The sequence below is a fragment of the Bos grunniens genome, chromosome 2 (genome assembly GCF_055505025.1).
Source record: "Bos grunniens cultivar Pamir isolate PY7600 chromosome 2, Bosgru_T2T1.0, whole genome shotgun sequence".
In the NCBI taxonomy this organism is placed as follows: Eukaryota; Metazoa; Chordata; class Mammalia; order Artiodactyla; family Bovidae; genus Bos; species Bos grunniens.
Window position 1 is genome coordinate 8181291 of NC_141166.1, and position 67126 is coordinate 8248416.

At 53.0% G+C, this 67126-nt stretch overlaps 1 protein-coding gene across 4 annotated transcripts; it reads right to left on the minus strand.

Annotated features, from left to right (window-relative positions):
• Window positions 1-6981: 6981 nt before the first annotated feature.
• MYOM3 (myomesin 3) lies at window positions 6982-59636 on the minus strand. Of its 4 annotated transcripts, none has more exons than XM_086365142.1 (37): window positions 59499-59636; window positions 57009-57187; window positions 56306-56386; window positions 55323-55482; window positions 54488-54645; window positions 49537-49632; window positions 47983-48071; window positions 45686-45730; window positions 45092-45232; window positions 43509-43670; window positions 42725-42866; window positions 41543-41742; window positions 40338-40391; window positions 39818-39945; window positions 38138-38321; window positions 34819-34993; window positions 32445-32566; window positions 31897-32084; window positions 31537-31663; window positions 30285-30463; window positions 25295-25409; window positions 23982-24138; window positions 22504-22613; window positions 20988-21032; window positions 19901-20037; window positions 18103-18247; window positions 17904-17963; window positions 17469-17536; window positions 16160-16270; window positions 13942-14029; window positions 13402-13440; window positions 12864-12972; window positions 11580-11743; window positions 11293-11329; window positions 11101-11123; window positions 9505-9560; window positions 6982-8532 (listed from the first exon to the last, which is right to left on the minus strand). In XM_086365142.1, exons 2-37 carry the CDS (start codon window positions 57167-57169, stop codon window positions 8272-8274), a joined length of 4317 nt encoding a protein of 1438 aa, XP_086221268.1. In that variant the 5' UTR covers window positions 57170-57187; window positions 59499-59636; the 3' UTR covers window positions 6982-8271. The 4 variants fall into 4 exon arrangements, 3 of the variants coding, with proteins under 3 accessions (XP_086221268.1, XP_086221278.1, XP_086221290.1); XM_086365152.1 differs by having other exon boundaries at window positions 59452-59606; XM_086365164.1 differs by lacking the exons at window positions 45092-45232; window positions 45686-45730; window positions 47983-48071; ... (4 more) ...; window positions 57009-57187; window positions 59499-59636 and adding an exon at window positions 44244-44694.
• Between the last annotated feature and the right edge of the window lie 7490 nt (window positions 59637-67126).

Sequence of the window (67126 nt, forward strand, 5' to 3'; positions counted from 1 at the left end):
TGAGTTATGGTGCATTTTCACTTATAAGTTTTCTGAGGATCTGAGGATCTGGCATCAGCAGCTTGGTGATGTTGGGCTGGCAACTCTGCAATCCTCCATTCTTTATGGTCACCAAATGGCCGTCCCAGCTCCAGGCATCGTGTCCGCATCTGAGGCAGGAAGGAGGAAGGGGAATAGTCTGGTGTCTGCAGTGTCTGTCTCCTTTATCAGGAACATGAAGACCCTACCAAAGGGCCCCAGCAGATTTCTCTTGAGGTCTCTTGGACCAGAACTGGGTCCCATGGCTGCTCTCAGCTACAAAGGAGCCTGGGAAAGTGAGTATTTCACTTCCCAGTCTCTAGAGTGGAGGTGGCAATGGAGAAGAGGTGAGAATATCTGTTGGGATAGCTATTAAACAGCTATTCCATTGTACTTATTTCTGGTTGGTGGATTTATGGATTTATTTTAAAAAATTTTTTTGCAGTATAGTTGACTTGCAGTGTTGTGTTAATTTCTGCTCTATAGCAAAGCGATTCAGTTATGCAAATGTATTTTATTTTTCATATTCTTTTCCATATGTTTCATCACAGGATATTTAACATAGTTCCCTGTGCTATACAGGAGGACCTTGGTGTTAATCCACCCTGTATTTAATAGTTTGCATCTGCTAGTCTCAAACTCCCAATCCTTCCCTCTCCCTCTCCGCCTCCACCGGCAACCACAAGTCTATTGCGCTTACGGATATTTTTGCTTTTCTTCTTGGTTCCTTTCTGTCTTGTCCAATTTTTCTACAACAACCATTTATCATTCCTATCATTGGAAGGATACAACAGATGCTACTTTAAAAATTCCCTGTGAGGTTGTGGGCTCTTGTCTCTGGAAGTGTCCATACTGTCATCAGTCAAAATAGTGCAGAAGGAACCGTTGAATTCTGTGGGAGCTGGATCAGCCCCTCTATCTTCCCCAGCGACTGTGACTGCAGGGAGTGGGTGGGTGGGGAAATATGCCATTTATTTCAATCCTCTCAGGCTCCACACTAGTTACTCGGCACGCATCCCCTCATTTAATTCTCACAGCAGCCCTCCTTTACAGACGAGATACAGAAACTTTAAATGACTTAATTAAGCCACACACATCAAGTAAAGCAAAACTGGATCTCAGATTATAAGCACCAAGTTTTAGTTCTGTATATTCTTGCCACATGGTAAGCTCAGCCAAGCTTGTGCTGAATGAATGCAGAGTCAATGGGATCACTGGGATGTGCAATTTTTTAAAAAAAACACTATAGTCATGACTTGATCATTATTTCTTGCAGGACACCTCAGTTCATTTCAGTTCAGTCCAGTCGCTCAGTCGTGTCCGACTCTTTGCGACCCCATGAACTGCAGCACGCCAGGCCTCCCTGTCCATCGCCAACTCCCGGAGTTCACTGAGACTCATGTCCATCGAGTCAGTGATGCCATCCAGCCATCTCATCCTCTGTTGTCCCCTTCTCCTCCTGCCCCCAATCCCTCCCAGCATCAGGGTCTTTTCCAATGAGTCAGCTCTTCGCATCAGGGAGCCAAAGTATTGGAGCTTCAGCTTCAACATCTGTCCTTCCAATGAACACCCAGGACTGATCTCCTTTAGGATGGACTGGTTGGATCTCTTTGCAGTCCAAGGGACTCTCAAGAGTCTCTTCCAACACCTCAGTTCAAAAGCATCAGTTCTTCGTGGCTCAGCTTTCTTCACAGTCCAGGACACCTACATTGCCATTAATTTTGATTTGTGTGATTGAAAAAGAGCAGGCTGTATAAATTGCTTGCCAGAGACCAATGGCTGTGCTCACTCACCTGTGCTTCATGTCCTTGACAATTAGACACCTTGTGTTTAATTGCTGGATAAATGACTCATATGACTCCAGATGAAAAGACGGCCAAGGGTTTGTTTCTTGAGGAATCTTTAACATTTTTTTTATTATGAAAAAAATTCTAAATAAGTGCAAAAGTAGAGAGCATTGTATCCATGTACCCACTGCCCATTTCAAGAATTACCAGTGTTTTTATTTCCCTTTGTTCCTCTTCCTCTGAAGTTGTTTTTTTTTTTTTTAATTGGAGTATTTTAAAGCAAACCCAAAGGCTCCTTTCACCGCTAACATTTCTATAATTGGAATGAAAAGACTCTTGTGTGGCCCCGTGTTCCTCTTTCTTCAGATCTGCTAGGACAGGAAGCAATGCTAGAAAAAGAGCCTGGAGGTGCAAGGGCTTCTGGGAGGCCCAGGAGAGGAGGGGCACATTCCTTGCAGGCTGTGCAATTTGTTTTGCTCTCAAGCCAGGGCCTTTCTTGGCTGAAACGCCTCCCGCCTCAGAATCGAAACTTTTCTCAAATGCTCAAAATAAACTATCTGGCTTCCTCTAGCTAGAGACATCTGGGGAGTGTGGCTTCTGAAACTATTTTTGGCGTGCAAATGTCACCCAAGTTGCTTGAAGTGCTTTGGAAGTTTTAAGGTATTGAAAGCATCTGATGAGCTGTGGCTGAGGCCCAGTGGGGAGAGGTTAATTATTACACAGGCCAGGCATTTTTCCCAGCAGGGTTCTTGTTTCTCATGCGCTTCCTGTTTACAGCTCTCAATGCTTCAGGCCAAGGATCAGTGCCCGGGGTTGGTGTGTGAAAGGTGGCATCATGGGTGTGGGGGCGGGGGCTGCTGGGGTGATAAAGGGGAACCCACTGGCTGGTGGGCCTTCCTTCAGCCTATGTCAGGCCTGGCTCCCTGGAAGCCCAACATGCCTGGAGATCAATGGAGGGTTCCTGGAGAATGCTGGGACCATGTGTTGGCTGGTGGGCTTTGCCAGATGGGCTTCTCTGGTGGCTCGGTTGCTAAAGAATCTGCCTGCAATGCCGGAGACTGGGGTTCGACCCGTGGGTTTGGAAGATCCCTGGAGAAGGGAATGGCAATCCACTCCGGTATTCTTGCCTGGAGAATTCCACGGACAGAGGAGCCAGGCGAGCTGCAGTCCATCAGGTAGCAAAGAGTCGGACGTGACTAAGTGACTTAACACACACAGATAAGAGACAAAAGTTCCTAAATTTGTGAGGCCCAAAGGTATTACCAAACCAAACTTGAGTCCCCTCGCCAGGGAGCAGTAGAGCCAATCTATCGACAGAGGAATATGATGAAGGAAAACGCGGCATTTATTGTAAAGGAAGACGGGTGGCTCGTGCTCTAAAACCCTGAACCCCCCGAAGGGTTTCAGCAAACCTTTTTTAAAGGCAAAGTGAGGGAGGGGCATCCCAGGGTGTGGGGTGCACTCATGCACAATTCTCTGATTGGTTGAAGGTGCTCAGTCTTTACGCACTAGAGGGTCTGTGAGCTATGTACTCATGATCATCAAGTAGTCAAATTTTGCCCATTTGGTTGTGGTTTTAGTATCTGGAAAACTCAGGAAATAGGCATCAGATACTATTATCTAGGTACTTCAGAGAGGAGCTAATGCAGAGGATATGGGCTAGGGATCTGTCTTGGGAAGGCTCCATAGGGTTTTGCTCGGTTACAAGGGTACCAGGGATCAGGCTGAACCCCACTGAGATGCTTCCCAGGATGAGCCAGGAAAAGAATAACACAAGGAGCAAGTGGAAATTGTAGCTATGGAAGAATCAGAGGGGTCCAGGAAGTGGGATGCTGGAAGTAACCCAGGCTGGGGGCAGGAGTGGAGACTATCGGGGACAGGTTGAAAAGAGGAGAATAAAGTCAAGGCCAGTGGTTCAGGCTGCAGAGTATGAAAGAGGTGAAGCTGGGGTGCCTGGCTTTGTTGAATGATGGAGTGCCACCAAGCACCTACCCTGGGCTCAAATATAGAATAGATGGAGATGGAAAGGAACCCATGGGAAGGTGGTTGATTCATAACTCTGAGTTGCTTTGGCTCACAACACTTTGGACACAAAATGTGTGAGTTTTTTCAACGCCAACAACCAGTTCTCCAAGTCTCCAGACGCCAACTGGGTGCCCTACAGTTCAGTTCAGCTCTGACATGGACCACACAGAGGCAGAGGCAGACTCCACAGGTTTAAAGGCTCAGTCCCACAAGGGTGCCCGCGTGTCAGACGCCAGCCCCAGGTCGTCACCTGTACTTCTGACCAACTGGCTATAAATCAGGGGTTCCCATGACTCCTTCCTCAGTGGATAATTTGCAGGAATGGCTCACAAAACTCAGGGAAACATTTTACTTACAGTTTCTGGTTTATTATAAAGGATACAAATGAACAACCTATATGAAGAGGTCCACAGGGTGGGGGGTAGGGGGTTGGGGAGCTCTCATGCCCTCTCAAGTGAACCACCCTCCCAGCACCTCCATTTGTCCACAAACCCAGAAGCCCCCCAAAATCTGGTCATTCAGCCATTTTTAATGGAGGTTTCAGCACTTAAGCGTGATTCATTAAATCATTGGCCATTGATGAGTAACTCAGTCTCTAGTCTCTCTTCCCGATCCAGAGGGCAATGGTGGTGGCTGGGGGGTTGAAAGTTCCAGCCCTCTTGTCCTACCTCGATCTTTCTGGTGACCAACTCCCACTCTGAAGCTATCTAAGGGCCCCCAGTCGCCAACCACCTCATCAGCATACAAAAGACGCTCTTTTGTTTGAAGACCCGTCTGGCGACCCCACCCTGGAGATCCCAAAGGTTTAGGCGCTATATATTCCAAACCAAGAACAAAGACCAGACAGAAAGCTTTTTTTTTTTTTTAAATTTTATCACAATATTCTTTAGCAAGGCCCTTTCTCACACCTTGTAGTTCAGTGGTTAGAGTCTGCAACGCAGGAGACTTGGGTTCGATCCCTGGGTTGGGTGGATCCCTTGGAGAAGGAAATGGCAACCCACTCTGGTATTCTTGACTGGAGAATCCCATGGACAGAGGAGCCTGGCTGGCTACAAGTCTAGGGGGTCGCAAGAGTCGGATACGACCGAGTGACGAAGCGTGCACACATATGCGCAGTGCTGTAGTGCTCCTTCTCCCACCTGAGCGGTACTTGAGGTTTACTCGGGATTAAGTGGGAGGAGCTGAGACAGAGAACAGTGAAGGGTTCTAGGGACCTCCATCCCCACTGCCCCACCTTGACCTTCCCTGTCCACAGTCCTCCTAGGTGGGGGCCCAGTGGAAAAACTGGCCGAGCCTGGCTTCTGTAGAAGGTAGAGCAGAGAGAAGAGAGCAGAGCAATCAAGGACAGTGAGGATCCCGGTCTTCAACAAGATTGCTCCAGGAGGCGGGGGACCCTAACCAAGGAGACTTGACAAAGAAAAAATTGTCCATATGCCGCACAGCAGGGACCAACTCCTGCTCCCAAATTGGCTCGTCACCAAATCAAGGAGCTCCCAACATTTCCTGTCTAACGATGCACTGCTTCTGAGCTGCTTCTTAGACTGCAAAGCCCACACCCCACCAACAGGGGGCGATCATACCATGTTTCAATCAGGGCCAACCGGAAGGTGCTCCTGTGGCAAGAACACGACAAATTGCTGTGGACACTTATAATGCCTCCTGCTTCCCCGTGGAGAAAATTTTTACCGTTCTGGACAGTGGGGCCAAGAAGCCACCTCCATTTATACACCTGTTCACTGATCTGCTCACTCAGCACTTCGGCGGTTCTCAGGGGTTTAGTGAGAACCACAGCAAGAGTTCACCTCTGGGCTCCCGACTCTGTGTTAAGGTGAAAGTGAAAGTTACCCAGTCATGTGCGAGTCTTTGCGATCCCATGGACTATACAGTCCATGGAATTCTCCAGGCCAGAATACTGGAGTGGGTAGCCTTTCCCTTCTCCAGGGGATCTTCCCAACTCAGGGATCGAACCCAGGTCTCCTGCATTACAGGCGATTCTTTAGCAGCTAAGCCACTCTTTGCGACCCCATGGACAGTAGCCTGTACCACGCTCCTCCGTCCATGGGATTTTCTAGGCAAGAGGATTTTCTAGGCAAGAGTACTGGAGTGGGTTTGCCCTTTCCTTCTCCAGGGAATCTTCCCTACCCAGGGATCGAACCCAGCTCTCCCGCATTGTAGACAAAGGCTTTACCGTCTGAGCTACCAGGGAAGTCCATAAGCCACAAGGGAAGCCCCTGGACTCTGTGTAGCCCTCTGCACGTGTAGCAGAGCAGAATGTCCTCCAAACCAGGACCCAGGGACTCTGGTTCTTGTCCTAACTCTGCCATGCACCACTTTGGTTCTCAACTGTCATGTCCGTAAAAATGGGGCCAATGATGATGTTCCATTGGATCTGATAAACACTGAGACACGAGAATGCTTCATAACCTTCCACGTGCTGTGCCTGTGAGATTTATTGTCGCCATTGCAGCGTCTGCCTGCCTGCCTCCCTGTGTTGGGGCGATGATCATATGAAGGAGAAGAGGAGGTGCTCTGTGTGAAGACGAAGAACCTATGTAAGCATATGTCAGGCCCCTCTGGTTTCAGGAATAAAGTGCATGGATTCTGTGCTTCCCAATTTCTTTGAAATTTGAAACATTTTTCATGGACAAATGAAAGAAGCCGAGTCTCTCCTCTGAGATTCCAAGTATGAGACTGGGAGAGTGAATGAGGGCAGGACCTTTTTCTTCATCCCATCGTTGTAAGAAGAGAAAAGCAAAGGAGAACCAGGTTCTGGGAAATAATCAAAATCTTAGCGTCGGCTGAAAGGGCTTTCAAAAATGATCTTTCAGATTTGTTTTATGGATGAAAAATCAAGGCCCAGAGAAAGGGGGGGAAAATGGTCAAGATCACACAGAAAGATCTTGGCTTCAAGCCTGGCTGTGTTTGCCTCCAAGACCCTCTCAATTCTCCATATTGATTTCCAGCCAGGCATGGCAGGACCCCGGCCCCTTGCCCCCCACCACCATCACTGAACACCTGGCCTGAACTGCACCTGTAGCTGCTGGGGGTATAAGCTTCCCATCATGCCTTGATGCGCGTGTGGGTGGTAAATGCAGGAGTGATTCATTTTATCTTTAAATTCAGAAATCATTTCAGCAATCAGAGGTGGGTGTTATGTTCTGGTATTGAGAGTGTAGATGAGTTTTATTTTTCTCCTTCATCATTTTCAAGGTTATCCAAAATTTTACAACAAACATCTCTAACTTTATAAATGCCCTCCCCTCCCCTCCCCATCTGATTTTAAACAAGGAGACCGGAGTGTGGTGAAATGCCCAGCTCTGTTCTGAGGTCGGGAAGCAAGGCCAACCAGTATGTGTCCTGCCAGGCAGAGGCCCTGAGCTGGGAGTCCTGAAGGTCTGAACTCTGCAACATGGTGTCCCAGGCCGCCTGGGTGGTATCACCTCCACGCCTCACCTTTGCTCTCACCAGCCCCTGCTCCCGAAATCTCCTCCCATGACCATCACCAAATCCCACTCATTTTTTAGGACCTAACAACCCATTCCGCTAGTTCCAGGAAGGTGTTTTAAAGCTCACCTTCCCTAGTTGGGACGAACACCTGCCTCCCTCCTCTGACCACCAGTGGGACTTTATCCGGACCTTTTAGAATTCCGATCATCTGACTTGTCCTGGAGTCATCTGCACCCAGGTCTGTCTCTTCTCCTGGGCTGAGGTGCCCTTGAGGGTGGGGCCTACATATTATGCATCTTTGTGCTCCCAGTGCCATCCACAAGCCTGGCATATGCTAGACTTCAAATGAATGTTTGCTGAACTTCATCGAAAATACAGTATCCTCGAAGAGGAGTATTGTGATACATCCATTTGTGGCTGGGCTCACCAGCCTCAGCACGGTTGTCATTTAAGGTTGAATTCTATGTGGCAGGGAGCTATTATATTTAGCAGCATTCCTGACTTCTATCTACCAGATGCCAGTGGACACCCCCAGTTGTGACAACCCCAAATTTGGACACTGCTGACTGTTTCCTAGGGGACAAAATTGCCTCCCATTGAGAACCAATGATACACGATTTCATAGAGTTTTCATAAAGAATCCCTAGGAGTAGGAATTCCCATTTGATAGATGAAAAAGGCAAGGCTCACGGAGAGTTTAGGGTTGAAACAGTTCAGCACGTAAATCCTCCAGTCCAAGTCCAGTCCTGATTCTGCAGTCCTGGAGGCCTCCCAGCACCCCATCTTTGCTCCTCCACTTGGGTGTGTCCACTCCACCCACTCCCATGCCCTGGGTTCTGCCCTGTTCCCTCCCCTCCAGTCTCATCCCTGTGGTGGGTTCTGCCTGTTCCCTCCCCTCCAGTCTCATCCCCGTGGCCTGTGCCAGGCTGTGACCCCCTGGTTGACCCTCCTAGTCCACACAGACTAGACCTCAGGCTGCGGTTGAATCCGACCGTCACATCTTCAGCACCTTTTCCTCCTCCCCATGCTTGAACACGCTGATGGTGACCTGGCCTGTCTCAGACCCGTACTTGTTCTTGACGAAGACACCGTAGCGCCCGCTGTCCTCACTGTTGACCCTCTCAATGGTGATGGTGACCTCTGTCCCCTTCACATCCATGTGGTAGCGGTCCAGGAAGGTGACAGGCTGGTCATTCTTCAGCCAATAGATTTCAGGGGCAGGATCTCCTGAGACGACGCAGGTCAGGCACAGGGTCTGTTTGAAAGGACAGGAAAGGAACAGTCAGTCTCACCCTCTGGGACTAACCCTTGGCATCACCTTCAGGCTCCCAGGGAGCTCCCAGTACAAGTTGCTCCTTGTGATAAGTTAATTATGTGTGCTTTATTGTAACCCATAAAGTAATAACACGAAAGGGAGACATTTTACTGCAGCCCCACATCCTCCATTCTCAACTTTATTCTAGAGCAATGCTTGCTAGAATTTCAGATCTTTATTACTTGAGCAGTGACCTGCCCTAGAGTGGCCTAGACTTTGCTTTATTGCTTTCTGTTGTACACTTCATTATCATTTTACCAGGCAAATAAGCCCGGATTGCTTTAACATAAAGATTTTAAGAACTGAGTTTGAAAATTCTCAGGAGAGCAGTTCTCAGTGCAGAGAACTGTAGGGTAAGGGGCAGATGCCCAGAGTGTGGAGCTGGGCTGTCTGGGTGTGACTCCCAGCTCTGTTCCTTTAAACCGTGTGACCTTAGGTACGTCTCTTAACCTCTCTGGGCCTCCGTTCCCTCAGCTGTAAACGGTGAAGTAATAACACACTGTTCCATGTGGTTGCCTCCATGGTTAGAAAAACGGAACAGTGCCTGATACAAGGTGAGCACCATGAAGACGTTAGCTGTTCTTTTCTAGAATAGTAGACTTGCATAATTTCAGTCCGGAAAAGGCTTTTTTGGGCTCATCGAGTCGAACTCCTGCGGAAACTGAAGTTCAGAGAGAGAAGCCCGTGACATCCAGGGCCCCCTGGAGAGATGGGGTGAAGCTGGGGACGGCACTCCCCCCAGGCCACACAGCATACGTGTGACCAACGAGGGGCGGCCGCTAAGCCGGACTCTGGCGGAACGAGCCCCTCCAGCTCTGGGATCCACAGCGCTCTGTGGTTTTGTGCTCTTTGATGGATGCGGGAGGGAGCCCAGGGTGGGACTGCTGGCTGTGGGCCGGGGGCCGTCGGTACCTTATCTTCCATGATTGTGGCCACGTCTGGGAGCCCCCTCACCACCTTGGCACGATCTGGAAGGGAAAAAAACGAGAGCCCCGCCCAGTGATGAACATTTACCTGGAGTTGTGGTTTATTTTTTAGCAATGCTTCTTTTCCTATTGGCATTGTTTGGGGTGGACATCTTTAAACTTGTATTACGTATTTCCTTGCCTTTACAAACAGAAGATAGAGGGCATAATGTTTCTGTCATTGCCTTGAGGTTAGTATCATGGTCGGTGGTACCTGGAGGCAACAGTGAGGTGCCCTTCCCCTTGAGAACTGGGAGAAGGTGAATAAGATTGCTCTGAGCCCTAAACTGGCAAAGTGCACACAGCAGGTGTGCCGATCCAGCTAAGGGAGGGAACAGGAAGGAAGCTTTTGGGACACTGATTCTGGTCAAGGGAGGGGACCTGGTGGCCCCGGGGGTTGGGCAGGAAGACAGAGTGGCTGTAAATCACTAAGCAGAAAGCCAACATATCCCTTATGCTGAAATCGAGGCTGTGGGAATGGCCCCTGGATCACGATCAGGGGTATGCAAAGAGCCTTGAAGCAGTTGGTGTCCGCAATGGATGTAGGTGAGAAGGACTCTGGATCAGGGTTGGGGGGAGGGGAGAGATGGACCTTCATGTGGGCTTAATGTTCACCAGGCGACAATCCACCACCCTAGACTCGACTTCACAAGTCCCGGCGACCACAAATGGTGAGTGCAGGCTCCTGCTGTTAGGGTCCTGGGGTGGGTGTTCTGTCCTGCGACTCGGAGTCCCAGGATGGGATGTGGGACGGAAGTAATTAGACAGAGATGTGATGGACTTAGTCGGGTCTTCAGCCTCTGGTCCTCTCACCAAGGTGGGCCGCCCCCTGTGAAGGCTCCTCACTGCCCTTAGACCTCAGATGACCGACCCCCTTCCAGATTTCAGTTACAAACAGCCTGCACTTCCTGCCAAGTGAGGACATTTGGGAACAAGAAGCCATATAGGGTTAATCCGTCCTCCTACACATGACCGCAAATGGTCGGTTTCCTTTCTCAGATTGTTCCGAGCTGCTTTGCTCTGCTGCCTGAAGTCTTTCCCTCTTGAAAAGTCCCATAGTGACTGCTGGGTCAGTGGGACCAGTAAGCCAGCCTCCTGGAACGGGGTGATTTAGCACTGGCTGTGGGGACCTGGTGAAGCTCCAGCGCATGGACTTGGTGGTGCCCCTGGGCAGCTCAGAGGCTGTGTCCTGGATTAGCTGAGACCCTAGTGCCCTGAGAGCTTTAAAGTCGTCCCCTCCCAGACCTTGATCAGAAAGACCAGCGCAGCCTCGGTCCTATCCACCCCTGCCTTCGGAGTCCCTCTGACATCAGCCGAGTGGATGCTGGGTGCATCCACGGTCTCAGGTATCCTCGGACTCCTTATCCACCTGTCTTCATGCTGCGGCTGCCACCCAGGTCTCCTGGCAGCTCTGTGACAGCCCAGAGCCACGCAGCCACACAGCCGGGCAACTGGGGCTCCAGCTGCCTTGCCAGGAGCTGTGAGCGGCTGGGAAGTCACCCCCAACTCAGAAAAGGAAACTGGGGAATATGGCTGGACTTACTCTTCTCGATGATGGCCAAGGCTCTGGAAAACAGAAAAGGGAAAAGGGCTTGGGGTTCCATCTATTAAAGGACAGTCCTGCCCGTGGCTGGGGGAGGGGTGGTAGGGGAAGGGCGGATCCAGCCAGCTGCACCTCCCAGGAAGGGTCCTGTGTGCCTGCACCCCAGGGACTTTGATCACGCTGGGAACTTACTTCAGTCTCTGGTGCTCAGCCATGGCATCCTCAAAAGCTATGAGAAGGAAAAGGGGAACAGCTGCGTCAGAGCGTCCCCCTCCCACCCCTCCACTCCATCCCCCTGACCTTTGCAACCCACAGGTGCAGAGCGCAGCTGTGACTGTTCCTCCTCTCTGTTCCAGCATTCTCTTGGGGGCAGTGCTAGGATTGGGTGGGAGATGGGAGTACCCCTCCCACCCCGCCACCAAAGACTATGGGGTTTTCTAAACAGGTTTCCCCCAAGGACAGACGGCTGGAGAGATCACCTTGCCCGGAGAGATCAGCCGAGAGCTGCCGGACTTCCTTCCCAGCCGTGATCTCCAGGATGTATTTGCCCTTGTCTGAGTCCTTGGGGTCCAGGATATGGAGCCAGATCTCATCCAGGGTGGTACCAGCCCTCACCCGATCGCCACTCTCCAGGCGTTTCTCTCTGAACGTGAGGGCAAGGCAATGGTTAACAGGGCTGTGCCCAGGACAGGATGGCTGCCTGCCCAGCTGTAGGCACCCCTGCCCCAGACTCCTCTCCTGGAATTTTGTTTCCCGACGTGTGGGCTGACCATCCATGAGACATTTGATAAGTATCTACCCACTCATCCATTCATCATTCATCAAAGCTTGTGCCCGAGCTGAGTCTCTATTTGCAACACGTCCTGCAGGCTGGGACCTTGAGAAAATGGTGCTCCAGGATCAGTGGCCACCTCCCCCTACCACACCCATGGGAGCCACTTCCTCACTTCATCCTTCTCATCTTAAAAAACCTCCCAGGAGCTCTTCCCACAATAACTGGCCCCAAGCTCTTACAAACTGTATACACTCCCTTCCTTCTTTACTTAAATTTCATACCTAAAGACACCTGGCCCATGCCCCCAGTGTCGTGCTGCAAAATGACACTTGTGGGCTTAGTCACGGGGCTCAGAGACTCTGGAGAAGGAGCTTTGCTGTTCTGAAATTCAACTTGGCCTCACATGACAAGTGTGAGTCAGTCAGTCTAGCCTCCTCCCTAGAATGGGTGCAATAATGTGTGCTCCACGAGGCTGAGGTGTGCCCGTAAGAAGCGCTGGGAAAACTCTGCTCCCAGACTCTGTGGGCTCACTTAGCTCCGGCTGAGTCCCTGATGCCTGATCCTGCCTTCAAGGCCTGGCCCTAAGTTAGCTGTCAGCCCCCAGGTCCCTCTGCCTGCCTGTCTCCCCTCAGCCTGGCTGCCTGAGTGTGCTAAGGCTGCGGAGACCCACAAAGGCACCATGACCCACGTGACCACCTGGTTTTCCTTCCTTCCTGAGTCCTTCCCTCCCTCAGTTCCCAGGTGCTGCTCTAAGACAATGGTCCTCCCGTGGCCATGGAGACACTGGGAAAATGTTCCCAGCACCAGGATGCCCACCTTCCCTGGGGAGCCTCCCTTCTGTGCCTCTGACAGCTGTTCCCTTCTCGGGCTCCCTCTGTGGACCGGGGGTGGGGGTGTGGGGGTGTGGTCTCTGCCAAACCCTTGGGACTGGGCTCGGGGCGGGTTCTGGCCCCCTCCCTCCTGGGACTCCAGGGCAAGGTCAACCTACTTGTGGAACCAGGTGGTCTTCATGTACTTCACGTTGTAGTACTTAACCTTGCTGAAGAGCCGGATCCCTTCCTCCGTCCCCTGGATTTTCAGTGGGGTTGCAGAGAGAGCTGGGGGTGGGGGGGTGGGGCAGAAGAGAAGGCTGAGTCTTCCCCAAGGCCCTTTGGGCCTCACATCTCGGGGGCAGCCAGCTCGCCCCTGCTCTGGGGTGCGGTGGGGGAAGGCAAGTGTGGTCATGAAGCAGGAACGCCCCCTCCCTCACACCCCGCGCCCAACAGTCTCTGAGGTTGGAGTCTAAACCCACCCCACCCTCACAGCCAAGGATGGCTGGAGGCCCCCCGGAGGCTCTGTGGCATCAGGACTGCTGCTGCTGCTAAGTCGCTTCAGTCGTGTCCTACTCTGTGTGACCCCATGGACTGCAGCCTACCAGGCTTCTCCATCCATGGGATTCTCCAGGCAAGAACCCTGGAGTGGGTTGCCATTTCCTTCTCCAGTGGCGTCAGGACAGGGCTGGGCAAAAGTGGGTGGGACTTGCTTACCACCGATCCTGCCCAGCTCAGTGAAGATGGCATCCAGGGCTGGAGGGAGAAGAGGGAACAGTCAGCTGATATGGGGGACTCCCCGAGGGACGTACCAGTGTGGGCTCTGCCTTGGAAAAGGCTGGTGGAGCTTATGAGCAGCTCTGAGGATGCAGGCGTAGGCGCAAGGAAGGGACCCAGGGCACTCCGTGATGGATGGGGTGGGGCCACGCAGATGGAGGACAGATGGGCTGACCTGATGATTTTCCTGCAGGCTGAGCCCGCCGGCCTGGTGAGGACCCTGGGGCCCATGTGGGGCAGAGCAGAGAACCCAGACTCCACATCACGAAGCCTGGGCTCACTGTGGGGCAGGGCAGTGAGCGTGGGCTCCAGCATCACACAGGCCGGGCCCGCCCTGGCCCTGACCTGCTGTGCAGCCATGGGTAGGTCACTTAACCCCCCTGGGCCTCAGTTGCCCCCAGTGACACGGGGATCACAGACTGTATCTCTTGGTTCAGCAAGAGACCCTCCTGGCTCGTCTCTGACATCGCCAGCTCCTACCTTCATCTCTGAGGTCCAGGATGGTATCGTCCTCCCCTCGATCGTCAGAAACCTGTGCTCTGTAAACGCCCTGGTCCTCTTTGGACAGCTGGAAGGAAGGAGGAGAGAAGGCGGTATTGGCATGGGTTCCAGAAAGAGCGATGGATAGCAAATCAGGAGGCCTGGGCTCCAGGCCTGCCCCTAACTCTCCTCCCTGGGCTCAGTTTAGCCCCCTGTGATGGGCCATCTCTGGCTCCTTCCAGCTCCAGAGCCCTTTGATTCCAAGCTCTCGGTTTGTCTGGGCCTGGAGGTGGGGCAGGGAGGCGGACCTGAGGGCAGAAACAGGTGCCCACTTCCCTTCTCCCCTCCCCCAGGGGGATTCTGAGTCAGCTGCTTTGAGCAAAGCAGAGCGTCCTCCTTGCAGAGCTGGGCTGAGCTGGGGGCACCCTCCACCAGAGCTGCCCTGCTTCTGGGGGGCCTGGGATGGAGGGGTCTCTCTGCATCTCTCAGAAGAGGTGTGCTTTCTTTTGCTCAGGACAAGTGGGTCCTTATTGGCACATGCTTGTCAATCTGGAGAAGCCTGGGTCAACACTCAGCAAAGCAAGAACTTGGGCTGTTCTTTGAAAGCAAGGTCAGAGGTCAACTGTGCCCTCTCATTACACATCATCTCCTCCAAGGGCTGGGTTAGGGGCAGGGGGCGGGACGATATCTGCCTCCCTGACCCGTCAAAGGGCCCCTTGCACCCATCTCCACATAGTGTGCTTTGAAGCAGGATCTGAGGCAGACACATTTCTCTAAAAAAAAATTATTTCTTTTTAGGTGGAGGACAGTTGCTTTACAATATTGTATTGGTTTCTGCCATACATCAACATGAATCAGCCACCGGTATACATACGCCCTCTTTCTCGTGAACCTCCCACCCATCCCAGCCCACTCCTCAAGAAGCATCTCTTAACCCGGAGATCAAAGGACTGAAAACCCAACAGTCCTCCCCTATGTTCCCTCCCTGCTCCTTCAGTGAAGGCTCCAAAGCCCCAGCCACATTCTGTGGAGGGTGTTTGGAGAGACTTTTGGGTCTACTCTTCAGCCTTGCATCTTGGTACTTAAACTCCCTGAGTCTCAGTTTACTCATCTGTAAAATGGTGGCATAAACATTGCCCTGACCACATGCTACGGTTTCCGATCAAGGGAGATAACTTTTCAGAAGCCAGAGAGTTCTCGCACCAACAGGCCAGACGATTATGACAAGACTCAGTAGCAATTAAGCCCCTCCTTGACGCCAAGCCCAGTGGAAGGGCCTGCACTGTGATGACAAAGGCCAACTGGTCATTATTTTGGCTGAGATTTGGGCGAGGACCCTGAAATCATTAGTTCTTTCCTTGTCAGCAAACCTGCGTTTGCGCTGTGCTCCTTGGCACACGGGCCACAGAAATCAGTGGCAGGGCAGAAAAACATTGAATATTTAAGAACGAGCTTTCTATTTCTATCTTAACCAGGTCACACTCCTTTGAGGGCCCTGGGGAGGAAGTGGGTGGGAGAGGTGAGCTCCAGGCCTGCTTTGCTCTGCCCAGAACTGCCTCCCATGGAGACAGTCTTCCTGCCCCAATCTCAGGCCGCAGCAGCAGGAAGGAATCTCTGAGACAGCATCCTGCCTGACCCTCTCAGGTTACAGGTGAAAATTGAGGTCAGAGAGGGACAGTGACAAGCCCAAGGCCACACGGTTGGGGGCAGGGCCAGGACTGGAATTCAACAAAAAGGAAAAATCAGTATGACTGTGCCTGTCTTTATTTACAATTTTGGTATTGCTTTCCCCCATGGTCTTTTATTTTGGCATTAATTTGATTCTTACTATTGCCTAAAAAGGGCTTCCCTGGTGGCTCAGGCAGTAAAGCGTCTGCCTGCAATGCCGGAGACCTGAGTTGGATTCCCTGGGTCAGGAAGATCCCCTGGAGAAGGAAATGGCAACCCACTCCAGTACTCTTGCCTGGAAAATCCCATGGACAGAGGAGCCTAGTAGGCTACCGTCACGGGGTTGCAAAGAGTCGAACACGATTGAGCAACTTTATTTACTTACTTATTGCCTAAAATATTATTTATCTTGATTACTAAGCTTTTTTAGTGCCCCCTTAAAGTGCGTGCATGAAGTTAGTGCCTCACTCGCCTCGTCTTGGTCCTGACTCCCTGCCCAGTGCTCCTGGCACCGCAACTCCATGAGCTCTCAGGTCAGGGCTGCACTTACCTCTTCGATGCAGAGAAGCCCTGCTCCAGTCTGTGGGTCGTACTGACCAGCTGGGAACTCTCTCTTCTGGAAGAACCACTGGAAGCGGGTTTCTTTCTTGGTGTTGGTCACCTGAGGAAGGTCAGGAATGAGGAGACTCCTTCAGGCTTCCTCTTTTAAGTGAAGACCCAGTTCATCTGAACTTTCTTTTACAAAAATGACTTCCCCCTCCCCCGCTCCCACCTTGCTCTCCCCCTAAATCTCAGCCAACTCCTTCCTCACACAGTATGTCTTCTCTGATGGCTTCTGGACTTTGGACTTTTGCTAATGACGTTCCCTCTGCTTCTTGATCCCTTTCCTACCTTATTTTTCTTTGTAAATAGCTGTGTTACCTCCTCCAGGAAGCCTTCCTTTCTGCGCCCCAGAGTGTCCCCTATCATGAATAGTAAATTTCATGCATGTCTCCATCACAACACCAGGCATGCTGTTTGCACAGGCTCTTGCTTTGGACTGTGGGATGCTGGAGGCCTCAGGAGACCACCTCTTCGTTCTTGTAGGCCCAGGGCTTGCAGAGTGCTTAAGTTTGCTGAATGGATGCCCTTCTGGGATGCGCTGTCCCCTAGTTATCTAAAAGGCTGCAGGGTGCTGAGAAACAGCAGCACCAGCTCTGGAGTCAGACTTGGTTAAACCCCGGCTCCAGGCTCTGCCTCTTTCTCTGTGGTCTTGAGCTACTTCTCCACTTGTTTTTTCATCCTAAAGTGGGGATGCTAACGCCTCTCTCACAGATGGTTGTGAAGTAGATGAGATCAAATGATGCTATAAAACGCTGGGCACAGTGTCTGGCGGGACACAGGGACTCCCCCTTAATCTACAGCGAGCTCTCTTTCTTCCAGACTCCTGGCCTCCGGACTCTCCCCCAGGGCAGCTAGGAGACCTAGCTCAAGGCTGACCCAGCGCACTATAATTCACTCCAACTCTGTCTGCGTCTTGGGCTTTTGTTTTCTCGGTTAAAGGCAAAATGCCTGGGGCTACTTCCCCTGCTTGGGATCAGACTTAGCGCAGAGTATGGAGTTTCCGGGGAGTGGGGCAAGACCGACTCTTTGCGACCCCATGGACTGCAGCACGCCAGGCTTCCCTGTCCATCACCAACTCCCGAGTTTACTCAAACTCAGTGTCCATCGAGTCGGTGATGCCATCCAACCATCTCATCCTCTGTCGTCCCCTTCTCCTCCCGCCTTCAATCTTAAGACAGCCACTGGGCTTGGGGGAAACCACTGGTCTGGGCCCACGTGGCCCGGGGGCAGGGCTGGAGGCGGGGGCGAGGCTTTGCCTTGCAGGTCAGCAGCACTTGGCAGTCGTCCGTGACCTTCCACTGCAAAGGCTCCACGAAATACGGACCTGCAAGGGCACAACGACACGCCCGGCGGTCAGAGCGCCAGGATCGGCTCGCGCGCCACCTGGTGGCGAGACGGGGGAAGGCACCTGGGGCGGGGCGCCTGATGCCCAAAGGCCCCTCGGATTCCGGAATCCCGCCCCTACGCAGGAGGGGCCTGGGGTGAGGCGAGGGAGGCCCCTGGGGTGCAGAATTTAAGGAGGCGCTCACTCTAGGGGTTGGGCACGTTTTGGCACGAGGACGCCACTGGCTCAAACGGCAGTGGCCCTCCCTCGGGGCCCCAGCAGGACGGAGGCATCTATTAACCCACTTGTCTGGCGGTTCCCCAACGCTAGTGGCGAGGGCTTTGGACTTCGTCCCAGCAGCTCTTACCCTGTTTTCTCTTCCAGTCTCTTCTCTTAGCATCTGCCGCCCTTAGAAGTTTGTCGAACTCTGTGAACACAGGGGGTGGGGAGGAACTGGCGTGAGCCAGGAGGAGCGCAGGTCCGGGAGTGGACTAGGGGGGCGTCTGGATGGACCAGGAAGGACCCCAGGGCTGAGAGCTGAGGTCGGGGACCGGGGCACGGCTGACCGTCGTCCACCAGCGCCAGGGTGATCTGGTTCTTGGCTTTTCCGTCTTGGAGCTGGGCAGTGTACGACCCTTTGTCGTCCTCGGTCAAGTGCTGGATGATAACTTCCACCAGGCCCTTCTCTCGGACAAAATTGATTTTGCGGTTCTGGGGAGAACAAAACACGAGAGTCTGTTCTGGTTTCTTCCAATTATAGGGAATTTGTGTTGTGGTGGTGCAAATCGGGGTGTAGTTGGACTTGGGGTGGTAAAGTTAGAAGACTTCAGGTTTGGGGAAGGGGTCCTGGGTACCTCTCTTCATGTGTATAGACACACCCAGCTCCTGAGAACACCCTGGAGCCCAGCGGGCCCAGGAGAGTCTTGTGTCCCTTTCAGTTCATAATAATCCCCCAATCTCCTACTGCGCCATACTTTTTTGGTTATTTTCTGCCACTTTTTTTTTTTTTTTTTTTGCAGTTTAATAGGCAAAAGTTCCCCATAAAATTATAAAGGGTACTATAAAAATCCTGTGTGTCTGCTACCCAGAGTTAATACTTCTTTATATTTTGTCACATTCTAACAATTTTCAAAACGTTTTGTTTTCCACATTTAGGATCCTTTCCCCTCTGGCTTCACTTGTACTATGATTTGAGGGAACTCCTAGTTTTGTTTTGTATTTCTATAGTCTCAGTGCTGTGTGCTGAGTCCAGACTTTGTTACACTTCCTCTATCATGAGCCAAAGTCATGCAGGCTTCATCTTTATGCAAAACTTTCTCTATTTTCTCAGTTGTTCCTCCTGATCCTGGGGCAACCAACCCCATTGTACGGATGCAGAAACTGAGGCACAGAGAGGTGAAGAGACCCGTCCAGGGGCACGCGGCCCACAGGAAATGAACATGAACCTTCTGACATTTAGCCTCGAGTTCTTTTCTCCTCTGTCAGAACCAGCTCCTCTCTTGATAACACATATGTAATGACGGCCACTTGGCCATCTGGAGATGGAATTCACAAATAAGATCATTTTATGATTAAATCTCTTATGAGATTGAAATTGGCATCTTTGTAAGTAAAAACAGTTGAGTATGGGCAACTTACATGGTTCAATTAATACAACTTGCTGCACACAAAGATTTTAAAAAAGCAATGTAACACCACAACTATAATAGGAAGAGGAAATAAAAGTAATGCTTTTCAATACACAGATGCTCATATCACTCACTGGTGCTTCATGACTTACAGTGAATTCGTTTTAACTAAACAGAAGTTAGGAAAGAAAACTATTCTGTATGGGGGAATTCCCTGGTGGTCTAGTGGCCCAGATTCAATCCCTGGTCAGGGAACTGAGATCTTGCAAGTCAAAGCAAACAAAAACTATTCTGTACAAGAACAGGAAAATGAATAAAAGAGCACAGGTAATGTGGCTAATAGAATAAGACTATCAGTGTATGTTAACATTGCAAAAAAGTTAAAAAAATTGTGTTTGTGTCTCAGAGTTAGGGTCTACGCTTGGATACTTACAAGCATGAATGTAGGTTTTTCATCTTACGGATGTTTGTCAGGATACTCAAAAATTGTGGGGGGCATGGGAAATTCTTTGTGGGAGTGTCCCTTGCATTGGCAAATGTCTAGCATCCCTGCCCCCCATCCCCCAGGTACTAAAATCCAGGTGTCCCCACCCCGACTCCTTCACTGTGACAGCTGAAGCAGGTGGCTATTTCTGAAATGTCTGCTAGGGGGAGGTTCTGGCTGGTAAAGACCACTGCCAGCGAGGCCACCTCCTGGGCCAGGGACCTCATTTAGGGATTCTGAGCCCCCAGTTACCGGTGAGCTGAAGATTTCCTTCTCATTGAAGATTAGATGCAGCTCAGCCGCCGGAGACAACTTTTCCACTTCCAGCCAAAGCCGCACCTCTCCTTGCTCGAGGATTTCAACGTTCCAGCCAGAGATCAGCTTGATCACTGGGAGGCAGAGGACAGGAAGGGGTGGGCAGGGCACCCTTCTCCCCTCCCCACTCCCGACAGCCCCACCTTGAGCACTGCATGGACATGCCATGTGCAAAGTGCTTCAGAGTCTGGTGGAGACATAACTAGGGTGAGGGTCTGGGGAGGGTTTCCCACATTCAGTCACCCTAGATAGAATTCATCTCAGGTCATTCACCCTCCTCCTATGGCTTTGAGGCTGTGCTTCTCACCCTGGCTGAACACCAGAAACATAAAGACTTTTAAAAAACATGTAATTTCATTTATTTCTCTTCATTTAGAAATCATTTGACTTGCAAAATGTTGCAAAAACAGACAGAAAATTCCAGTATCCTGAACTTTCCCAAATCACTGTATGTATTTTTTAAACCAGGAAATGAATATTGATACTATTCTACAGATGTTGTTCAAATTTTGGCACTATTTACTAAGACGATTTTTTTTTTTTTTTCCTGGTGTGGGATTCAATACAGGATCCCACATTGCATCCATGAACTTTCAAAACACCAATATCTGGCTCCAGTTCCAGAGATTCTGACTTATCTGGGGCATGGCCTGGACGTTTGGATTTTGAAAAGCTCCCGGGGTGATTCCAGTATACACCCAAGTTTGTGACCCCTGCCACAGGGACTACAAATGCTACCCCTGGCCAGTGGAGGAAAGGAGGGGTTTAGATGACCCACAATCCAAGAGGAAGAAGAAATCATCCACTCTGCCCTCCCTTGCACCCCACGTGCTCCCTGCTGGCCACTCTTTTCCCTTTATGGACTGAGCACTCTCTGGGTGTCTGACCGTCCAGCCCCAAGATGACCCCATCCTCCCCTACCCCCTATCAGCCTAGTGTCTGGCTCTTGGCTGACTCAGCTCTGCTCAGGACACCCCAGTGGGCCTGGCATGACTGCTCAAGTCTGGCAGCTTGGACCGCTTACCTGGGTTTCTGATCTCATGGCTCAACTTCTTCAGCTTGTTCAGCTCTGGGACAGGGAGGAGCAAGGAAGAAACCAAAGAGAATGAGATACCTGGGCTAGTGGGGGTCATGGGAACCATTCTAGCATCCGCACTGGGTGAAAGTCCTGAGAGACTCAGCTCGGGGTCACTTGGTTACCAAGGAGGTTAATGATGACGATTGCGAGCCTTGGCTCTGGGGCACCGAGGGGCCTTCAGGGGTTGCTGTAGGCCCCCCTGAAATTGCTTATTCTCCTCGTCCTTCAAGGCCTGATCAAGTGCCACTTCCCCAGAGGAGCACCTACTGTCTGCCAATCTCTGCATGATCTCAGTGATCCTCACACCATGCTGTGGGGGGTGAGCATTACTGTCTGCCTCCTGAGCCCCCTTGTTAATCCACTGTGACATGCTGTCCTAGAATCTGAGGGCCTGGCCCCTTCAATGAGTACTTCAGGCAACACGTGTCGGGGGCAGGTTGGCACAGTGCTGTCTCACCGCTAACTGCTTCCTCGTGTTAGGTTTGTCTCTCCTGCTTAGCTGAACTCTGGACCTACATGGGTGTCTGGCACACAGCAGGTGCTTGGTAAATATATGTTGCATGAATGAATTGGCAGAGGCAGAGCCCATATCTCATTGTCCCTTGTAAGGTTAGAGTCCAGAGTATGATGAGTCTGCACACACGGCAAGCATCATATTCCAAACCAAAAAACGACACCCACTGCTTTTGTGGATGGTTTTATGCTTTTGTGGTTGGCTTTAGCTTGCATGGAGTCACGTAAGGGTGTCTGCATAACAACATTGTTTCACTTGGGGTATCAGGGGTTATTACCCTCCTTTTACAGGTGAGAAAACTGAGGCCCAGAGAGGGATCATGACTTGCCCAAGGTCAAGCAGCCAGGAAATTGTGGAACTGGAATAGAAATCTGGACCCGCCTGGCCACTGTGTCTTAACAAAATCAAAGGGCCCCCTGTGCATTCAGCAGGGAGGACCATGGCTGTCCCAGTTGCTATGGAGACAGCAGAGGGTGAGTCTCCTGGACAACGGCTTTAGGCCCAGCCTCCCCTCTCTGGTGGCCACGGCCCCCACTGCTCCCTGTGGCCATCCTCACCCCTTAGACTAACTGCCTTTGGCAGTTTATCACTCTACTTACACTGTTGTTTTTTTCGGCTATGGAAGGAAGTGAAATAATTCACTGGTACCTTTGCTTTTACCAATAGTAGAAAATGGAAAGAGAGAGAATAGTATGAGCTCCATCAGGCAGGGGTTTTTGCCAGCGGGCTTCACTGATGTAATTCAGTGCCTGGGACGCCTCTGGCATGTGGTCAGTGCTCAACTGATACTTATTCATGGACCGGCTGACTGAGTGGGTGGCAGAGGACCTACTTCTCTTGAAATCTCTGCTTTACTCATTTTTGTGGCTTCCTGCTGGCCCCTGGGGTATTTGTGTTTGGCACTCTGGGCCTGTGTCTCTGGGTGGTGGCAGCGGAGAGGGACCTCACCATCCTCCGTCAGCGTGTGGCTTGCTGAGATGTCTTCGTCAGCATCTGTGACCACCACCGAGTAGGTGCCCAAATCCTCGAGGCCGGGATCTTTCAGGATGATCTTGGATCTGCAGAGACAGCAGAGCAGAGGCTCTGAGAGGGGACTCGTGCCCTGGAAGCCTGGGAGCTGGGGAGTCTAGGTCGGCCTTGGAAGCCCTGCATCCCAGACCCAGACCCTGGCCCAGCAGGGGCGTCTGCCTCCTTCCACGTTCCCAGAGTCCCCTCCCCAGAGCCAGTCTGGCCTGCCGCCCTCAATGGCTCTTGCTAGCCAGGCTCTCTGAAACTGTCTTCATACTGGCCACATCCCCCAGGCCTGACTCTCCTTGGGCTCAAGTCATTAGCTTTGTCTCCTGCCGGACGGGGCCAAAGCCAGAGCTGCTACAGATGGAGGAGCAAGATCTGGAGGCCCTTGACATCCTAACCCCTCTTTTACTGATGAGGAAGCTGAGCCCAGAGAACTTCCAAGAGCAAGTTGCTGGTACCCAGGTTAGAAACCAAATCCTGAGCGTCTCCTTGGAAGCAGCCACATAGAGACACACTTCTTGCAGAAAAAGGATCTCTAGATGAGTATCACCATTTCAGCCCATCTGTTGCCCTCTCCCTCACTTCTCCCTGAGGTGGCAGTCAGCATCCTTCATGGGAGACCACGCAGCCCCCTCAAACTCATCATCGGGGGTCCTGCCAGGTGGTCTCACCTGCAAGCTTTTGCCCACTCATCTGATAACAGCCGGGACCCGTGCTCTAGGTGTGTTGCCCTCCCCTCACTTACTTGTTAGCCTCCTCCTCGACCTTCCTGCGAGCCTTTGCCCACTCATCTGATAACAGCCGGGACCCGTGCTCTAGGTGTGTTGCCCCCTCACTTACTTGTTAGCCTCCTCCTCGACCTTCCTGCGAGCCTTTGCCCACTCACCTGATAACAGCCGGGACCCGTGCTCTAGGTGTGTTGCCCCCTCACTTACTTGTTAGCCTCCTCCTCGACCTTCCTGCGAGCCTTTGCCCACTCATCTGATAACAGCCGGGACCTGTGCTCTAGGAGTGTTGCCCCCCCTCACTTACTTGTTAGCCTCCTCCTCGACCTTCCTGCGAGCCTTTGCCCACTCATCTGATAACAGCCGGGACCCGTGCTCTAGGAGTGTTGCCCCCTCACTTACTTGTTAGCCTCCTTCTCGACCTTCCTGCGAGCCTTTGCCCACTCATCTGATAACAGCCGGGACCCGTGCTCTAGGAGTGTTGCCCCCTCACTTACTTGTTAGCCTCCTCCTCGACCTTCCTGCGAGCCTTTGCCCACTCATCTGATAACAGCCGGGACCCGTGCTCTAGGTGTGTTGCCCCCTCACTTACTTGTTAGCCTCCTCCTCGACCTTCCTGCGAGCCTTTGCCCACTCATCTGGTAACAGCCGGGACCCGTGCTCTAGGAGTGTTGCCCCCTCACTTACTTGTTAGCCTCCTCCTCGACCTTGACCCTCTCTGGGTCCGGTGGGCCCTTGTAGTCCTTGGACCACTGAAACTCGGCCGAGTCGGGGGCCTCTGGGGCTTCAAAAGCCATGTAGATAAAGCCCTCGTCATCCACACCAACCTCGATCTCCCGGGCATCTGAGGGCAGGATTCAATGGAGGGTACCAGACATTTAGAAATAATAAACCAGGTAAGGCCCGTTCCCTGCTTAAAGCCTCCAATAGCTGCCCATTGCACTTGAAGAAAATAATAAACTCTAGACTCTTGTGGCCTCCAAGGGGTTGCATGACCAGGCTCTTTCTCAGCTCAAATGTCACCTCCTCCGAGAGGCCCTTCTTGACTACTCTGGCTAAAGTAATGCCTACCCCACCCTATCACCCTGTTTCATTTCCTTTATTGCCCTCATCACTGACTTTTTCAGCATTTACTTGTTTACTGTCCATCCGTCCCCACCCCTGTTACTAGAGCGGGAACCTTGCTGTCTCATCACTGCCTCGTCCCCAGGGCAACGTGGGTGTCATCAGATACTTGCTGAATGAATAATTAAAAGAATGGGAAAAGAACACACTTTATAATGAGAAGAACTGAGCGAGTCCGGCATACATGAGCTGTGTGGCTTGGTCATTTAACTTCTCCGAGCTACAACAAAATCAGTTCTTAAGTGGGGACAGCGAGGGCGTCCCTGGTGGTCCAGGGGTTAAGAATCCGCCTGCCAATACGGGGGGCACGGGTTTGATCCCTGGCCCAGGGAGATCCCACACGCTGTGAGGCAACTAAGCCCATGTGGCACAACTAAGCAGCTGGAGAGCAGTCCCTGCTCGCTGCAACTAGAGAAAGCCCTCAAGCAGCAACGAAGACCCAGTGCAGCCAAAAATAGTAAATAAATAAAAATTAAAAGTGGGGACAAGGACAGCTCTCTCAAGGGCTTGTTGGGAGGGTCAGACAGTGTAAGGGCCCGACATAGCGTCTGGCCTGTGTGGTAGGAGGGGACCCCGGGAGGGAGCTGTGACTGCAAGGCAGGCAAAGCCACACGGCGTATCTGAAATGCAGCTGGCTATTATTTTAAGTATCCACGAAGAGTTGTAAGAGTTTAGGAACGTGGCATATCAAGGATGGAGGACCCATCTTGTAGAAAGAGACCGTGTGTTCAGATTTCAGGATCCATCTCAGGATCCCACAGAAATAAAGGAGAGTGGGGGCTGGGAGAGAAATGGGCAGGAAGGGGTATAGAGGGGAGGGGAGGCCCAGCCGGTCCATCTTCCTGCTGCGGATCCTCCCCTCCCCCTCCCCCTACCTGGCTTGTCCTCCAGGAGTACCGGGTCGGTGGGCATGGATGGCTGCCCTGGGCCCGCTGAATTTACAGCCTGTACTTGGAACATGTAGGTCTTCCCCGGCTGCAAATCAGAAATCTGGAAGAAAGGAGGGGGTAAGAGTGAGCCCTGAGGAGGGCAGAGGCCCGCCCTTCCTGCAGCTCTGGCCACGGCTGCAGGGGATTGACTGATCACCATCCACCCCAGGGGGGCAGGGGGAGCAGGCTGCCCGGAGGAAGGGACAGGTTGGGGGCATGTTGCCTTCCTGAGCTCCAGCTTCAGACAGGCATCTCCACTGAGATTACCTCCCATGCCTGTGACACCTGGAACTCCATCTGCTTGGGGCTTAGCTTGCCATCAGCTTCCTCACAAGAAAACTCTTTCTCCTCCTGGGTCCCCCGCCTCTCCTCCATCCATCACCCCGGAAACAAGCTTGGGGATCATCTTTGACGTCTTTTTCTTGAGCCCTAAACCTCTCATCACCAAAGTTCCCATTTTATTTCCCTAACGTTTCTTTTTTTTTTTTAATTTATTGATTGATTTTTGGATGTGCTGGGTCTTTGTTGCTGCACATGGGCTTTCTCTACTGGCAGCGAGCACAGCTTGCTCTCCAGGTGCAGTGCACAGGCTTCTCACTGAGGTGGGGTCTCTTGTTGTGGAGCAAGGCTCTGGACCGTGCAGACTCAGTAGCTGTGGTACATGGGCTTAGTTGCTCCATGGCATGTGGAATCTTTCCGGACCTGGGGTTGAACCCATGTCCCCTGCATTTGCAAGTGGATTCTTATCCACTGTACCGCCAGGGAAGTCCGTCTAACGTTTCCTGAATGTGACCTCTCTGTGTCCCAGCCATGCCTTGATTAAAGTGTTTTTTCTCTCACCGGGATTAGTGCAACAGTTTCCTAGATGGCACCTCTGTCTCTAGACCCATCTTCTCGGTCTATAGTTCCCTCTACCAATCTTTCCAAGATGCCAGTCTGATTACACTTAACTCTTTCAGTGGCCTTCAGGGTGAACTTCAGATTTTGGGCTTCGTACCAAAGTCTTCCTCATCCAACCATCTTCAGCCTTCTGTCTTCTTCCTCCGCTCTGTGCCCCTTCACTCCCTGACTCCTCAGGGTCCCCCATGCGTCACATTGCTTCATGCCTCCCTGCCTTAGCCCTCGCAGAGCCCTCTGTCTGGAATGCCCTCCCCTCCTCTTGGTCTAGCAACTCCAACTCATCCTCAGCCACTCAGCGTGGCAGATGGGACGAGTCCAGGAAGGATCTCTTACCTTCCTGCTTGGAGCGCCCAGAATTCCCTGAACCTGCCTCGATTGTATGACACACAGTATTGTAATTGCCGGTTCCCCAAGGCCTGTGACTTGAGCCTTGAGCTTTTTACATCCAGGATCTAGTTCCCGGTCTGGCACTAAGGAGGTGTCCAGAAGTGTTGAGTGAATGCCAGCCAATCATCCACACGCAGAAATGCTGCCAAGTCACTGAAGCTCCCCGACCCTGGAGAGCAGAGGGACCAGCCATCTCCTGTGGCTCTCGAGGGTCAGCTGTCCAGCACTGGCTGACTCTACCGCAGGGAGCCGGCTTCCATGGGGGCAGCAGCTGCAGAATCTCAGAGCATCCCATGGGCTCTCATCCCTCTGTGATTCAGTTAAGACTTAATATTATTGTTTCAAAATGAAATATTTTTACTCTTTTCTGACTATGAAAGAAATGCATGCTTGTTGGGGGAAATATCAAAGCAATAGAAAAGAATATAAAGTGAAGGCTCCCCTGGTATTCCCATCTCTAGAGATGACCAAAATTGCCAATATTGTAAAAATCCATTAGTACTTGTATTAAATGCGTGTAAACCATGTTGAGGGCTTCCCTGGTGGTGCTAGTGGTAAAGAACCCTCTTGCCAATGTAGGAGGCGTAAGAGATGCAGGTTTGATCCCTGGGTAGGGAAGATCCGCTGGAAGAGGGCATAGCAACCCACTCCAGTATTCTTGCCTGGGAAATCCCATGGACAGAGGAGACTGATGGGCTACAGTTCATGGGGTCCCAAAAATTCGGACATGACTGAAGCGACTTAGCACTCAGACCATGTTGAAATGTGACACGCACCATAGTCTGCTTGTTAGCATCTTCTTTCCACATTGTTTTGGGTCTCTTGAGCATGCTTTTCTTTCCTCTTGGTGCTAACAGAGTGTTCACCTGTGGTGTTGAAACCCACACACCCTCCTGCCTGCTGGTGAGAGATGCCTCAGGAAAACGAGTTGGAGAAAATATTCCCTCTCTCCTTAGAGCTGCAGAAGATAAAATTGAGTACATCTCATGGAACTTTCCTTAAACCAAGGAGGCCTGTGAGACATGTTGTCTTCAGAGACAGATACTACCATCTGGAAGTCTGTGATCCGATGGACTGTTTGTTAGTAATTTGTGTCTGTTAAGAATGCTACGGGCTTCCATTGTAGCTCAGGTGTTAAAGAATCTGCCTACAATGCAGGGGACCTGGGTTCGATCCCTGGGTTGGGAAGATCCCCTGGAGCAGGGCAAGGCAACCCACTCCAGTATTCTTGTCTAGAGAATCCCATGGACAGAGGAGCCTGGCGGGCTACAGTCCATTGGGTCCCAGGAGTTGGACACGACTTAGCGACTAAATCACCACCAAGAATGCTTCAGTGGACACCTTTGTTTTCGCACAAGACAAATCTGCGTGAGTTGTCTTTGTAATGCCAGAAAAGCATTGTTTGTGTTTTCCCTTCTACACATGTGGAAGTGAAAGCAACCACCACAGGTGCATAAAACCAGTGATTTTGCTAGATTTATCATTTGTCCAAAGAGTTTAGAATTTGCTTCTCATCGAAATTAAGAAACATGTGTATGCGTATATGGTCATTAATATACAATGTGATATACATATATTACATGTTGCGTGCTCAGTTGCTCAGTTGTGTCTGCCTCTTTTGTGAACCCATGGTCTGTAGCCTGCCAGGCTCCTCTGTCCATGGGATTTTTCCAGGCAAAAATGCTGGAGTGGGTTGCTATTTCCTCCTCCAGGGGATCTCCCCAACCCAGGGATCAAACCTGCGTCTCTTGCATTGCAGGTGGGTTCTTTACCCATGAGCCAGCAGGGAAACCCCTATTAAATGTTATCTAACATAAGGAAGCAACTGGACATGGAACAACAGACTGGTTCCAGATAGGAAAAGGAGTACGTCAAGGCTGTATATTGTCACCCTGCTTGTTTAACTTAAATGCAGAGTACATCATGAGAAACACTGGGCTGGAAGAAGCACAAGCTGGAATCAAGATTGCCAGGAGCAATGTCAATAACCTCAGATATGCAGATGACACCACCCTTATGGCAGAAAGTGAAGAGGAACTAAGAAGTCTCTCGATGAAAGTGAAAGAGGAGAGTGAAAAAGTTGGCTTAAAGCTCAACATTCAGAAAACGAAGATCATGGCATCTGGTCCCATCACTTCATGGCAAATAGATGGGGAAGCAGTGGAAATAGTGTCAGACTTTATTTTTTTGGGCTCCAAAATCACAGCAGATGGTGATTGCAGCCATGAAATTAAAAGATGCTTACTCCTTGGAAGGAAAGTTATGACCAATCTAGATAGCATATTCAAAAGCAGAGACATTACTTTGCCAACAAAGGTCCATATAGTCAAGGCTATGGTTTTTCCTGTGGTCATGTATGGATGTGAGAGTTGGATTGTGAAGAAGACTGAGTGCTGAAGAATTGATACTTTTGAACTGTGGTGTTGGAGAAGACTCTTGCAAGTCCCTTGGACTGCAAGGAGATCCAACCAGTCCATCCTAAAGGAGACCAACCAATCCTGGGTGTTCATTGGAAGGACTGATGCTGAGGCTGAAACTCCAATACTTTGGCCACCTCATGCAAAGAGTTGACTCATTGGAAAAGACCCTGATTCTGGGAGGGATTGGGGGCAGGAGGAGAAGGGGACAACAGAGGATGAGATGGCTGGATGGCATCACCGATTCGATGGACGTGCATTTGAGTGAACCTCGGGAGTTGGTGATGGACAGGGAGGCCTGGCGTGCTGCGATTCATGGGGTCGCAACGAGTCGGACACAACTGAGCGACTGAACTGAACTGAACATATAAATATCCTGCTGTGTATTGTGCATTTTTTTAGCCACACATGATGGATATATTTTTGTGTCAAAACTTACATGTAGCTCTACCTTGTTGTATGTACTATTGCTGCTCCTTAAACTCCCACAGTCTTTACACTCCCTGGCACTGAGTTCGCATCAAGGATACACTGTGATCTATTTAAACAAATGTTTAAATGGACGTTTAAGCTGTTTCCAGCTTTTGCCTTCAAAAACAACACTCCAATGAGCATCACTGTCCTGAGGTCTTTGTGCATTTGACTAATTGCTCCTCTTCAGTTCAGTCCTAGAAGCAGAACCTCTAGCTTAAGGGATGTGCATATCAAGGACTTCCCTGGCAGTACAATGGATAGGAATGCACCCAGCAAAGGAGGGGACATGGGTTCAATCCCTGGTCCGGGAAGATTCCACATGCCACAGAGCCACTAAGCTCCGTGCGCCACAACTGCTGAAGCCCACATGCCCTAGAGCCTGTGCTTTGCAAGGAGAGAAGCCACTGCAATCAGAACCCAGGGCACCACAGCTAGAGAGTAGCCCCTGCTCTCTGCAACAAGAGAAAACCCCCTCTCAGCAGCAAAGACCCAGCACAGCCAAAAGCAAAGAATAAATAAGTGTTTTAAAGAGGGATATGCACACCCAAATGCTGCTACACCTTGCTGATCACAAGTGAGGTTTTCAGGAGGAGTCTACTCAGCACAGAGCAAGTTAAGGCCAACCTGCCAGCCGGACCTACTGCCAACTTGCTTTGTGACCCTGGCTAAGCCACACCCCCTTTCTGATCCTCTGCTAGTAAGTGAGGGCAGTGATGTCCTGGAATCCTGCCATATCCTGTGGCAGGGCGGGGACTCACCCTCAGGTGGGTGTCAGAGATGAGGTCTGGAGTGACTGGCTTCCACTGCTCAGAGCCTTCCTCCTGGATGCTGATGCGGTAGCCTGTGACAGGTCCAGCCCCTCGGTAGAGAGGGGGCTCCCACGCCAGCATCAGGGAGGTGGCCCGCACCTCAGACACCCGCAGATCGTATGGGGGCCCTGTGGGAAGATGGGTGAGAGAAGGAGAAGGGCAGCCAGGCACCCAGCCAGGCAGCCAAATGCCAGCCACACAGTCAGGAGGCAAGCGGGTGGTAAGTCAGCAAGCTTGTCCATCTTCCGGTCCCTCCCAGGCCTGGAAGTGCCTGCTCAGGGCCTGGTGGAGACCTGACCCTCCTTGGCTTCATGGCAAAGCTTGGTCTGGCTCAGAAATAGAGTTAACTCTTCAGAGTGTATCCAGTAGCACTTCCTCTGGGAAACATCCCTGATCCTCCTCATTCCCAGCCCCCACACGGCATTCATCTGTTTGATCTCTTTGGCATTTCAGTGTTTAATGTAGAAGTTCAGGGTGTGGGGTTCAGGTCCCAGCTCCACCCTTTCAGGCCATGCGGACTCTGGGAAGTTACTTCACCTCTATGTTCTTGACTCTCATCTGTAAAATGGGGATAATAATAGTTCTTATAGAAGAGTGCTGCTGTGAGCATTAATGACAGAATTGATGGGAGGTGTCAATACACCTTATTGTTAGGACCCAGTAAGTATCAGTTGTTTATAACGTTGTCTCAGGCCTCACACAGAGTGACTATCTGCCATTCAGGTAAAAGGTTTGTGCAGAAAACAGAACTGAGCTAAACAGAAAGGTGGGAGGCTGGCATCCTCCCTTCCTAAGTGGGAGGTGAAGGGCTACCTTGTGAGAACGCTCATGTGGCACTTTGTCCAGGACTGGAACACGGGACTTTTGATGATAATTCAGGGAACGTGCTGGGCAAACTGGAATGAGCTGGTCACCTAGCCGTGTGCCTTTGGGGTTTGGGATTGGCCTGTGGCGAGAATCAGAGCTCTGATGGAGTGCTGAGCTAGAGAGTTAATTTGGACGGGGGTGCAGGGCCAGTCAATGGCCAAGGTCAGGGCTCTTGACTTGCCTGGGTTACGACCATCTGTGGATAAGATTACGGGCCCATTGGTGGAAGGGGACAGGGGAAAGAGAGCAGGGCGGTGATGTTCATCTTCACTGGTTAGCTTTGGGGAGGGAGGCAAGGACTGGTACTGGGCTTCGGCTCCTCCTGGCTGCTCACCTGGTTGGGGCATTGTCCACTCTTTACACTCAAACAGCTTGCTGGGTGCCGACAGCTCCCCAACACCTGCCCAGTTTACGGCCCGGGCACGGAACTCATAGAAGTGACCTTCATGGAGGTTGCTGACCTTGAAGAGCAGAAACACAGACTGTGAAGGCCGAGGCTGGGGAGACAGAGGATCGAGCTGACAGCAGGAGGTCTGTGGGGACTTTCGGTGAGATTGGTCTGCCCTTGACAATCAGCTGGATCGTGCAGACCGAGGGGCCTGAGGTCTCTCAGCCTCAGAACCTCCAGCCCCGACCTCTGGTCTCTGCCTGCGTAAGTCAGGACTGCAGGCCAGTGGCCGCCTTCCAGCCTCACCTTGCAAATCTGGGTGGGGACGGGCTGCTGGTTGACCTCGTGCCAGTCCAGTTCCTCGGAGTCGTGCTGGTCCAGGAAGTAACCCAAGATCTTGCCCCCTCCACGCCGCTTCGGGGGTTTCCATCCAATGACCATTTCATTTTTCCCGCAGTTCAGGAGGGCGAAGTCATATGGTGCAGATGGTGTTGCTACAGGGAGGAAAGGGGGTGAGGGTCACTGCTCCCAGGGCATGGCCAGACTGGGCAGTGGGGCCCGAGGGAGGTAGAGAGCCTCCCCTGGTGGGTGCCCACCCTGCTCTGGGGGCGCTGACTTAGCTGGCGGTGTCCCTTGATAACTCTGACTCTGCTACATGGAGGACACCTGAGCCTCCACGCTGGTCTCAGGCCACTGTTACTCTCTCCTCAAAGGATCGGGTGGTCAGGGGGGCTTCTGCCCTGTGGCCTCCGGATTGGACCCTCCAAGAGATGGTCAGTGAGCCCCCAGCTCTCTCCCAGGCCACGGCCGCCCACCCTCAAGGCTTGCAGGCTGCACCTGCCCTGTGGACTCACCCAGAGCCTGCTTGACCCTGATGGGTTCGGTGACGGCTGAGCTCTCCCCGACTCCGGCCTCGCTGACGGACCTGATACAAAACTCATACTCCTTCCCCGTCCTTAGCCCGGGAATTGTAAACCTGGGAGAGACATGTGCTGCCTTCAGGGAAGGCCAAACAGTTCGGAGACATCCCTGAAACTTCTAGAACAACCCTGAGCGGGCTAAGTGGCCCCCAGCGTGGCAGGATTGGAGGGCCTCAGTTCTCACCTAAAGACCTTGCCCCTGCCCCCAAAGTGATGCCTGCATCCTGGAGGGTGAGGTCCTTAAGATTTTAAAGGCTGTGACTTCTAGAGCCTGTCATTAAAGTGCAAACATGCTGGGGACTCCCCTGGTGGCCCAGTGGTTAAGAATCTGCCTTGCAATGCAGGAGACACAGGTTCGATCCCTGGTTGGGGAACTAAGATCCCACATACCACAGGGCAACTAAGCCTGAGAGCCACAATTACAGAGAAGCCTGTGCACCATGGCAGTAAAATTAAAAAAAAAAAAAGCAAATACCTTGGGAAAGGTACCATTTGAAGGCCCAGGGAGCCAACCCCTGAACCAAGCTATCTAGTAGATCGCCAGGACTTTGGGCCCCATCCTGGGAACACGAGTGGTCTTTTCATCTGTACAAATGCTGTAACTCCAAAATAGAGTCCCTTTAAAGACCCCCAAAGAGAATCATCAGCCAGAGACATACAAGGATACTCTGGCTTAGAGAAAAATGTCCTCCCATCCTGTCCCTTCTCAGTAAGACCCAGACTGTGAATCCTTCTCCACTTAGCAACATTTTCCTGGAGCAAATCTTGTTCTATAGGGAGCCTCTCTTGGTCAGTTGACCTTAAGGAGTTGAATGTTGGAAGGCTGGAGAGGCCCCTATGGATCAAACCAGTGTCTTCATTTTACAGGCAGGGAAGGTCTTCTGCAGGAGGAATGAGGGGAGCCAAGAGCACACAGCCCACTAGGAATGGGCTGCAGCCCAGGCCTCCTGAATCCCAGCGCAGTGCCTGCCCGTTCATTATTCATTCACTCAAGTCTTTTTTGAGCATCTCCTGTGAGCCAGCTTCTGAGGAGGTCGTGGCACGGTGGTGAACCAGGCCCTGCCTTCCAGCCGAGCTCGCTTTAGGCACCACCTCAGGCAACACTCCCGGGCAGCTGTGTTAAACCTCTTTCCAGCCCCGACACACGTAACCGATGAGATACACACGTGTGATGAGCTCTCTGGATGGTCACTCCCACGTGTGACACATTCTTCCGACACGCCACTCTTGTCATGTGACTCTCGCTCAGCCCCCGCTCCCCCCCAGCCCAGGGATGCCCACCTGGATGCAAGTCCTTGGGGAGATGTCATTCTAAGGATAACTTGGACTCTCATTTGTCTCAAACCCAAACTTTAGCGGTGACAAAGCGTGAGTGACTGCGAGGCACCGTGAGCCAGTGGGGCGCCAGGTCCTGTCTCTTTCTTTGGGTGAAATGATCTTGCAGCCCAGGGTGAGGGGAACCCGCAGATGTGCTCAGGGCCTGGTCAGTCATCGGATGGAATGGGGGGTATGTGCCATTGACTGAGTCCCTGATCCCACAGGGCCTCAAAATGGAGAGAAGTCATGAGTGCAGAAGCCTGAGGCTTCTGCCTGCAAGGATGAGGCCACTGAGTGAGGAGGGAGGCTCAGAGGGGAGTGGGGTGGACAGGCAGGCTGAGCTGAGGGTCAGAGAGGGCGAGTCTCTGTGCCAAGGTCCCTGGTGAATGAGGGTGGGTGAGGAGCCTAAACCCTGGCCTCCCGGCCTGTACGCTCTGCTTCTCTGTCTCTAAGCTTCCGGAAGGACGAGACCTAGCCAGTCCCTGCTATCTCCAAACAGCGTGCCCTTAGAGAGTGTTTGCCAGAAAAGAGGCCGTCCGGGGCAAGTCCTGGTTCCTCCACTCACTAGTTAAGGAAGTTTGGCAAGCTACTTATCTGTGCTGTGCCTCAGTTTCTTCTTCTGTGCAACGACAATAAAAATAGTAATCCTGGGACTTCCCTGGTAGTCCAGCGGTAAAGAATCTGCCTAACACTGCAGCGGACTCGGGTTTGATCCTTGGTTGGGGAACTAAGATCCCACGTGCTATGAGGCAGCTAAGCCTGTGAACCACAACTAGAAAAGCCTGTGTACCACAATGAAGACCCAGAACAGCCACACAAAGAAGCAGAAAAGTAGCCCTAAGTTCTTAGGATTGCAGGTAGAACTGATTGATCTAACATATGAAAAGAGCTTAGAACGGTGCCCTGTGCCCAACCGTGTCTTGGAAGGCAGGCTTCCTCATTATTACTGTTATTATTATTTCTGAGGCAGGAAGGGTGGGCGCAAACTCACCTGCTGCCCTGGATGGGTTTGTTGTTCACTGTTCGCCACTCAGATGATCCTGCCTCCCGGGAGTAGATGTAATAACCCAGGAGCTCTGGGCTGTCTTTCACTGGATCCCAGGTCAGGGAGACAGAGGTCTGTGTGTCTCGGAAAGCTTGAACTTGCGTTGGAGGCGGGAGAGTGGCTAAAACACAGAAATATGGGCTGAGTGAAGATGCTGTCCCATGGCTGGGAAGGGGGAGAGGTGTGGGAGAGGCAGAGAGGGGTGCACACAGCATGGGGGGTGGGGGTGGCTGGGGGTGGCCACAAGCACTTCAGACATGCCCTGGGGCTTTGGGCAGCTCTTTCCCAGTTCCAGAGGTGCGGTCCAGGCTCTTGTATTCTGAAAGTCCTCTCTCACCTCCAAACATTTCCACTTCCTCATTAAAATTCTTTTATCAATCCTTACTGTCACTTTCTCTCCTAGAAGTTACCGGATCTGACAATTTTCCTCAGCCCTTATCTTCAAGCTCTAGGAAACGTAGTTTGTTTCCCTTTGAAACACTATCTTTCATGGCTTTCTCAGACAATGTTCCTTGAGGTGGGTCTGCCATGATTTTTTAAATGAAGAGATCTCTGGATGGATGGATGGGAGAATGGATGGAGGGATAGATGGATGAATGGATGGAAAGATGGACGGACGGACGGATGGATGGATGGACAGAGGGATGGATGGATGATGGATGGATGTCAGATAGAGGAACTTCCTAGTACTCTTTGTATTTCTCAAACTCCTTACATATCTGTTTATGTTTTCCCCTCTTCCCTTTGTCCCTAAATTTGAGACTCCTCCAAGCCTCAGTTCCTTGGCTTGCTCTGTTTTTCTTGAACTCTTTTCAAGAAAGGCATGGAGGGTCCACTATGCCCATGGCTTCAATCCTCACTTCTCTGCAGGTGAATCCCCAGGCTTTACCGCCAGCCCTGCTCTCTCTCCTGAATTCTAGAGCCTCATCTTCCATTTCCCCTGGACACTTCTCCTTATGTTCCAGTGGTCCTTTGAAGTCAAAAGGCAAAGGCTGAACTCAGCATCCATACAACAGAAACCCAGTATCTCCTGAATGCCTACTCTGCGCCAGGCTCTGTACCTGGCCCAGGGGAGGTGCTGAGATGTAGACTTGGGGTCCTGGGCTCAGGAAGGTCCCATCACAAATTTCAGTCTCAGGTTGAAGGCAGAGTGGCAGTGGATGGAGGCTGGGTGGTGGGACAGGCTTGAAGGTCAGGCATGGCCATCCACGAGACCTGACTCTACCAGTGGGCAAGAACTGGAGCTGAGGGTGTCCATGTATGGAGTCCTCCTCACATGCTAAAACCTTGATTTCAAGGAGGATGTCAAGACCTGAGGGTATGTTTGTGATATAACGTTAATTTAAAAAAGTAGAATGCAAAGCTCTACATACGGCTTGATTGGACTTTCAAGAAGAGGCACTGGTAGGCATGTGATCGAAAGACCAGAAGCCCAGGTACCTGGATTCTCACAGTGGTTACCCTGTCAGTGGAATTTTGGGGGGTGGGGTGTTCTTGCCCCTCCTTCCCTCCTTCCTTCCCTCCCTCGCTTCCATTCTCTCCTTCTCTCTTGCTCCTTTTGTATTTTCCTACTTTTGTGCAATACTTTTGCTTTCATGCTGCTGCTGCTGTTGCTGCTAAGTCGCTTCAGTCGTGTCTGACTCTGTGCGACCCCATAGACGGCAGCCCACCAGGCTCCCCTGTCCCTGGGATTCTCCAGGCAAGAATACTGGAGTAGGTTGCCATTTCCTTCTCCAATTGCTTTCATAATACAAGTCAATTCCTTTTCTTTTTCCTCTCCTCCCCTCCTCTCTTTTCTTTTCCTCTCCTTTCCTTCTCTGAAGTGTACCAGAACCTTGCCCTAAGGCTACCTTGTGGTCCAGAGACTGCCCACATCCAATCACAAACCACTCACTGGCTGGAACCCTGAATCAAGCTTAATTGTTAACCAGACTAGAATGAAAGAAAAACTCCATCTGCCCACCAACCTATTTATACTTACGATGAATATGTACATGCATTCATGTGAGCTAAGTCGCGTCAGTTGTGTCTGACTCTTTGCAACCCCATGGACAGAGGAGCCTCTGGGCAAGAATACTGGGGTGGGTTGCCATGCCCCTCCTCCAGGGGATCTTCCCAACCCAGGGATAGAACCTGCGTCTCTTACATCTCCTGCATTGGCAGGCAGGTTCTTTACCACTAGCACCATCTGGGAAGCCTGAATATATGCATATATATATATATATATATATTATTTTTTTTCCTACATTATTGAGCACTACAAATCTAGGACTTGGCAATCTTCCCCACACAGGCCTTGCAGCACATCAGGCTCTTCTCAGATGGGCTGTGCTGCAGTTGGTTCCTTAAAAGACTCGTTGGTGATGGCAGCTCCAGGGACCCGTCTGGTCTTATCAAAGAGAGAAAGACCCCACAATCCAGAGGCCTCAGAGGAGAGAGGGAACCCTGGCAAGTCAGGACTAGCATGAAGCTGCCGCTGGGAGGCTCAGGAAGGAGCCAGAGGGAGGGGTGATAACCAGACCTTCAGAACAGTATGTTTGGCAGGTGAGGACATCAAGGTTTGCAGCTCAGAAATGACCTGCCCAGGTCCATGCTGTGCTGCTATTGAGAGGGGTTGCATCCCACAAGGGCTTCCCTGGTGGCTCAGAGGTTAAAGAGTCTGCCTCCAATGCGGGAGACCTGGGTTCGATCCCTGGGTGGGGAAGATCCCCTGGAGAAGGAAATGGTAACCCACTCCAGTACTCTTGCCTGGAGAATCCCATGGATGGAGAAGCCTGGTAGGCTACAGTCCATGGGGTTGCAAAGAGTTGGACACGACTGAGCGACTTCACTTTCACTTTCACTTTCTTTCCACCTGATGAGGCAGGGCTGGGGGATGGGACCAAGGAGAGGGCGGGAGGCCTGCCCAGGGGCTCAATCCTGGCTGCAGGAGGGGGATCAGGCTCTAGTTGGAGACCTTTAGCCCTGAGGGGCATTGGTCACAGACAGCTCCTGTCTGGACCCAGCTGGATTCTGCAACTCACGAATTGTTGATCTGGAAAAAAAAATGCCTGTACTTCCAAGAGCCTCTTGCCCAGAGAAATGTAATTCTTGATGGTCTGAAGCTTTACAGGCCTGTAATCATGTTGCTTCTCGGCTTTGTGATAGGTAGAGTGGTCAGGAGCAGAAAAATGTGTGTGGCTCTGTCCCTGCAGCCACCGGGGGCCCGAGGCTTCGGTGCTGACAGCCTGGCTTGGCCTGCGCCCGTCTCCTGCATCCCAGGTACCTGGCTTCCCCCTCAAGGTGATGGGCTCGCTGGGCTCCGAGGGATCGCTCATGCCGTACTGGTTTATCGCCCGCACTCTGAAGACGTATGACTTCCCTTTCTCCAGATCCAAGAGGGCGAATCTTGGGGATTTCACAGGAGCTTCCGAGTTGATGGCCTCCCAGGTGCCACTACCTATGACCGACTGAGACAAAGGAGAGAAACTTGGTGTTGGTTAAGTGGGAGGGCACTTCCCACACGTGCTCTCATTAACCTCTCTCCCCACCCCAGGATGCCCCTCAATATCTGAGCTTTGGATTCACCTGCCTCTGTGATGTCTCTACCTGGATGCCCGTTGAGCATCTCACATTCCGTGGAGCTGACCCTGAACTTGCCTCCACGCCAGTGCTGCCCACATCTAGTCAAAGGCACCCATCCTTCCAGCTGCTCAGGTCAGAGTCCAGGAAGCCTTCTTGGATTCTTTCTCTCATTTCTCACCCTCAAATACGCTCCATCAGTGAATTCAGTTGGGGGAATTCCCTGGCGGTCCAGTGGTTAGGCTTGGGGCTTTCACTGCCAGGACCCAGGTTTGATCCCTGATTGGGGCACTAAGATCCTACAAGCTGCACAGTGCGGCCAAAAAATAAAACAAAACATCCAACCAAAAAATACCCCCAAATCCCAAATCCAGCTGGCTGGCTCTACCTTGAAAATTTATCCAGAATCTAACCATGGTTAACCTCTCTCATGCTTCCTTCCAGAACCTTGATCCAGAGCCACTGTCATCTCTCACCATCTGAGTTATCTCAGTAGCCTCTGATCTGGTCTGCATGTTTCTAACTTTAACTCCCTTCAATCTTTTCTCCAAATGACAGGCAGAGAAATCCTTTTACAGCACAAGTCAAATCCCATCTGTGTCTGCTCAGAACCCTCCCAAGCCCTGAGTCTCCCCGGAGTAAAAGCTGCTTCGTGGTCTGACTCCTGCCATCTGCCTGGTCACGTTCCACGTCCCACTTTGTCGGCCCACCAGGCTCTGTGGCCCCCTGCTGCTCCTCAATGGTGCCAGGCTCCACCCCTGCCTCTGGGTCTTTGCACTTGCTGGTCTTTTTTCCTGGGATGTTCTTCCCCCAGAGATCTCTGGCTGGCCCCTCACTTCCTTTAGTGCTGTGCTTAGCCGCTCAGTCGTGTCCGACTCTTGCAATCCCATCGACTGTAGCCTGCCAGGCTCCTCTGCCCATGGGATTCTCCAGGCAACAATACTGGAGTGGGTTGCCATTTCCTTCTCCAGGGGATCTTCCTGACTCAGGCATTGAACCGGGGTCTCCTGCATTGCAGATAGATTCATTACTGACTGAGCTTTGAGGGAAGCATCATTTCCTTTAGGCTTTTACTCAAAACTCACCTTCTCAGGGAGACCTCTCCGGTTCCTCCATCTAAATGTCAGTAGCCCCTTCGCCTCAACACTTCAAATCCCTTCCAGAGCTGGAGATAACCTCAAAAGGTCATTTAATCCACCCCCCTGCCTCTGTGTAGGGCTATGTTCAGGACTTTCAGACAGGAAATTCTCATCAGGGTTCCCCAGGGGATGCCTCTGGGGTCTCTCAGCGCCTCCCTGGACCTCCACTCCCCCTCACATCCGGGTCCCACAGTGTTTCTATTTCTCCGGCTGGCCTGGGGGTGGGGCCCTAGGGGTCTCCATACCTTCTCCAGGAAGTATGTCAGCGGGGCTTTGCCCCGGGGTCTCGGCTCCTCCCAGGCCAGAACCACGTAGGCCTCACGGATCTCGCTGCCATGGACGTTAGTCGGAGGTGAGGGGATGGTCACAAAGTCTGGAACCAGAGTCGCCCAGGGTCTGAGATGTGTGGGCCCTTAGAGACCCCAGCTCTCAGCCCCCCACTTCATAGAGGACAGGGCCAGGGCCCAGAAAAGAGGCAGGAACTTGCTTCAGTCACCCAGCAAGGCTGGGCAGGGCAGGGCTGGAACCAGAGCCCAGGTCTCCCCACGTCCTGCTGGAGACTTTCCCCAATGTCTGCTTCCCCCAGGAGGGGCGCAGTCACCCACCCGAGAGCCTGGCCCCCCACCCGGATCTCTGCCCATGCTCACCACCCCACCCATGCCCGCAGACAACTTCTGCCTCGGGTCAGTTTGTGTCCCAGCTTCCAGACCACAAGTGGGGCGGTGCTGGAGTCTTAAGGCCAAGTATCAGGGGGTTCACACATACCGTCAAAGTCATCTGTGCTGACCGTGATGGTTTTTCCCATATCAAAGGGAATCTCTAGGGTGGAGAATGGAACCCATTAGTGGAGAACTAAGGGCTGCAGGGTGTGTGGCTGGGTCAGGAAGGGACAGGGCAGGGCCTGCCCCGCCCTGGGGGCAAATTCCTCCCCCTTCACCTGGTCCTGACCTCTCGGCCCCTTTCTGTGTGTCCTCAGGCAGGTGGCATTCTCAGACCCCAGAGGTGCTCTGCCCGCTGGGGGCAAAGGGGCACAGAAAGGAGGAGCAATGGGTCGGATTCCAAGGGCACAGCACACCCATGTCAGGGTGACTCCTCGGGGCTGAGAGGGCTGTGTCCCCCACTGTCTGCCTCCCCGCCTCCACCCTCCAGGCTGGGAGCTTCTGAGTCAGGGCAGTTTCCCTCCTGCAGGTTAAGGGCATCTGAAGAAGGTGCTGTGGTTTCACCACAGATTAGCATCTGGTGCTAAGATTTGTGTTTCTTTCATCAGACAAGCTCTACCTCCCCCTCAGGCTAGGGGCTGCTAAGGACAGCACCGAGTCTCCTCCATCAGACTAGGGGTTCCTGAGGCTGTGTCAAAGCTATGGTTTTTCCAGTAGTCATGTTTGGATGTGAGAGTTGGACTATAAAGAAAGCTGAGCGCTGAAGAATTGATGCTTTTGAACTGTGGTGTTGGAAAAGACTCTTGAGAGTCCCTTGGACTGCAAGGAGATCCAATCAGTCCATCCTAAAGGAGATCTGTCCTGGGTGTTCGTTGGAAGGACAGATGTTGAAGCTGAAGCTCCAATACTTTGGCCACCTGATGTGGAGAATTTACTGCTTAGAAAAGACCCTGATTCTGGGAGGGATTGGGGGCAGGAGGAGAAGGGGACGACAGAGGATGCGATGGTTGGATGGCATCACTGACTCAATGGACATGAGTCTGGGTAAACTCCGGGAGTTGGTGATGGACAGGGAAGACTGGTGGGCTGCGGTCCATGGGGTCGCAGAGTCGGACACGACTGAGCGACTGAACTGAACTGAACTGAGGCTGTGTCTCCTCCATCAGACTGGGGGTTCCTGAGGGCTGGGCTGCGTCTCGTCTCCTGGACCAGGGCTGAGAATGGGGGCCGTTCGCCTGTCTCCTGTGTGAGGCAGTCCTGGGTGTGCCCTGACAGATGCTCTAGCATGTCCTTCAGGGCCTCTGTGCCCACCTGTCTTCCTCTGAGCTTCGTCGCGGTCGCCCATGACAACCGGCTCAGAAGCCTTGGAGGGGACGCTGCTGCCCGCTCTGTTGATAGCTCTCACCCGGAACCGGTAGCTCTGGCCTTCGATGAGGCCTTGGATTGGGCACCGACAGGTCCCGCCGGGAGCCTGGTGGCATGGCACCCATTCCTCGGACTCTCCCTGGCACCTGTGGGAGAGAAGCCCCGGCTTCAGCCCCTGCCCGTGACTCACACCCTCCCAGTCTGAGCCTCTACCAGGACATTCCCCTACCCTGGGCTGTCCGCCCAGCTCGTCTCGGCCAGGGAAACACCTGCTCTCCATTTAAAAGCCTGGCTCCAGCCTTGGGTCCGCAGGAGGCCTTCTCACCAACCAGGATGCTAATCGAAAGAGCTAGTGCCTTTCATGGAACTCTCCTGTGGGCTGGAGCTGTGCTGTGCCCATCACATCCATCATCTTGTTTAATCCTGAAGGTCCTTGAGGTTAGGTGTGATTACTTTCACTCTACCAATGGGATCTGAGTTTAAAGAGTGAGATGACTTGCCCAAGTCACATGGCTCATGAGTGGGTGACTTAGTATTTCCCCAGAGGACTGTCCACTCCCCTGTTGGTGTGTGTTCTAGGGTGACCCTCAGAGTCTGGGATCTCTACACCCTCTGGGTACCGCCATTCCTCGCACTGGCTGGATGGGGCAGTGTACCTCAGTTTCCTCATCTGTAGAATGGAGCACGAGAGCATCCCCTACCCCCTCAGATAGGGATTGTTGTAAGCATTCAAGTGGTTGGATTAGGCCTTACCTCCAGCTAGGGCCTCGGAGCTGGCGGGTGGAGGAGGCGGCGCGTCCAGGCCCTCCCCTTCCTGGAAAGCCCCTCCCTCCAGGCTCAGTGCTCCTGGGTCTCTGTCACTCAGGGAGGCGAGTAGCCACCGAAGCCTCGTGTGCTCAGGCTTCAAGCACTGATGTTTGCCCCTGCCAGGGTCAGCTTGTGCCGTAAAGGGCCCAGGGGCAGCGGCTGCCTCCAGAGGTGGACACCCTTCTGTTGCCCCTAAATAACACACCTACCTCCTGCCCTGTCCCCAGGAGAGGCATGCGGTCCCTGTTTCCTGTGGCCCCGCCCTTGTTCTCACAGAACCATCTCCCCCCGCGGGCTCTGCCACTCAAGAGACCCACTCACAGCTCTATGGAGTAGCCAGTGATGGGGTTGCCCCGGGTGTCGCTGGGCGGGGTCCAGGTCAGGATGAGGCAGTCTCTGTTCACATTCAGGCATCGAACGTTCAAGGGGGAGCCGGGGACCCCTGGCTTCTCAGCCGCAGCATCTGAAACCCGGGATGGTGAGGGGCGTGGGAAGAGAGTAGGGGCGGCTCTTCTAGTCAATGTCCACTCGGCAACCAACCCCCTCCCATTCCCACCCAGCACCTTCTTCTCACGAACCCCCCAGGGGTGCAGTTGATCTTGAAGACCAAGACCTGAATGACAGCCTGTTCTTTTAAACAGCAGCATCTAGGGGTGGGTGGGTGGGAGTCCAGTTTATTAGGGGCCCATTCTACACCATCTGCCTGAGCAATTGGCACAATTCATCTTTGAGTCCCAGAGCAACTCTCTGTTTTGCAGGTGGGAATACTGAATCTCCTAGAGGAAAAGCCAATCGCCCAAGGTCATCCAGCCAGTGAGGCGGCAAAACCCGGAAGCAGAAATCAAGCAGGACTAGAAGGATGCCAGCCCACGCTCAGCCCTCCTCTCCAGCTAGCTCCAAGCCTGAGAATCTCAGGCTGGGTCCCTTTGGAGGGTCATGGGCAGTCTTAGAAAGACTCTGCCTCAACACCCGCATTCACTATATAGCTGGGACACCGAGGCCCCAAGGAGCTGGGGGCTCGCCCACGTGTCCCACGGCAAGTCGGTCAAGGCAGAGTCCTGGTCCCTGGGCTCTGGCTGGGCGCCCTCCTCCAGCCACCCCTTACCTCTCACAAACACGTAGGCGCTCTGCTCCCGGAGCCCAAAGGGCGAAGGCACCTGGACTGTGTAGAGGCCTTCATCCTCCTTGTAGGCGCAGGCCACCTTCAGGACTGCCTGGCGGTCAGCGTAGAGGATCTGCCGGCGGCCGGAGGACCTCAGCAGCCTCCCTGTGGGGAGAGGGGTTCCAGGGTGAGCTCCTGGGGGATCTGGAGCTCAGCCGGGAACCCATAGGTGCTTCGGGGTTCACAGGCAGAGATTCGGTTGGCCAGGCTAGAGCCTGAGGCTCTGCTGGGGAGTTGGGGAAGGGAGTAGTGACCTTCAGGACTCTGCCAAGGTGGTCTCTGAACTCTCCTCTGTAGCAGGCTTGGTGGGGGTGGGGGTGGGGGGTGGGGAGCACCTGGGGAAGGGGCCGGGGGCTGCTGGCTCGGTGAGGAGTTGGAGGTTCTCTGAGAAAGTGGAAACAAGAGCAGTGGGGACCTGGTGTGAGAGGCAGAGGCTCTTTGGGAGGCTGGGGGCTCAAGGAAGGAGATAGGGCTTGGTGGGTGGGGGTTGTGAGCTCAAGGAAGGGAGGGGGCTTGTTCAGGGGATGGGGACTCAGGAAAGGGGGAGAGGACTTACTGAGAGGGTTGGGGTGTTGGTGAGGAGGGTCAGGGTCGGGGAGGAGGGTGGGAGGTTGGCAGCTGGGACCTTAGGGAGAGGGCTGGGGACTCAGGGAAGGGGCCAGGGGCTCCAGGCCTCACCCGAGGTCCTGCTGTGCACCATGCTGCTCCTTGTCCCTGCAAAGGCCCCTCCTGCCTGTCAGCACCTCTGTTCCCAAGGATCTACGGGTCTGGGGGACATCTCGGCCTGTTATCACAGCTGTTTCTCAGGGCTCGTGGCTTCTCTACTCCTCTGCCCCCAGCCCCCCAGGGGGCACCTCCCTAGGCTCAAGCTGCTGAGGGTGCTGCACTCCTGGCCCTTCGGCTGCTGGCTTGGTCATGAATAGGGCAGGAGGTCCAGCCGTCTGCCTCCTCCCTGGCTGGTCCGTCTCTTCCTGCCTGAGCTGACTGGGCCTTCCCCAGCCCTGGCCTGTGATCCCCCAGAGGTCTTCCAGCTCACGAGTAGCAGTTCTTGCCTGCACCCACAAACTGACTCTGAAAAGCCCGAGGCAAGTGCCCTGACCCTCCGTAGGCTGACCTGCCTCCTGTGCTTGCCTCTGTTCCTGTTGCTTCACACGTCCTCACCCGAGGGTGCTGATGGCGATCACGTGTGCATAAAGGGCTCTCAACCAGAGGCTCTAGAGGGGCAGAGGCTGCAGTTGTGTTTTGGCTTCCTGCCCTCTCTCGGATGGAGGGCCCCCTGACTTAACGGCGTGTCTGTGCCTCCCCCTGGCCTGGCACCCAGTGCAGGCTTGGCACTGTGAGTACTCAGTGACCCTTGGCAGGGTGATTTGATCTGAGCCCACCTGGCTTGTTCAGCTTCCCTCTGCCTCGTCCACGCTCATCACTCGGCTTGTACGGGTTAGGGGAGAGGCATAGCTGAGTTCCTCTCTCCACCAGGGGTCTATCTCTGCCTCTGCAGGCTGGGGGCTGGGACCGGGGTTCCTCACCATCTCGGAACCACTGGATGTTCTGCTCGGCGTCCAACACATCTTCTGAAAATAGGCACTTCAGGGAGAAGGTTTCCTTCTCACGGGCGAAGACCGGCTTCAGCACTGATGTGAAGTCCACGCTGGGGCCAAACATCAGTCCTGGTGGTAACAGAAATTTAGGACAGAAGTTTTCTGAGGCTGTGTCAGCTTAGCCTGGGGCTTAGATGGGAGTGAGGAGGACCTTCTGGGGTGTCCCCACTCCTTTGGGTCAAGATTCACAGTTCTCCAGGTGGTCTTAACGAGAAGAGCCTGATGCTGGGGGCTGCGGGTGGGGAAGAGATGTCTTTAGGTGGTACTACGTGAACTGAAATGGTAAATATCCATTTGTCTGCTTGGCTTTGCCTTTTTCTCATTCAGCTTTGGCCACTGGACAGCCCAGTGGCCAGGGGCAGCTCTGAGGTGCCTAGGGGCCCCCAGAAGCCAGTCCACAAGTATTAACAGTTTATAGGCAATCCCCACGTGGACATCCCTTTGTGGGGAATGGACAGTTATATTCTAAAGGGACCCCAGATACCTCCTCCCTGAAAGCCCGTCCCTCCCCAGCCTCCTTACTTTTAAACATCTCCGAATCGAAGCCAGCATCCTTCCCCAGGTAAGCTGAAACCCAGAGCAAATGGGAGTTAGAGAAGGCTCAGCACCCTCACTCCTACTGGGTTTTGGGGGCATGGCCTCTGGGTGTGCGTTCAACTCCTGGTCTAGCAGGGCCTCCCTTTAAGGCTCGGAGAACGTTCCCTGGCCTATCTGTGCCTTGGTTCCTTCCTGAGTCCTACCTGTTGGGGGTGGAGGTGGGTTCTGAATACCTGAGTTCACATGAACAAAGCCCTTAGCAGGACCCTGGCATATAGTTGGTGCTCAATAAATGGTGTTTTCCTTCCCAAGAGCTTCCCTGGTAGCTCAGCTGGTAAAGCTGGTAAAGAGCTGCCTGCATTGCAGGAGACCCCAGGTTCGATTCCTGGGTCAGGAAAATCCCCCGGAAAAGGGATAGGCTACTGACTCCAGTGTTCTTGGGCTTCGCTGGTGGCTCAGATGGTAAAGAATCCACCTGCAATGTGGGAGACCTGGGTTTGATCCTTGGGTTGGGGAGATCCCCTGGAGGAGGGCATGGCAACCCACTCCAGTATTCTTGCCTGGAAAATCGCCATGGACAAAACCCACCCACTACTAGGGTCACAGAGTCCTAGAGGTGGAGCATGGTCAGACTGGGATTTCTGGTAGGTTCAGGGCAGCACTAGGAAAAACTCCTGGTGGCTTCAGGGTGAAGTCCAAGGTGGTGTGGACACAGATCACCAGGGGACAGTGAGAACAGTTTTTGTTCACATAGCACGCACCACGTGCTGCTTTTTAAGGCATTTAATCCTCACAGCAGCCTTGTCTGTAGGTGACATCATTATCCTCTAATACAGATGGGGAAACAGGCATGATCACCCAGCGAGCACCCCAAGAGCCTGAAACCACTGCATGACACTGGTCCCTGGGAAGGCTCTGATGGAGGGAGGGATGGGGATTCAGAGGAGGTGATGGAAAGGAGAGGCGGACAGAGGGAGGCAGGGTTGGAGGGCCTGATGCCTGACCTTGCACTCGACTTTGGACGGCTCAGATTCCACCCAGAGAGCCTGGCCCAGCAGCGGGGACAACTGCCTCTCAAGAGCTATTTGGGGAATAGGGAAGAGGGGTGGAAAGGCTGTGAAGGACAGTTTAACAAGGAATGATGAGAGCTGGGGGGGTGGGGCTGGACTCCAGCCTGCCTGCCACCCAGTATGTGTGTGAGTGTGTGTGTGTGTGTGTGAGTGAGTGTGTGTTTGAATTTGCATACATGAAGTTTCTCTTTCTGGGTCCTTAGGGCAAGGCCTTGGGCTAACCAGTCCATCCTAAAGGAAATCAGTCCTGAATATTCATTGAAAGGACTGATGTTGAAGCTGAAACTCCAATACTTTGGCCACCTGATGTGAAGAGCTGACTCATTTGAAAAGACCCTGATGCTGGGAAAGACTGAGGGCGGGAGGAGAAGGGGACGACAGAGGATGAGATGGTTGGATGGCATCGCCGACTCAACGGACATGGGTTTGAATAAACTCCGGGAGTTGGACGGGGAGGCCTGGAGTGCTGCAGTCCATGGGATCACAAAGAGTCGGACACGACTGAGCGACTGAACTGAACTGAACTTAGGCTCAAAGCTGTGGCCTTCTTGGCTAGACTGCCTGGGCCATGGGCTGATAGGGTGGGGAGGAGGATTATCTTTCCCCAAGAGCTTGCTGCAGCCAAGCTCTACCTAAACCATCTCATTTAACCCACGGGAGCATCTGAGGTGGCAGGAGGGCTCCCCGTTGCAGGTGGGGAGGTCAGGGAAGCGAGGTGGCACCCAGGCTCACACGGCCCATCAGCATCAGAGGAAGCTTGTGGTCTAGGGTCTGGTGGACTCAAGGGTCTCTTCTGTTTTGGGCTCTGATCAATGCCCAAGAGGAGCCTGAGCTAAATGGGAAATACGCACCAGAAGCTAAAAAGGGCAGTGAGAGTCAGCAGGGGAGGTGGTAGGACTCGGCCTTTGCCCCTGCTGGGGACCAGGCCGCCTTCCCAGAGGTCCTGGGATCTGGACCCAAGCCCAACCTGGTGGGACAAGCCTGCTCTCGAACAGGCACTGAATTGGGATACAGGTTGTATAGCCTGAGGGTGGAGAATCTCACTTGCTTTGAAGGCCTTGGGGAAGCAGGAGTCCCAGTGGCTGCTCTGATTACTCAATCCCAGGACAAATACCCCTGCCGCGCCCCGTGTCTGGCGCACACCCGCGTCCTCATCTGCCTGTCCAGGGTTTGCTGTGGGCTGCCTGGCCTGTTGGGCACGGGAGGACTCACTGCGGACAAGGACTTTGGCAAAGGAGGAGGCCTGGCCGTAGGCGTTCTTGACCTTCACTGTGTAGGTGGCTGCGTCCTCAATGGTACATCTGAAAAGGAGGAGGGAGATGTTTCCCCGAGGCTACTGGGCTCCACGGAAAACTCAAGTCCCGAGAGCAGGGTGAGTGGGGAAGGGGGTGGTTATGGGAGGCTCTAGGTCAGGGCCTGCCCCTGAGAAGCTGGGTGACTTTGGGCTGCCCCCGTCCCTCTCTACACCTCCAGGCCCTCCTTTGAAAAACGGGGAAAACAACACCGCAGCTTAAGGTGAAAGTGCTTTGAAAATACAATTGTTAGGATATCATTTGAGCTAAGTGACTGGTCCAGAGTCACAGAACAACTGGAATTCAACCCCACTTCAAGGGGACAAGCCTGCTCTCAGGCACGGCCTCCCTGCTCTGTCAACACCTCCTGGGCAGAACTCTGGAGCAGGAGATGCCCGGGCACACCGCCAGCCTGTGCCAGACCTGGGCCAGTTGCCCAGGTGTTCTCAAGCCCAGGCCTGGGGCTCACCACCAGCCAGACCAACCCTGTTCCTTGTGGAGCCTGGGGCTGGCTCCATCCAAGGGCCACCGTGGCAGCAGGGCGTATCTGGCCCCATCGGCAAGCAGAGAGGCCCCTTGGGGCCCCCTCTTCTCCCCTACTTGCGGGTCAGTTCCACCTGCTCCCCAAGGCTGCCCCGGCCCTGCGTGCTGTCCCCGACGGTGCGGTCCATGGGGCACCTCCCTGTGGAGCCTTGGAGGGTCTGGTATTTATGTCCACGCAGCCCCACTTGGCTTCTGGAGCCTCCTGTTTATATTCGTGTCTCCCAGAGCCCCAGTGGGTTGAGGTGGAGGGTTTGGTGTATTGGAAAGAACCCAGGTGAAAAGAGTTGACTCAACCCCAGGCCCTGCCCTGTACAAGTTGTGCAAGAGCCTTAATCTTTCAGAGCCTCAGTTTTCTCATCTGTTACATGGATGCAACAATGCTTCCTTGAGAGAATGAGGGTGGGCTTTGACAACTATGTTCGGAAAGCAGCGAGCACAGGGCTTGGCACCTGCAGGAGCTCAGCGCCTGGCAGTTCATATGAACAGTGCGTACTTTGGGGAATATTGTGCTCATTTTCTCCAAGCACGCTGCCTCTTCCTTAAACACAGTGCTTAAGACTCACTGCCTCCTGAAAGGCCTACCTAACTCTCTCTTCTGCTTCCCCTTGCACGCACGGGTGTGTGTATGTGTGTGTGTTCTCGCCCCCAGCAAGGAACTCTCCCCACATGCCTAGCTGCTAGCCAAGTCCAGATTTCTCACTGTGTATTCTAAGACATTGGAATCACATGGGGGTGTCTGTTAAATACCAATTCCTGGGCCCCACTTCAGACCTATTTGATCTGACTTTATAGGAATTAAAGGAGGGTCCATCCCACATTTACTATTTTGAGGCTGACGTGGTTCCTAGCTCTGAGGAGGGGTTGGACCTGCTCCGGCCTTGGTAGCGCCGGGGCTTGGGACCGTGCGCCTCTCTGGGGCTCGTGGTCTCACCTCCTGATCTCCAGTGTCAGCAGTCCATAGTTGTTGGTGATTCGATACTTGCCGGCAGGAAAGAGGCGGGGGTCAATTCTCACGTCATTTTTGTACCTGCGGAGACACAGTGGAGTGTGGGAGGCAACGTGGTTCTGAGCAGGAAGGATCCTGAGCCTCTTAGACCTGGATTCCAACCTCAGTTTTGTGCTGCTTATTCATCTGTGTGACTCAGGGCAGCTCCAAACCTCAGTTTTCTCATCTGTGAAATGGGAATAATAACTGCACTAATCTTGCAGTGTTGTTGTGATGATTAAATGGGATAAGATATGTAAAGTTTGAAGGCTATGGATGCTCAAGTGTTTATTCCCTTCTGGAGGGCAGAGAAGAGGGAGCCATAATTAGGGGTATCTGCCCCTTCCCTTACCAGGGGTGCCCCCAAGGACCAGGCTCCAGCTTTTCCTTCCTCTCTGAAGGGGTACCAAGGAAAGTTCTCCATCCCTTCCTTTTGGTCAACCCTCAGGACAACAGTTCTTAATCTCAGTTCTTGTTAAAATCACCAGTTCAGTTCAGTTCAGTCACTTAGTCATGTCCGACTCTTTGCGGCCCCATGGACTGCAGCACGCCAGGCCTCCCTGTCCATCACCAACTCCTGGAGTTTACCCAAACTCATGTCCATTGAGTTGGTGATGCCATCCAACCATCTCATTTAAAAATCTCCATGCTCAGAGTCTGAATGGAAGCCTTTGAGAATTTGCATCAGAATCTGCTCATTGCAGGGACTTCCCTGGTGGGCCAGTGGTTAAGAATCCACCTTCCAGTGCAGGGGATGTGGGTTTGATCCCTGGTTGGGAACTAAGATCCCTCATGCCGCAGGACAGCGAGGCCCTTACACTGCAACTAGAGAAAAGCTGCAACTAAGACCCAGTGCGGCCAAACATAAATTAAATAAATATTAAAACATAAACTTCTCGTTGTTCTCCACCAGCCATTCTCCTCTTATTCTAAAGTAGATCTAACATGTCTCCTAGTCTCTGCTTCTGCTAGGTGTGACCACGTGACTAAACTAAGTCTTGTCAACAGAAATAAGTCCAAGTGTCACGTGGCTGCTTCTGACAACACTCTGCCCGTTTTCACATCATCTTTCCTTCCAATCTTGAGGCAAGAATACGGCCATAAATACGGCTGCCATCTTGAACCAGGAAGACCCGAGGTCTCCAGCAGTGCATGGGAACAGGCCTGAGTCCCTAAGCTGAGGGGTGGAGTTGCCATTGCAGCCCCTCCCTGTCTACATCAGACATTTACATGAAAGGGGGAAAAATATCTATCTTCTTTAAGTCATTAAAAAAACTCCATGCCCAGGCTTTAGCCTGGATCCATGAAATCAGAATTTCTGGGTGTAGAATCTGGGCATCAGTTATTTGGAAACTTGCCAGGTGACTCCCAACCATGGCCCCACCCCACTGTACCCTGGATACTTCCTTTTGTTTTCTGTGAAGTTTTGTTCCCTCTGCTGCAAGCCCTGGACAGCCAGGCGTCCTTGCGTCTGCCCACAGCCCACTGGGGTATGTTCTGGAGATCTGATGAGTGAATGTCTGTGAAAGTTAGGAGGCCTGGGTTCCTGACACTGTTTGCTGTGTGACTTAGGGCCAATCACTCCCCGTCTCTGGGCCTCTGTGTCCATGAACCCTTTATGTGAAGAGTCAGCCCCAGAGGTGTGTGTGTGAGCATGGTCAGTCGCTTCAGTCATGTCTGACACTTGGCGACCCTATGGGGTGGAGCCCGCTGGGCTCTGTCCATGATATTCTCCAAGCAAGAATACTGAAGTAGATTGCCATGCCCTCCTCCAGGGGAATCTTCCCAACCCAGGGATTGAACCCAAGTCTCCTGCATTGCAGGAGGATTCTTTACCATCTGAGCAACCAGGGAAGCCCAAGAATGCTGGGGTGGGTAGCCTATTCCTTCTCCAGGGCATCTTCCCAACCCAGGAATCGAACTGGTGTTTCCTGCATTGCAGGCGGATTCTTTACCAGCTGAGCCACCAGGGAAGCCCAGCCTCAGTGGTGGTTGAGGTCAAAGAGGAGGCCTTGGCCAAAAGAGGGCGCCCCAGCCTCAGTATATCACCTTCCTTGGATCCGCCCACCCCCCATGCCCTGTTTGTCTCCACGGCAACCAAACAGTGCTGTGCTCACACTCCACCTTATGGCCGTCAGGCCGTGCCCTCTTCTGAAAGGAGCCCAGTTAAATCTTCTGTGGGGAGGGTGGTGCCTAATCTGGATGTCCAATCTTTCCACCTCTCCCAGGCCTGGGGGGCCAAGGTCAGCCCCCCCATCCCCCAGCTGTCAGGAACATTCCAGACACCTCAGCCTGGGCCAGCCTCTGCCTTTCCCAGAAAAAGCAGCAGCTGCAGCTCTGGGCATGACCTGGACAGCCCAGGACCTCAGCTCTCTTTTTGCCCCACTCTGGGCGCCAGTCTCCTGCTGGTTCCTCAGGCCCTTGAAGGCTTGGCTGTGTGGATGAGGCTGAATGGCAGCCAATCATTAAACAGCATTAAACGAGAAAACTGAGGCAGGCGCCCAACCCAAAGCCTGGCTCAGCGAGGCCTACATAAAAGAGTGAGATTTTTTTTATTATTTATCTAAATTTATTTTCCCTTACATATTCTGGTGGGTATTTTTCCTCCTGCCACCCTCAACCTCTTTTATAAAATGAAAAAAATTTTTGACTGCGTGGCTCGTGGGATCTTAGTTCCCTGACCAGAGATCACACCTGCACTCCTGGCAGTAAGAGAACTGAGTCCTAACTACTGGATGGCCAGGGAATTTGCCATATTTTGGTGTCCGCTTTACTTTTGCAGGCAGCTTGACCTGGGAGAGTGGTTCTGATGTTCATGAACGGTGGCCAGGACCCACTTCCGCAGAGTAAACACAGCCAGCCTGGACCTTGTCTGATGTGCCCTCTTGTTGCCCCTGCATTCAGGAAGTGCTCAATAATTGCTGAATGAATGGACTCTCCTGACAAGCCTGTGGAGCCATGATCGTCCTGCTGACTTGGGCTGGGTCTCTACCAGGGTCTGGGTGAAGCTCTGGAGGCCAATCCAGGATGAGCTGGCCCTGCCAGAGGTGCCTGATGATAGGAAACCAGATCCCCAAAGCCTGGAGCCCCCAGGGTCCCCTGAGTCCCTCCGGTTGGAGGTGGGCCTGGCCTTGGCCTCCACCACTTGCTCAGCTCCTTGTTGTGGCAACCTTGCTGGCAGGGGTGGAAACAAGCCTCCCTCCCAAGAGGCTCCCATGGAATGCCTTAGATGTGGGCCTTGGTGCCAGGGCAGGGCAGGGCTTGGCCGCCAGGCTGACTGCCACTTAGCTCAGGTCTTCCTCCCGACTGCCTTGGTCCCCACAGAATTTGAATGAATGCCATCTGGCAGTGACCAGCAATGACACTTCCCTCAGGACATTTTTCTGGATTGCTCCTGGCCTAAGTTCTTTCCCTTTCTCTCACTTCAGAGGCATTATAGATGCTTTAAAGAAAAACAAAACCAAAAAACAACTGTAATGATCACTTTCCTACTCTCTTGGCCAGTAGAGATCTGGGCTGGGAGGCAAGAGACCTGAATTTGAATCTGGGCTCGCACTAGCTGTGTGACCTTAGACCAGTCACACTATCTCTCTGAGCCTCGATATCCTCACCTGTGAAATGGGGATATAGTCCTAACCTCATGAATGGCCCAGAGGCTCAAACGAGAGGAAAAGTGCTGGGTCAGTGTGAGGAAGGTTCAAGTGTAAGATGTTGCTTTTTCCTTTGTGACCTCAGTTATTTGTGTGCTTACCTTCTCTCTCCTACCAAAACCTTGGTCTGTTCACCCTTGAGATCGGGCTTATATGTCACCTCGTCTGAGAAGCCTTCCTGGATTCTCCAGGTGGAGGCAGCTACAGTCCTTCTTCACCTCCACTCTTTTACCTCAAATATCGCCTTTGGATATATTTTTCATTGCGTTGACATTTCTCTTCTGGGTTGAGAGTTCCTTGAGGTGAGATGTGTCTGGGTCATTTCTATGCCTCACTGCCCAAGCCAGGGCCTGGGACAGATTATGTTCCTGGTAAATATTTGTTGAAATTTCTTCCTTGTCTCCCAGCATACCTGACAATGGGCCTTAGACCCTGGGGAGCTCAGGATAGACTGAACTCAGCTGTGTGAATGACACATTTCCCTCTTGGGTGAAGTGAGACCCCAGATGCTGCCATGCCCACCTCCCGAGGTCCTTTCAGAAGACTCCTGCCTCCGCTCCCCTATGCCAGCAAGGCCTCAACTCCATGGTTCTTTTATGAGTACATTCCCAGGAATGGGACCTCCTGCTTTCCCAGCAGCTTTCAAGTTCTGAGGGCTTCCACATTGTTGTGGTATTAAATCCTTAACACAGGCAAGCTGGACAGGAGGTCTTCAACCCCTTTCACAGATCAGGAAACTGAGGCAGGATCAGAGTGGTTGAACCATAGCTGAGACCACACACAGAATTAGCAGAGAGAGCAAGCCGTGGAGAGAGTAAGCTCTCCTCACTGAGAGCCCCCACCCTCCCTGCCTCCTCTCCTGCCCTGACCCTGGGCCTGTCTCCGCCATCTTCCTGCAACCCTGGAGATGCTCAGCTCGGGGCAGCTGCCTTCTCATGCCACCAGAATCATATTTTCACAAGTGCTGGCTCCCCGGGTGGCCCAGACCTCTAGCCCCAGGCTGGCTGGGAGGCAGCTAAGAATAACCCCTCCTGAGCTTCCCCAGCAGCTGCTGCTCTGTTTGGGGGTGGGCAGAGCTCAGGGCTGTGGGTCTGTGGCTTTTCTAAGGCAGCAGGAACTTCTGGGGAAGGGACTGGGCCCCCTGGAGGGGAGCTGTTGGGTGTAAGGAAGTCACATTCAAGGGATCCCTGAGGCCCAGAGCCTGAAGGCAGGGCAAGGACCCCTTGTCTCTTGCCCCGGGGGCTTACCAGGTGACCTGGGGTGGAGGTGAACCCTGGACGGTACAGGTCAGCAGGACCGTGGTGTGCTCCCAGAGCGCGTGAGAGCGCAGAGGGATCCAGAACCAGGGCCCACGGCCGGAACACAGCTCCCGCAGCTCCTTGGCCTCCCGGACCTTCTCCTCTGTCTGGAGGCAGGAAGGGTCTGTGAGTCCCAGGAGCCGGGGCACCACCTCCGCCATCTTTGCTGTTACCTTTCCCCTGACACCAGGCTGGACTCTCCTTGCCAGTGGCTGAGAGGCAGCATGGCACAGGGGGCAGGGCATGGGGCTTTGGGACTTGACCTGGAATCAAGGCCAAACTCTGCCACTTACGGGCTATGAGACCAACCACAGGCCAGGCCTCTGTTTCCTCATCTGTAAAATGGGGATGATAATCATATTGCCCCACCCTCCTGTGGGATTGTAGGGAGGATTACTTAGGTCACTACGTGAAAAACATGGGCAGTGACAACAACCATGTAAGTATTTACAGCTGTTCCTGTCCTGCCCAGGGATGGGGTACGGAGGTGGCTTCAGATCCCTGACATTTCCCGAGCGTCTTCTGTGTTCTAGGAAAGTGGTTTTATAAGCGTGTTCTTATTTACTTCCCATGTCGACGCTCAGTAGTGGACCACATACGTCCATTTTACAGATGAGAAAACTGAGGCTCGGTTAGAGTCATTGCTTTGCCCAAGGTCATGCAGCTGGAAGGTGGGGGCCCTGGGAGGCCCAGCTTTTCTGGAGAAGGGGGTAGGGTCGGGGCGGGCAGCACGAGAAGGGCTGCAGGTCCCAGGGCCCCGGAAGCCCCCGCCCACCCCTCTCACCCGCCGTCTCAGCGCCTTCCGGTCTCGTCTCTGGCGCAGCAGCCACTGGGTCCGTAGGAAGGCGATCTCTGTCCTCTCCCAGTCATTGCCGAAGCCCACCCGCTTCTGCCCCCGCTCCTCCAGCTCCACGGTGCTGGTCTGGCGCCTCAGCTGGGCCTCCCTGCGGTGACAGAGGCCGTCAGAGGCGGAGAGCCCTTGGGGGCGCACCCTGGCTCTGCCTCTCCTATGCCCGGCTTTGCCGGCCACGCTTGAAGCTTCTTGAGGACAGGGCAACTTTAATCCTTTCTTGCCTCCAACATCCCCTGAATGGGTCTGGGTTTTAGAAGGTGGAGCAGGGCATGGCAACCCACTCCAATATTCTTGCTTGGAGAATCCCATGGACAGAGGAGCCTGGCGGGTTACAGTCCATGGGGTCACAAAGAATTGGACACAACTGAATGACTAACAATATTATCGATACAGTTCACAAGGGTCTTTCACAAGCCATGGTTCCTCTTGTTTTCACTACAACCAAGCGGACAGGCTTAGTCTCCCCATTTGACTGGGTAGAGATTTGCTTTATAGGCTGAGTGACTTGCTCTGGGCCAGCTAGGAGCAGGACATAGGCCTAAGGACGCTCCCAGGCTTGGAGGCCATCCTATCTCAGAGCTTGTGTTCGACATGTGGGCTGGTTTACTTGCTTCTCCTAGCTCTACCCCTAGACGCCTTCCCCGCCATGGAAGCCGGGTGGTGAAGCGCGGACCCCAGTCCTCTCCCCTAGGGACGGTCCCTCACTACTGCCTGTGGGCCCATCAGAGGGTGGTGCAGTGGGCTTTGACGTCAGTCAGCCCTGGGCTTTAACCTCTGACTAGTCACCCGCTCTAGGTGTGTAATTTCGGCACTTTTTTTTTAAGCCGAGTGTGGGTGCCCAGCAGGGAGGCAGGGGACTGGACAAGATGACCTCTTCCCAGCCCAGGGCTCTCTGGAAAGGTCACTCGACTTACCATGTTGTCTCTGAGGAGGCTGTCAGAGCCAAGGCTGCCGCAAGGGCGTAGTCTGCAGCGCTGAACTGGTACTCTTCCTCGCTGCCCCGGGGAAAAGAGAGATCATGGCTCCTGCAGATTTGGCTGGGGGTCTGGCTGGGGGCTCCGTCTACCCACCGCAAGGTACTAGCAGGCACAACTGTGGTGCCCTCCTCAAACCGTGGTCTCAGAACAGGGCCATGCCTCCTCTCTTAGACTGGGAGCTCCGCAAAACAGAGCTGTGCTTCCCATCTCAGACTGGGTTCTCCAAAAAGAAGGGTCATTCCTCCCCTTTCAACAGGAATCTCCCAAGGTCAGGGCTGGGCCTCCCTCCTTGGACTGGAGGCCTTCAGAAAGTGGGGCTGTGCCTCCCCCCTCAGGCTAGAGTATGCAGAGTTCAAGGAGTGAGCCTATGCCTCCCTGCTTAGATTGGAGTATGAATAGGTCAGGATGTGACCCCCTTTAGGCTGGAGGCTCCAGAGAGCAGGACTGTGGCCCCTCCCTCAGACTGGAGTATGCAGAGGTCAAGGTTGTGCTTCCTCCCTCAGACTGGAGACTCCAGAGAGCAGGACTGTGCCTCCTGCCTTGGACTGGAGTATGCAGAAGTCAGGCTGTGCCTCCCTGCTCAAACTGGGGGTCCTGGGGGAAGGGCAGTGGCTGGGTGGGGGCGTTCCTGATGCCCCACCTGCTGCGGAAGGTCCGTTTCCTCATCGAGGAGTCCATCTGCAGGCTGTGCTGCCGCTCCTCCTTCTGCTCCTCCTCCCGACGATGCTCCCGCCGGTGCACTTGCATGGCCTGGGGGGGCCGGGGCTCCCCCACACCTCCCGGGCTGTGAGGCAGAGTCATGGCTGCGAGAGTGACAACCTGCAGAGCCGAAGTGCACAGTTACTCCACCTGGTGTCCACCTGCCCCTTCCCCCTGGGGTCCACCAGCATCTCTCCGGAGGTCTGCTGGTGGCAGGGGTGGGGGGTGTCTCTCTATGGTGGGCAGGCAGGCGATCTCAAGATGCAACAGGGAGCCTGGCTCGCCCACCACCCTATGGGCTGCCCCCCATTGAGGAGCAGGCCCTGGCTTCCAGCTGCACTCTGTCCTTGCCCCTCCACGTGGTCTGAGCAAGGCCTTCCCTTCTCTGGCCTCAGCTTCCCACATGTGAGTGACTGAGCACTGTGATGTCCAGGGCAAGGAGAAGTGGTCAGGAGAGTGGGGGCCCCAAGCTAGCTGGTTCTGAGTTTTTGCGGTACATTCTTTCCCGGATCTGGGGTACAATGATATCCCCGGGCCTCTGAGGACCTTCTGATGCTGAAACCCTAGGGTGCTTCTTGGTGGAACCCCTGGAATTGGCTTCCATGCTCCTCCAGGTGGGAATTTGGGATAGGCCTCTTACCTGGAAAGGTCCTTACTGGGTTTGGCCCTGATGTAGACCCTGGGCACGAAGGAGGAGACAGAAGGGGAGAGCTGCACCTTAGCCCTCTCCTGCCTGCTTCTAGGCTCTGCCCTGTCCCCGCCTCTCCTGCGGGGCCTGCTGGCCAAGCTAGAGTGAGTGCGTGTGTGTGTGTGTGTGTGTGTTGTGTTCTGACCTGAACACGCCTGTGGAGGGCCATGTCTCTAAGTCCATGATGTGGGAGGTGGGCATGCTGGCCTCATCAGAGATCCTTGACCCGGAAAGGCCTATTCTAGGGTGTCAGAGGGCTCAGGCTGCCAAGGGTCAGTCTTAATGGGAATTTATTTCTTCTGGTTCCTTAAAGTTTGCTCCATTTGGGCATCCAGAAAAGAACCCCCAGGAGAGCCTGGGCACTGCAGAGTGTTAGCTGGGATCAAGGACTGCCCGTGAGGCTTCCTGCAATGACCTCGCTGAACACAACAGGACATCATCCCTCGGGCTTCCTATCCAGCACCCCCACACCCTCGAGGAAGAGGCTGTCTGCACCCAGACAATGCCTGGCCTGCTCTTTCTGTGCCTTCCTCCCCTCAGCCCAGAAGAGAGCCGCTGGGTGCCAGCGAGGGAGGCCCCGGCTCGGCCCTGGCCCCAGCAGCGGAGGGTTAACGTTCCCTGGCCTCAGCTGCTGGCTGCTTTCCCCGGATGCTCTGTTCCTGACGGGCACAGCGGGGTGGGCCTGGCGCTCATCCTTGACCTCCTGGGCCGCCCGCAACCAGACCCCTGGCTTTAGGGATGAGCCATCGGTTCTTTTTAAAGCGCTGACTGAGGCTTGGGATTAGGTCGTGAGCAGATTGCAGCTTTCCAGCCCTCTCTCTCCAGAAGGCGGTGTGTGTCTGCTGGGGAGGGGTCAGCGATGCGTGGCGGGTCAGGAGGGGACCTCGGCCCCCACTGCCCTCCCCTGAGGGTGCAAAGCCACCAGGGGTCCTGCCTTGTAGCCTTCCCCACCCACTCTATTCTCTCCACCTTCCTCCCAAGCCTCAGTCTGGCCACTGCCCTGTCTGCAATGCCCCCCCACCATCCCCCCAGCTCTCGGACCGCGTCTCCCAGTGAGAAGGGTCAAGGAGGTCTCTCCAATTCCTCAGGTTGGGAAGAGAAGCATATGAGCCAGAGAGACTCTGAGCCCTGACGGCAGAAAGCTGGGTCCTGCGGGCAGGAGTGGAGACACAGCCTACCCAGGGGTCTGGGCAGGCGGGGACGTGCTCTTAATACTCCCCACCAGTTTCTGAGGCGGGAGTGCTGGCCCGGGTTTGGTGCCAGTGAGTCCAGGCTGGATGAGCGCCCTCCCAGCCCTGCGATGTGGGCCCCACGGCCTTGCTCTCATCCCCTGCCCGCTGGCCGGGCCAAGCAGGGCTCCGCCAGGACAGCTCTAGGTTGGCCAGACCTGCCAGCCCACCCGGGTCCCTGCTGATCCCTGATGCCTGCAGGAAAGCCTCCACTTCCCAGGGCATCGCCAAGGGATCTGGGCGGGGGGTGGGGTGGTGTTGTAGCTTTCATGTCACAGAAGGCTCAGCTCGGAAGACCCAGGGCCACACAGAACAGTGAGGCGGGGCAGGGATTTCTTTTCTACAATCCCTTCTCATTTCCATGGCTGAGCACAAGTCTGCCTCTTCTTTCCCGATCTCACAGGATCCTTCCCCCGCAACCCCCCACACCCCTACCGCACTTCCAAATGAAAAGCTGAGGGTCTCACTATCTGGAGGTCTCTCTCCTCTCCCCTGATCTCTGGAGGTGACTCACAGAAGAAGCTGTGCCCACTCAGGTGGCTCTGGGGGGACGATTCCAGAGGATGAGAGGGTCCTTGGTTTCTTCTTGCCCCGACTCAGCAGGGACCGGGAGAAGAATGTGATCCTGGAGCTTGCACGGGCCTTAAATATAGCAGTGTGATGACAATGGATGAGAACTGTGGGGGGGGGGTGACGGGGAGGGGCCATTCCCTGGGTCCGGCATTGCTGGGCCGCGGCGACAGGTGGAGCTGTCCCCACACCCCCCACCCACCTCCCGCAGACAGCTCCTCCCCTGGGTTCCATCCCTTCCCCAACCCTCGCCCCCGCTGCAGTGGAAAGAAGCTCATAGCTCAGGCCTGGGTGTATGGAAAATGGATCAGGGACAGCTTTCTCAGCTGCTGGGAGTTCTGCTCTGAATTCCTCCCCCGGCTCCCCCCAGTGACAGGTGCTTTGGGGAAGACACGCAGCTTCTCAGATCTGATTCCCCTTCTGAAAGTGGAGACAGCAAGGCTGGGCCCCCAGACATCAGGAAGACACGATGTGTGACTGGAAAAATGACTCTTTAGTGCTCATAAGTTATCACTGCTAAAATAGAAGTGGGTTTCTTCTCATCTCTATGACCCCACTCCCCACACAGCAGCTACTGACTGGCCCTGCTCGCCTATGGTGAGGTGTGTGAGGGTGTGAGTGTGTGTGTTTGTGTGCAGGTATGTGTGTGTGTGTGTGAGAGTGTATGTGAGGGTGTGTGGGGGTGTGTGGGGTGTGTGTGAGGGTATGAGGTGTGTGTGGGTGTGCATAAAGGTGTGCAGTTGTGTGTGAGTGTGTGTGTGGCTGTGTGGGGTGTGTGTGAGGGTATGAGGAGATGTGTGTGTGTGGGGGTGTGTGTGTGAGGGTATGAGGTGTCTGTGGAATGTGTGTGAGTGTGTGTGGTGTGTGTGAGGGTATGAGGTATGTGAGGAATGTATGTATGATTGTGTATGGTGTATGTGTGAGGGTATGAGGTGTGTGTGGAGTGTGTGTGGGAGTGTGTGGGGTGTGTGTGGAATGGGTGTGAGAGTGTGTGGGGTGTGTGTGAGAGTATGAGGTGTGTGTGGAATGTGTGTGAGACTGTGTGGGGTGTGTGTGTGAGGGTATGAGATTTGTGTGGGTGTGCATAAGGGTGTGCAGTTGTGTGTGAGGGTGTGTGTCAGGGTGTGTGTGCTGAGTGTGAGGGTATGAGGGTGTGGGATGGTGTGTATGGGGTGGGGTTAGGGTATGAGGTGTGTGTGGAGTGTGTGTGGGTGTGTGTGCTGAGTGTGAGGGTATGAGGGTGTGGGATGGTGTGTATGGGGTGGGGTTAGGGTATGAGGTGTGCGTGAGCTGTGTGTGAGGGTGTGTGGGCTGAGTGTGAGGGTATGAAGGTGTGTGATGCTGTGTGTGGGGTGGCGTGAGGGTGTGTGGGCAGTGTGTGAGGGTATGAGGTGTGTGTGGAGTGTGTGTGAGGGTGTGTGAGCTAAGTGTGAGGGCATGAGGTGTGTGTGGAGGGTGTGTGGGCTGAGTGTGAGGGTGTGAGGGTGTGTGATGGTGTGTATGGGGTGGTGTGAGGGTGTGTGTGCTGTGTGTGAGGGTATGAGTGTGTGTGAGGTGGCGTGAGGGTGTGTGGGCAGTGTGGGGTGTGTGGGCAGTGTGGGGGATGTGGCACAAGCAGCAGAGGAGGGCAAGTCATTTCCTCCTTCCGCATCCAAAGTTCCCAGGCTTCCGGAGTGGCCACTGGGAACTTTCTTCCGGACCTTTGCTCCTCCTCCCCGTCTCAATCCTCTCCCCTCACGGACATTCATACCTAGGCCTGCAGGGCACTGGGGAAGTAGAGGAGGAGAGAGCAGATGCTGGCCATTACGATACAAGTCTCATCTAGGTGGGGAGACAGGCAATTACAGTGGAGGGGATCAGGAGGGGGGACCTGAGCCAGTCTCAGCGGATGAGCAGGTTTGGGGAAGGCGGTGCTGGCTCCACTCCAGAGACACAGCTCCCCTCCTGGCCTCTTCCCGGGGCCTCAGGGGCCCAGCAACACTGAGTCTGTCATTCTCCCTAGTGCCCTGGGGACTCCTCAGGCGGAGAGAGAGACAAACAGACAGACAGACAGAACATACAAGTGAGTGCTTCAGCCAAAATCTCAGTCTCCTAAAAGGGAACTCTCATATATTTCTCTCAGGAATGTAAATCGGTGCAGCCCCTATGGAAAATAGCATGAAGGTTTCTCAAAAAAATTAAATAGAACTACTATATGATCCAGCAATTCCACTCCTGGCTACATATTTTAAAAATGAAAAGATTAATTAAAAATATGCATGAACCTCAATGTTCATAGCAGCATTATTTACAATTGCCAAGATACGGAAGCAACCTAAGTGTCCATCAGGAGACGAATGGATAAAGAAGATGTGCTAAGTATATACGATGGATACTACTCAGCCAGAACAAAGAATGAAGTTCTGCTACTTGCAACAACATAGATGGATTTGGAGGATGTTATGCTAAGTGAAATAAGTCAGAAAGAGACAGACAAATACTGTATGATCAGTTCAGTTCAGTCGCTCAGTTGTGTCCAACTCTTTGTGACCCCATGGACTGCAGCATGCCAGGCTTTCCTGTCCATCACCAACTCCCAGAGCTTGCTCAAACTCATGTCTTTCGAGTCGGTGATGCCATCCAACCATCTCATCCTCTGTTGTCCCCTTCTCCTCCCGCCTTCAACATTTGCCAGCATCAGGGTCTTTTCTAATGAGTCAGTGCTTTGCATCAGGTGGCCAAAGTATTGGAGCTTCAGCTTCAGCATCAGTCCTTCCAATCATACTGTATGATATATTATCACTTATATAGGAAATCTAAAAGATGAAATAAATGAGTGGACATAACAAAAAAGAAACGACTCACAGATAGAGAGAACTAGTGGTTACCACTGAGGAGAGAGAAAAGGGGAGGAGGAAGATGAAGGTAGGGTATTAAGAGGTAAAAACTATAGTATATAAAATAAATAATGTACAAGGGCATATTGTACAACACAGAGAATATACAATATTTTATAATAATTATAAATGGAATATAACCTTTAAAAATTGTGAATCACTAATGTCATACACCTGAAACTTATGTAATATTGTATACATAAACTATACCCCAACAAAAACATTAATATTAAAATAAAAAATCTTAGTCTCCTGATCTTTTTGAAAACTCTTTCCTCAGCATTCTCCCTTCATCCCTGACTGCAGTGTTAAGAGCCTCTTTGGGGGGAGATCATTTGGCTGCTCTCTCCCATCTTATACTGATCCAACTTAAGAAGGGATTTCCACATTTATGCGTTCACTGTAAAGAGTGAGTGTGAACCTGTACAAAAAACCAAGAGGTGTGAGTTTCCAATCCAGCAGGAGACAGTCATTTAAACTGGTTCTATAAACCCCTTTCCCCCAAAGCAGCCTGGTGGAGGAGCTACTGACCACTATGATCTTGAACAAATTCTATGATCTTGAATAACTGCTAAGTTCTATGATCTTGAACAAGTCACTAAGCCATTTGGGTTTTATCACCTGTACAATGGGATCAGTGATGCCTGCCTTGCAGTCTGATTGGAAAGATTAAATTAGGAAACGTGAAGCCTGTTGCACAATGCTACTGCCAATAGCATTAAATGAGAGCTCCACCAATAGCTTCGAGACTAAGAAAACGGAGAGCTTTCTCTACCTTCCTTTGGGTGTGGTGTTCCCATGTAACCCTTTGCAGACCAAATCCCAGTGAGGCCCTCACTCTTCCTGGGGTGCCTTAATGTGAGCACAACCAAGCCTCAGGTCGGGAGGTAGAGCAGAGGTCAGACTTGGTGCTTTATGAACCTTGGTTTAAATACCAACCTCTGGCAGCTGTACTTACTGATGGGGTGAACTTGGCCTCCTTTCTGGGCTGCTTCTTTATCTGCAAATTGTATGCAAGCTCTGAGACAACAGGGAATTGCCTGCCCGTCTTGTTCATTGTATCCCCAGCCCCAAGAACTGCGCTGGCATATAATCCGGTCTTTGATATATGCTTGTTAAAAATGAATGAATGAGTACCTGTCTTGAAGAATGTTTATGAGATTCAAATCAGGTTAAAATGCATGAAGTGCCTGATATAATACTTAACTCATGGCTTGTTATTGTTGTTTAATCGCTAAGTTGTGTCCAACTCTTTGTGGCCTCATGGATTATAGCCTGTCAGGCTCCTTTGTCCATGGGATTTCCCAGGCAATAATACTGGAGTGGGTGTCCACTTCCTTCTCCAGAGGACCTTCCAGACCCAGGGATTGAACCTGTATCTCCTGCATTGCAAGCGGATTCTTTACCTCTGAAGCACCGGGGAAGCCCTCGCCCTCTGGGAAGTTCTAACCCACAGGTAGTTCTTGCTAAATACTTCATTCTTTCTCCCCTTCCTTTTCCTTTTCATTGCCGTCTTTGGATTTATGAATATTAAGGATACTCATCTGAACCTTATTTTTTTTTTGTAAATTAATTAATTTATTTTAACTGGAGGCTAATTACTTTACAATATTGTAGTGGTTTTGGCCATACATTCATATGAATCAGCCATGGGTGCACATGTGTCCCCCATCCTGAACCCCCCTCCCACCTCCTATTTTACCTACCGGCCACCCTGAACTGCCACGAGGCTTTCTGGGACAGCAATCAAACTGTCTTTGGCTGATCGTTCCGCCTGGTGGCCAAGGGGAGAACTGTCTGGTCCAAAGCTTTCTCCTACTACCTCCTTTCGTCCTGCGTCAGTCGTCTCCCTTCCCTCCTCTGTTGCTCTCACACTTCAGTTAATTCCCATTACAGTTCGTCTCATACTAACAGGTCAAAACGCATCTTCCTCATGCCCCTTCCTCATTAGAGTAGGAAGGGAAAGCTGGCTCAAGCAACTGAAGGGCTGAGTGGGGGTGGGGGTGGGAGGGTGGGGGATGGGGCTGGGGTCTCAGACCTGTGTCCCTCTGTCCAGGCTGACACTCAGACTGGGGAGGGGCACAGAGGGATCCAGCCTTGCCCTATGGGACCCTGGAGGAACCCTCATCCCCAAAGGCCCTGTTCTCTGGGTGGAAACTCAGGCAAACCATGTGCATTCCTAGGGTGAGGGGTTTGGGAGGCCAGGAGTCTTCAGATACCCCAGATTGAAATACCCCCCCTCCCCATCCCACTTTCTTTCAGCTCCTTACCCCCATCTAGGGCGTTAGATGGGGGTGGCTCTAGGGGGATATTTGAGACCAATGGATAGGAGAACTATTGATATAATAGCATGGGTTCCTCCACTTGCCTAAGAGGAATCACTAAAGGACTTTATTAAAAGCCTGATTCCCTAGGAGCTGTGGACCCAGCAGGTCTGGGCTGGGGCCGAGGAAGATGTATCTTTTGTAAGCTTCTCGAGGGCTTTTCATTGTGAGGCAAGTTTAGGAAACCTCACCTAGACCCCGGAGAAGGCAATGGCACCCTGCTCCAGTACTCTTGCCTGGAAAATCCCATAGATGGAGGAGCCTGGTAGGCTGCAGTCCATGGGATCGCTAAGAGTCGGACACGACTAAGTAACTTCACTTTCATGCATTGGAGAAGGAAATGGCAACCCACTCCAGTGTTCTTGCCTGGAGAATCCCAGGGACAGCGGAGCCTGGTGGGCTGCCATCTATGGGGTTGCACAGAGTTGGACACAACTGAAGCGACATAGCAGCAGCAGCAGCACCTAAACCCTCTGAGCCACGTTTTCCTCCTTTGCAGAATATCAGTGATGCAGCCTATCATGGCAGGTTAATGGAAGAATGAGTCACCAAGAGCAGGAACTTCCCAACAGCGAGACTGAGTCCCTCCTCCTCTTACTACTCCTTGTCGGGCTCTGCTGGACTCTTACTCATTTGCTTCTGGGTTGGGCCCTGCGTGACTTGGAGGCTGGTGACACCAGACTCACCTTTCTCTGGACTGGGTGGGGCCCGGCTGCAGTGCGGTCAAGGTCTAGGACGCTCAGGAATGCCAGTGCCCCGGCCCAGCTCCGGGGCCTCGGACACGCTGCCCCCTAGCCGGTTCCAGCTGTATCTGTAGCCTGAGTTTCCTGCCTGGCAGGCTGGAGACCTGAGAGGGGACAAAGCCTAGTAGACGCAAGGCCAGGCTGAGGAGGGTCACAGGACTCAGAGACTCATGGACTGTGGGAACAACAGTTACCCCAGGGAGCTTAGAGAGCTTTGTGGCCTTGTGAATTGGAAGAGATGCTTACAGCTTTTAATTAAAAAGTCTCTGACACCCTGACCCACTCACCTGGTGAGAAGAGTCCAGCTGGTAAGTTGATTTTCATGACTAAATCAGGTGAGACCGTCAACCTTTGACCAAGTTCACCCCGAATGACAGGAAGCAGGCTTGTTTGCAGTGTCGCGGCAGGGAGCAATCATCAGGGCCAATGTAGCAGCTGCCGGGAGGAGAATGGGCTGGCCCACCCTCTGCCAGGGAGATACTGGGTCTAGACCAGTGACCCTGAAGAGATGTTAAATATTAATTACAGATAAGGACAGTGCTGCCTGGCGCTGTGTTGCAGGGAGGGGAGGGGTGAGGAACAGGAGGGGGGACGTGCTGGGTGTGGTGAAGGGAGGGCATTGCCCACCCGGAAAGGGTCTCACCAGGGCAGCTGCACTTTGACCCTGTTGCTCAGCTATGTTCAGACAGGGCTTTGGGATGTTCAGAGGGGGATGGGGGCGCTGGCCCCTCAGGGTCCCCATGGGGCCCTCCCCTCCTTATGTCCCTGGAGTCTCATCCTGCAAAGAACCCAAACTGCTGTGGGAAGTTCCTTCTCTTGATGAAGACAAAACATACTAGGTTGGGGGACTTCCCCTGGTGGCCCAGTGGTTAAAACTTCCCCCTTCAATGCACGGGGTATGGGTTCAATCCCTGTCCAGGGAGCTCAGATCCCACATGCCTCGTTGCCAAAACACCAAAACATAAAACCAAAGCAATATTGTAACAGATTCAATAAAGAATTTAAAAGAATGGTCTGCATACAATTTTTTTTTTTTTTAGAAAAAGCACTAATTTTAAACTCCAATTGTGTCGTGGCCTCAGCGGGGGCCCAGTGGGGGAGCCCCCTTCTTCTCCTTGGGCCTCTGTTTCCTCATCACAAAGATCACAGGAGATGCAGTGATACAAAGGATGTGACTGCATGCTGAAAGCTCTGATGAGAACCTGCTTTTATGGAGGAGCAGAGGCAGGGGAAGAACGGTGGGGGGGCCCTGCCCTGCCTCTGGGACTGGGGGGTGCTGGGGAGACAGGTCCTCTGAGAAGGCTGCTGCCACCCCCAAAATAGCTTCCACCTAAGAGCTCAAGGCAGAAAGTGAAGAGGAACTAAAAAGCCTCTTGATGAAAGTTAAAGTGGAGAGTGAAAAAGTTGGCTTAAAGCTCAACGTTCAGAAAACTAAGATCATGGTATCTGGTCCCATCACTTCATGGGAAATTGATGGGGAAACAGTGTCAGACTTTATTTTTGGGGGCTCCAAAATCACTGCAGATGGTGATTGCAGCCATGAAATTAAAAGACGCTTACTCCTTGGAAGGAAAGTTATGGCCAACCTAGATAGCATATTCAAAAGCTGAGACATTACTTTGCCAACAA

Coding starts and splice junctions, on each gene's coding strand:
- MYOM3 (XM_086365142.1), bottom strand. CDS start 57,169: ATGACTCTGCCTCACAGCCCGGGAGGTGTGGGGGAGCCCCGGCCCCCC. Junction 49,633..54,487: donor CCTCCACCCCAGGTCACCTG/GTAAGCCCCCGG, acceptor GTGTCTCCGCAG/GTACAAAAATGACGTGAGAA. Junction 43,671..45,091: donor CATCCAGTGGTTCCGAGATG/GTGAGGAACCCC, acceptor CTCTCCCCACAG/GGAGGCTGCTGAGGTCCTCC.